Source organism: Nuphar pumila, chromosome 5 (genome assembly GCF_984573655.1).
Source record: "Nuphar pumila chromosome 5, dmNupPumi1.hap1.1, whole genome shotgun sequence".
Classification (NCBI taxonomy): domain Eukaryota; kingdom Viridiplantae; phylum Streptophyta; class Magnoliopsida; order Nymphaeales; family Nymphaeaceae; genus Nuphar; species Nuphar pumila.
The window spans coordinates 112,369,971-112,442,059 of record NC_143253.1 but is presented as its reverse complement, the minus strand read 5'-3'; the positions used below and the strand labels follow the sequence as shown (position 1 = coordinate 112,442,059).

Below are 72,089 nucleotides of genomic sequence, written 5' to 3'. Positions count from 1 at the left end.
CAAAAAAACATTATTCAAGCATCGTTTCCTAATAAATCAACCATGCCAAACGCATATGTATTGTCAGATTTGAATCAAACATGTATAAAACCTTCCAAAGCCCCGGTTAGCTAGAAAAGTAGTTGCTACCTTCTCTCTCTATATGTATATATTACTTGAAGTACTTCACTAGGTCTGATTCTTTTGAGTGATCTTTTTTTTTAAAGGCAAGCTGGGGTTAGGCAGACCCCTACCGGTTATACAAATGTACCATTGGGTTTTGAACCCGCAACGTCCCAATGCAAGGTGACGTACACTAGCTGCTCCTACCAAAAACAAGCGGAGCCTCCGCTGCTAATTCTTCAGTGATCTTTAGCTGAAGGATAGTGCAGAACGTTAGAGAGACGGAACGGTGCCGTACCAACTGAGGCACTGCTTGATTGGTATGAACACCTTTTTTGGGGACATTGCAAGTTCAAAACCCAGTGGTAAGGTTTGGGTCTGCCGAACCCCAGCTTGCCTATCAAAAAAAGAAAGAAAGATGCGGTAGCATATCTCAATGGTTTGGTAGTTGGCAGATGTCCATCCATCACTGAGACCGTTCCCTTGCATGTTGTTGGTCACAGGGATACTTCAACTGACCACCATGTGTACCATTTTAAATATAAAATCATGCAAAAAGTGACGTATCTCGTGTCCCTTTAGCCGTGTCCTTGTGACGTACGTTGTTGGTGATGTGTTGACAGAGTCTGTACAATTTGGGAGCGCGGAAGTTCATACTGGGTGGGCTTGGGGTCATGGGCTGCATTCCCAACGTACTGGCTCAGAGCCCAAATGGGAGTTGCTCCGATGAGGTGACCAAGCTGGTCCTTCCCTTCAACAGCAATGTGAGGAGCATGGTGGACAACCTCAACGCCAACCTCCCCGGTTCCAAGTTCATTTTCATAGACATCTATAGGATGATGAGTGATGTCCTGTCCAACCCTGCATCTTATGGTATGTATTTCTCCCATCTTCATCGTCATACGAATTATCATAATATATCACCACATGAACTATGGGGATTAATGCAGGTTTCAAGGTGGTGGACCAGGGGTGCTGCGGCATCGGACGCAACGCGGGGCAGATAACGTGCCTGCCCTTCCAAACGCCGTGCTCGGACAGGGAGTCCTACGTCTTCTGGGACGCATTTCACCCCACGGAGCGCCTCGCTATCATACTCGTTAGGAAGGCCTTCAATGGAACCCCCACTCTTGTCTACCCCATCAACATACAGCAGCTCGCACGCCTCTGAAATCAAACACCATCTCTCTCTCTCTCTCTCTCTCTCTCTCTCTCGCTCTCTCTCTCTCTCTTTCTCTGTTGAGACATGGTTGGCTGGCGATACTACTGATCTTTTGTGAGACGCTGTTCTCCATTCTCCTTTTGCATTTATTTCTCTCTCCACACTGAGCATTAACTTTTTTTCTTCTTCTTTTCTGAACTCAGCATAAAATTATATGCCCGTATATATATATATATATATATATATATATATATATATATATATATATATATATATATATATATTGAAAGACAAGCCGGGGTTAAGCAAAACCCCAGCAGTTATTATTCAACTTACCACTGGAGTTTTGAACCTGCATCGTCCCACCGCAAGGAGACGTACACTGACAGCTCCTACCAACCACACGGAGCCCCCGCATATTTTTCTAAAGCGAGTAGGATTAGTCGCCTTACCTATCAGTTTACAGCGTGAGGAAAAAACAGTGTAAGGGAGGGGATCAGCTAAAGTGTTTTATGTTAAACGACCAACGTAGAAGTTACACCTGCATTATGCAGTGGGACCCACTAGCTTGGCTGGATATATAGGGGCACTCACATTGCACATTTTGTGTGCTGCTGCACCTGATCACCCTCCATCTTTCGAGATGGGATCCAAGGAGCACTTGAGTGACACTAGCCAATCACATGACAGAATTGTATGGAACTCCCTGAATCCAGTCTTCCATTATTTCCAAATAGCTGTGGATTGTGGGTATTCATTAAGTGCAGCAGTACATTTAAAATGTGCACCTGATCTTTTTTCCCACTGCTATCCTTTGTATCAAAGTGAGTAGGAAACAATATCTTAGCAGAGCAGAAACAAAGTGAATAGGAAAAATCAAGAAAAAAACTCTGCTTATCATGTGAAATTTGATTGTTCAAATGGTGACAGCAACTATGGGTATATAGATATGTAGAGCAGAAACAAAGTGAATAGGAAAAAACAAGAAAAAAAAGCTCTGCTTATCATGTGAAATTTGATTGTTCAAATGGTGACAGCAACTATGGGTATATAGATATGTTGAAACCTACGTTTTAAATATGAGCTATACTTTGTGGTGATATTTTCATGAGCAAATGAATTGCGAGAATTGGAAGGAATAACATTGGCTACGCTCAGTGGGTAAGGAGCACTTAATAAAAATTTGTAATATTTTTTAATTTTTAATGTTTTTTACACATCTAACCTTTCAGATGTGATCTGCATGTTTGAGTTATTGGATCATGTTATTCTACCGGGTATATAGGATTTTGCAGAGGGTGAAAAATCAGCGACCTACAATGTACGTACTAAATTTTCAACACTTATAAAATTGTGTTTTTATGTTGAAAAAATATGATCCAAAAGTAGTTGCCTACTATTTTTACCATGCTATCCATGGGGTTAGTTTTGGTCAAAACATCCCTACTATGAGTTTCAGCTAAAGGGTTCCTTACCCACGAGTGTAGCCAATGTTATCCCCATTTGGAAGTGGCAAAAGATTCAATTTTCAAAGAACAATTTCATAATATGAGATTTATGTTAAAAAATAATTTTCTCCACCTCTGAAGATTTTTCATAGGAACAGTTGTGATATAATAGAAATGTGTTTCTATGTAAGTTGGTACATGATTCTTAAGTAATTGGAAGGGTTTTTCTCAAATGTTTGATGCCTTTTTCTATGGTTTTGGAGAAGAGTTTTATATCGGTATCTAGTACTGGTATTCCCGATACACCATACAGCTAGGGTGTATCGTGTACCGATGCAACTATGTTCCTCATCTTGATTCTTTGGTAATTTTTAAGGATTCTTGTGAAATAATCATTTTTTATGTACCTAAGTTGGGGTTAGGCAGACCCCCACCAGTTATACAATGTACCATTAGGATTTGAACTTGCAACCTTCCAACACAAGGTGACATGCACTGACAGCTCCTCGGAGCTTAGCTTAATGGCGATTTGCAAAAAGATTCTTGCCTTATCCCTTTTTGCAAAACCATTCCTATCTAAGGGTGGCAATCGGGTCGGGTCGACGGGTTGGCACGTCAGCATACCTCAACACGAACCCCACCCGTTTATTAAACGGGTCGACTGTGGCAAACATGAACCCAACCCATTTATTAAACGGGTAACCCGACACGACACGGTAAACCTGTTTAATAAACGGGTTGACGGGTTAGCGGGTCGGGTCGGGTAAACGGGTTGGGTGGGTCGGGGTCGGGTAAACGGGTTGGGTGGGTCGGGGTCGGGTAAACGGGTCGGGGTGGAGTAAACGGGTTGGCGGGTCGGGTTCAGGTAAACGGGTTGATTCGCCTGCCTAACTCATTTATTAAATGGGTCAGTCGGGTTGGCGGGTTAGCATACCCCTAACACGAATCTGACCCGTTTAATAAACGGGTTAGGCGGGTCGACCCGTTTACGACACGAACCCATTTAAGTCAAACCCGAACCCGGCTAAGAAGCGGGTTGGCGGGTCGTGTCAGATTTTGCCACCCCTATTCCTGTCTTATCTGATGTTAGTGCATAGAAGTGCTATTAAAAAGGTATTAAATTAACCATGGTTAACCAGTAATCATGGTTTGATGGTTATGTAAAATGACTATCTTGTCCCTGTGTAAAATGAATATAACTTACAAAAAGGCCCTTTAATAAAGTTAAAATAGTCATTTATGAGCATTTAACAAGGGAGGATCAGGTGCAATGTAAATGCATACTTTTATTGTGCCCTTGTACCTGTGTCATCTTCCATCATTTTTGGGCCCCACAACAGACAGGCCCGATCCTCAAGATGGAGATGCAGCGGCACACTAAAAGTGTGCAATCTGATCTTTTTTAGAATTTAATGGCTGTCATTAGAAGGTGGGGGACGTCTCTTAGTTCCAAGGACGACTTGACAAGGATTAAGCAAAAGGGAGGGACCCATTGGCAAAATTTCCTAAGGCAGGGATAATTTTCCAAATCCACGGTAAGGCAAGGGCTCATTTGGCAAAACCATTATTTTTATTATTAGAGAGCAGATTGAATGCAGAATAGGGCTGCAAATGGATCAGATATCTGACCCCAGTCTAACACGTTATTTTCATATTTGAATCCTTCAAGTAAAATCCAAATGTTCATTTGGATGGGATTCAAATCTATTCAATTGGATTACTTTTGGATTTGGATCATATTTAGATCAGCATTTTAAGTCGGATCTAAAATTGATCCCAATCAAAATCCGACCTGATTGCATTTTTCACATGTAAAGAGCTTGTTTTTCTTCTGTTTTTTTCCGGATCCAGTATTATCACATGCATTTCAGATTCGGATTCAATCTTACCTCATCCCATCTGATTTGGATTCGAATATACTGGTTGTCATTAGGATCTGGCAGGATCCATCCCGAATCTGAGCCGTTTGCACGCCTAATGCAAAATTTCAATAATAGCAATTAGTAGTAATAAAATAATAAGATGGAATAAAGAACTAGGGATGGCAGTGGACCCGGGGACAACATCGGAGCCCTGCCCCACATCGCCCCGTTTGGACCGGGGATGAAGGGGATGGAGGCTGGGATAAAGGTTAATTAAAATCTATCCCCGTGCGGGGATGGAGGCGGGGATGGACTTACGCTTTTCCCCGCCCCGTCCCAATCCCCGCCTAGCCCTGCCCCGCCCCGTCCCCAATTCTTTAAGGGATGACTATAGACTAAGGGGAAACGGCGCCCCGCCCTGCCTCGCCCCGTTTGGACTGGGGATGGAGGACATGAAACGGGGATGGAGGTTTGGATTTTGAAATGGGCGGGGGTGGAGACCTTGTCCCCCGCCACCGCCCCGGTCCACGGCCATCCCTATAAAGAACTGATTTCTTTATTCAGTTTGGGGGATTCCCATGAAAAAAATTTAAAGCTGGATTACAAAACAGAACTTCCAAGATGCAAGCAATGACTGCAAATTTTTCCCTACACTTCAAACAAAATGCCTTAGCCCATAGAGTCACACCTAATCCCACATGGTCAATGAAAAAAAACTAGTCCTCACCCTTCTTCAACTGACATCCTCAGATTAATACCCATGGTTACATCTGTGTACAAATTAAAAAACGGTTGCTTCAATATCTATCCACCTTTAATTAAGTGGATGCAACTGTTGGAATTTATTTTTTTATTTAATTTTTGTAACTTTAAAATATTTAAAGTGCGGTTAAAAAAATTTGCCCTTAAGTTTATTAGCTTAAAGTTCATATTTTTATTTTGGCAACTTTATCATCAGAAATTCCATTTTCTCAATTCACAACCCAAGTATCTATAGCATATCATTGTTATATATCTATAGCATTTCAATCCATAAGCCAGAACAAAAAATAAAAACCAAGAAAAAGGAACAAGCATTTACCAAAATTCCAAAATACCAGTTTTTAATAAATATTAATAAAATAGTAATTTGGTCAAACTGAAAACGTTGCAGTTTTTTTTTCCCTCATCAGTTTTTTCATCACCAAAAACAGATTAATGTCTTATACGTTTCTGTTTCATAAGAAACTATATATATATATGTACTCTGTGGTGGATGTGGAGGCATGCAAAAAGAATTAAACCATATATCTCAGGCAAATATGAAGAGCACCAAGGTGTTGTTTTTGGTGGTGTTGGTGTTGGCACCATTGGCCATGCAGCTGGCCTTGGCAAGAGAAATGTTGGAGTACAGCAGTAAGCCCAAAGGGTTCATAGACCTCCCAGGCCTAATCATTCCTCTCCCATTCTGGGAGATCATACAGTGCATCAGTTCTCTCACTGGGTACATCACAGAGCTGTTTGGCTTCATAGAGCATGGAACCCTTCCTGGTGACTTGGCCTGTAAGGCCATCAAAAGCCTGCCTAAGCCATGCCTTGATGGGCTGCATCACTTGCTCAACATACCATTTGGTCAATGCCAGGCACTTCAGGCTGTGTGTGGAGTGGCTGCACTGTCACCAGTGTGATATGACCACATATCTGCTTTCGGTGGAGGGGAGAAATTTTGTTTTTTCATTTTAGGTTAGTTTCTAGTGTTTGTTCATCCAGGTTTTAAGGTGCTTGATGGTATGTCAGAAATCGTGATTTTACATGATTTCTCTAATAAAGTACTAATGTAATAACAGATTTTAATAAATTTTTGGAATAGAGTTTGGACTTATTTCACTTAAATGGTGAGATAACTGAATAGCTTAATGTCATTATGCTGTTAGTCAAATAATAAATACCTAGTTTGAATGGTAATTTAGGATGTTCATACAACTCTAACCACATGATATTTCCGAATTCCCAGGTTGGAATTTGAGATCACATATAAAATTCTATGGGGATATGAGTTCCCATGCATCAGACTCCTCACACTACTGGTGGGCTGCATGTCTCCTCATTTAACTACTACTACTACCCCTGTTCTTTCTCATTCATTTTGGGTAATTTATGTGAAGGCTCTCAACTTATAATGGAAACCATGAGCCCGATAATTAGGGATGTCAATCAATCGGATTTTATCCAGTAACCAACCAAATTTGATATGGTTTTGATTTTTTGCTACTGAATCTGACAAATATCCGAAGATCCGAATCAGTTTGCATGTAAAAGGCGGATCTGGTATGAGCTTTTAACCATTCGAATCCATTTAACCCACATCGATCTAATTATTCGGATATGGTATTGGCCACATCCACTCCGAATTCGAACCCTTTTACATTCCTTACCAATACTATTACTGCTATTCACCAAAAATAATCAATTCTTGTCAGCACATCATGCTGATCATAACAGCCTCGGATAAAGGGAAGGAAATCTTGTCAAGGTATGTTGTCATGTGAAGGCTAACCCATGATGGTAAGGGTGCCCCCATGTTGATGGTATCTCACATAAAGCTTTCTTCTCTCTCTCACACCCACAAGCATGTAGAGAAACCACACACCAAACAAAAGACTCAAAAGCTCTCTCTCTTTTACAAAATAAAAGAGATATAAAGGCCTAACTTACTGCACAAAACATGAACAAGTATAAACCTTTCAGTCAAACCTCACATTTGACTTCCTACAACAAAGAGAAACAAGGGATAAATGGATCCTCCCATATGAGGATGGACCCATATCCAGTAATCTTCTCCTTTTATACTCATCAAGGGAGGCATCAACTCATATAGTGTTTCACCCATCTCGCCAATCATCAATTAGCTGCAACACCTACCAAGCTTCGATAAAGCTCCACTTTGTCCTTTGGTAGGGTCTTCGTCAACATGTCTGACTGGTTGTTCTTGGTGTGAATTTTCTTCAGTTGCACCAACTTCAACTCCAAAACATTTCTCACCCAATGATATTTCAAGTCAATATGCTTGCACTTGGAATGGTACGTCAATTTTTTTGTTAAAAGTATAGCACTTTGACTTTCACAATTAACCACAAACTCTTGTTGAACTAAGCCCAAATCTTTGATGACATTCTTCATCCATAGCATTTCTTTGAATGCTTCAACTGTGGCGATATACTCAGCTTCAGTTGTAGAGAGTGCAACACACTTTTGCAATTTAGATTGTCATGAAACTGCTTCCCCTGCAAAAGTAAACACATAGCCCGATGTAGATTTTCTTGAATCACCATCTCCTTCTAAATAGCATCTATGAATCCCTCAATCTGTGATTTACCATTTCCAAAACACAATCTCATCTTGGAAGTACCTCTGAGATATTTAAGAATCCACTTAACTACATCCAAATGTTCTTTACCTGGATTAACAAGAAATCTACTCACAACTTCAACTGTGTGTGCTATATCCGGTCGAGTATATACCATCGCATACATCAAACTTCCCACTGCAGAAGCATATGGGGTCTTCATCATCTCATTCGTTTCCTTCTCACTTGAAGGACATTGCTTTGAGCTTAATTTAATTAAAATGACTTGCAAGAGGTGCTGTCACCAGTTTTGCATCTTTTATTTGAAACCGATCTAACACTTTTTCAATATACTTCTCTTGCGATAACCAAAGCTTTTTGTTTTTCCTATCTTGGGAGATTTGCATTCCCAAGAGTTGCTTGGCAGGCCCTAAATCTTTCATATCAAAAGACTTGCTTAAATCATGCTTCAATTTTCTAATCATGTTCATATCTTTGCCAATAATAAGCATATCATCAATATAAAAACAAAGAATGACAAAGTTACCTTCGGATTACTTCTTGGTGTACAAACAATGATCTATGGTAGCCATGCTCTACCATGAATGAATCAAACTTCTTGTACCATTGCTTTGGCGCTTGCTTCAACCCATATAGACTTTTCTTTAACTTGCAAATCATATGTTCATTGCCTTTCACCTTGAAGCCTTCTGGTTGTTCCATGTAGATCTATTCTTTCAAGTCACTATAAAGAAATATCGTCTTCACATCTAGTTTCTCAACTTTTATATTCAAACAAACGGCGAGACCTAACACCACTCAAATTGATGACATCTTCACCACCTGTGAGAAAATCTCATTGAAATCAATTTCTTTTTTTTATTTGAAGCCTTTCACAACCAACCTTGCTTTGTAGCATTTGTTGCCTTTTTCATCATACTTTAACTTGTACACCCACTTAGATTTTAAGAAGGTTCTATCCTTAGGCTTCTCCACCAAGTCATAAGTATGGTTCTTATGCAAAGAATTCATTTCTTCTTGCATAGCCTCCATCCACTCATTCTTGCAAACATCTCCTTGTGCTTCTTTAAAGCTTTTCGATTCACCATTATCGATAAGCATAATATACTCGAAAGTAGGGTACCTTGTGGATGGCTTGCGAACTCTTGAGCTTCTTTTCAACTCTTCTACAACCGGTTCATCATGTGAAGTTTGCTCTCCTTCAACTTGATCATCATCAAGGGCTTCATCTTCACTATGGTGATCTTCTTCATTGGCATTTTCAACATCATCACTTCCATGAGAATCTTCATCTAATTCATCATTCTCATTATGCTCATGTGGAATGACATCATCACTTTCAACTTGATCTTCGTAAACAATAGGCTCCACCCTTTCAATTATTTCTCCAACAACCTTTTGCCAAACTCTTTTTTCAAAGTCTTTAATGGTTTTATCTTCTTGAAAGACAATATCTCAGCTTTTATAAGTCTTATTGGTGTCGGGATCCCATAATCTATAACTAAACTCTTCATTCGCATAACCCAAGAAAATGCATGGCAATGCTTTATCATCTAACTTGGATCTCAATTCTTTGGATATATGCATGAAGACTTTGCATCTAAATACTTTCAAATGCTTGTAAGATGGATCTTTACCTCTCCAAATTTGTTGAGGAACTCTTCCATCCAACGGAGCCAATGGTGATAAATTGATCAAGTAACATGCAGTTTTCATCGCTTCACCCCAAAACGTCTTGGGCAATCTTGACATGGATAACATACATTGAATCCTCTCCACTATGGTTCGGTTCATGCGATCGGCAATACCATTATATTGTGAAGTCCTTGGAGGCATCTTCTCATGTCGAATTTCATGTTTGGTACAATAACTTTCAAAAGCATTTGAGGTATATTCACCACCATTGTTCATCCTCAAGCATCTCAACTTCAAACCGGTTTCCCTTTCAACTAACACATGAAACTTCATGAAAATGTCAAGTGCATCACTCTTATTTTTCATGGCATTACCCCAAACTTTTCTAGATGCATTATCAATAAAAGTAATAAAATAAGATGCACCTCTGGTACTAGTAGTCATAAGACCACATACATCAGAGTACACTCTTTATATGAGTCTTTTACATGATTTGAAATCATCTATTATAAAGGAAACTCTATGTTGCTTACCAATTAAATAAGCATCACATGAATGTAAATGTGTATATTTTATATTAGAAATGAGATCTTTCTTTGACAAGACTTTCATCCCCTTCTCACTCATGTGTCCAAGCCTCTTGTACTATAAATTGGGAAGAGAATCATCCATAGATGTATTTAGCTTCCTCTTGAGTGAAAATTCCTTCACGTGATATAAGGTGTCACATTTATCACCTCTTGCAACTATAAGAGCACCTTTAATCAACCTTTATTTTGACTTTTTAAATATGTTGGTGTATCCTTCATCATCTAATTTGCCCGTAGAGATGAGATTCATGCGTAAATCTGGTATATGACTCACATCCTTTAGTACAAGCTTCAGTTTCATGTTAGTCTCAACACAAACATCACCAATACCAACTATATTTGAAGTGCCTTGGTTGCCCATATGAACAACCCCAAACTTTCCCAACTAATAAGAAGTAAAAAACTTTATATGTGGTGTGGCATGATAAAAAGCACCCAAATCAACAATCCAATCGGAGTCTGCGTTCTCAACTTGGACACAATTATTTCTCTCTTTTACTACAACAAGAGGATCTTGGCTTGCCAAAGATGTCGAAACTTCTTCTTTTTCTTTTGTCTTTCCTTCTTTGTTGTCCCTTTTGAACTTTTTATAATGCTTCTTAAAGTGTCCGGCACCACCACAATAATGACAAATTATTTTGCTTCTAGATTTTGATATAGACTTAGAGTTGCCTCTTCCATGTGACTTTCTATGATGACTTCTTCCACTATCTTCATTTGATATGATTTGTAGAGTAGAGGAATCGATAGTTTTTCTTCTTACTTCTTCATTCATCAAACTACTAGTAACATGGCTCATGGTCAACACACCATCGGGAGCCGAATTGCTCAAGAAAACCACCAATGTTTCATAACTTTCTAGTAAAGAATGAAGCAACAAAATGGCTTGCAACTCATCACTCAATGCTATCTTCATTGATGCCAATTGGTTTACGACATTTTGCATCTCATTTAAGTGCTCCGCCACCGAAGATCCTTCCTTGAACTTCATATTTACTAGTTGCCTAATGAGAAATACTTTATTCATCGCAGTCTTCCTCTCATACAAATCATGCAACTTCATCCATAGAGACTGTCGTAGATTCAATTGATACATGATGAAATATTGCTTCATCTAACCATTGTCTAATGGTTGAAATAGCTTTCTTGTCAAGTTTCTTTCAATCTTCATCCAAAGTGGTTGTGGGTTTATCTCCTTCAATGGGCTCATGCAAATCTTTAATATAAAGAAGGTCTACTATCTTGGCCTTTCATACTTGCCAATTTTTTTCATTGAGATTAACCATCCTTTGTGTTATATTTTTCATCTCAGTCTATACGAATATCAAACACAAACAATGCTAAATCGTTCTGATACCACTTGTTGGGAAGAAACCTAAAGATACGAAAGATTTTTCCTTTATGTAGATCACTTAGGAAATTCAACAAACACTTGGCATGCACATGTAAAAATGCCCTCACTATACCAAATCTTGTGCAACCACCACCATAATCACATAACATGCAATAAAATAAAAGAGAAAAACATAAAGGAGATCAAGCAAAAGAAAAAACACACTGATTTACATGAAAACCCCTCTTTTGAAGAATAAGAAAAAACTACAGAACTACCACAACAAGTTCATTATGTAAAATCGGTTACAATGACTTTTTCTAAAGCCTTCAACTTGAGGAATCACTCTCTCTTTGTATACAAAAACACCCCTTTGCTCTCTAAATTAAGGAAGAAGCTTTTTTTTTCTCTTACACACACCCACAAACATGTAAAGGAACCACACACCAAACAAGAGACTCAAAAGCTCTCTCTCTCTTCTACAAAACAAAAGAGATATAAAGATCTAACTTATTACACAAAACATGGACAAGTATAAACCTCTCAGTCAAACCGCACATTTGACTTCCTACAACAAAGAGAAATAAGGGATAAATGGATCCTCTCATATGAGGATGGACCCATATCCAACAGTATTATGCTTTTCTAATATAAAATTTGATCTTTTTAGTTATGAAATGTTGGCACATGGCACATTATGGGCCGTTGTTTTTGGGATCCCTTTAAAAACCTAATTAATTGTCATAATCACATGATTCAAAACAAGTTTCTTACTAAACAAACTATGTAGATCACATCCGTAATATTTGATCTACAAAAAAATAAAAAATTTTGAAGAAAAAAGTGATTTCTACTCATTAGTTCTATACCTTCGTTAGTAGCCAGTATTAACCCTATATATATATATATATATATATATATATATATATATATATATATATATATATATATATATATATATATATATATATATATATATATATATATATATATATATATATATATATATATATATATATATCCCTTTAATTTCATTTGCAGGTTTCTAAAGAGGGAGTTGTTTGGCATCATAGAGAGTGGAATTATTCCTAATCAATCCTTAAGAGATACTAATTTGGTCAACTCAAAGAAAGAATAAACGCTTACTGAAATTCCAATCTACCAACCTTGATTTTATAAATGTTAATTGATACTAATTTGGTCAAGCTGAAAAGTTGCAGTTTTGTTTTTTTTGTTTTCTTCTTGTCAGTTGTCTCAACATTTCTAGCTCATGGGAACTGTATATATATGCACTATACGAAAGATATGCAGGCATGCAAATTAAGAGAATTCATGTTTGGTTATACTGGGACACACATCCCTAGGTTGTCGTTGCAAAGAATAATGCAATACCAGTCATGTTTGGAAGGTGTGTGTTGCGGGCAGGTTATATGTTCCCCCCAGGAACATGCACTGTAGCTACATTGTTTGTTCCTGGGTCCCCACTGAGCGTTGTGTGGCGCTTAGTGGGGTGTACAGGAGAGTCGTACACCGTCGTACATCTTGCAGGCTTATGCACGATGGTGTACGACTCTCCCGTACACCCCACTGAATGCCACACAACGCTCAGTGGGGACCCCGGAACATGCACTGTAGCTACAGTGCATGTTTCGAGGGTGCACACGCAACACCCTCTCGAGTGTGTTGCACAAACTCCCTATAAGCAGACACATTGCCATAAAACTGGTCAGCATATTACAAAATTCAATCAGAGTTCGTAGCTTTTCTCTCTTCTCAATAAATAACACTGAATCTCATGACATCCAACTCTGTTGTGATCTATTTCCACCAAACTCACTCTCTAGTTGATGCCTGTATGGGGTGTGCAAACCACCCAATCTTCAAACAAACGCCTTCACCATTACATAGGAAATAACCAACCCTGGATAATAAGGGCACGTTTGGAAGAGAGAAAAACTCTCATAGGAAAAATGGTTTTGCTGATATGAGAAGTTTTCCAAAAGGTTTTTGGCTTGTTTGTGTCGCATGAGAAAAATAGAGTGTGAAAAAATGAGAGAAAGGAGGGTGGTGGTGATGGTGAGATAGGTGGTGGGGAGTATAGAAATAAATTTTCTCTTCATAGGAAACATTCCTCCACCCCCATGGAGGAATGTTTCTTATAAAAAAGTGTAGTTTTTTAAAAAAAACTCTCACCGAAAAAGTCTCTCTTATTTGGTTTGGAAGGGTCAGAAAATCCGTACAGATTTTCCATTCTGCATCACTTTTCTTACATCTTTTTGGCTTTCAAATGTGCCCTTACTATGAACGGTAGTTTCTCATCATCGGTGGAATATGCTCACAAATGGAGACATGGTTGGAACAGTAAGTCAGACTAACCTCTGCTTGCCTACAAAATTTGGGCAGACCCCTATATATACATGAAGAACCCTAAAATTTGGGCAATGAGTCTCCTAGGCATGGCCAACTCTTTTAAGTGCTGGTTAAGGCCCACCTTAAGAATTCTTTACATGCATGTGTGATTTTATGGTATGTCTAAGGGGTGAAACAATTGGTTTGCTGTCCAGATAATGGGTGAGCCCAAATTTTAATCAGAATTTTAACCACTAGTCCAAAACCAAAATCGACTTGATGAGGTAGACTTGATAAAATCAGAATACTATATGATACAAGTACATTGAAAAATGTGTTTTTTATTTGGATATGGTAAAATTAGGTTGTAATTAATCATGTCATGCCTGCAAAATGTACAAAAGTTTTGGATTATGTTCAGATCTGAATATCAATCCAATCTGCAAACAGTCTAAATCCCAAAAGAGTCCTACCATATAAGTCTAAATCCGATCTGAAAACATATTCAAACTATCTTAAGAGTTAAGACAGTAAAGACCCCATCCTACAAAGTTGGATCTGGATCCAGGCCCATAATTCATCCGAAGATTCATTCTTAGAGAGCGGATCAGTCCAAGGAGCCTTGGACAAAAAACTGTTCAATTAATCTTTTAGTTTTAATATATTTTATTTTACCTTTTCTAATTTAAAATTAATTATTTTATTGCAATTTTATAAAAGTACATTTTGCATTTACTCTTTCATATATAAAACATTTACAAGCCAACTATCTATAGCGTACCAATGTAAAATATCTATAGCATTGACAAGCAAAATAAAAAAATGAAAACCAGAAAAAGAAAACAAACATATACCAAGATTCCAAAATACCAGTTTTCAATAAACGTTAAGAAATACGAATTTGGTCAAACAGAAAATGTAGCAGTTCTTTTTTTTCCCCATCAATTTCCCATCACCTACAGCAGATTAATGTCATATGTTTCTGGTTCATAAGAAACTATATATATATATATATATATATATATATATATATATATATATATATATATATATATATATATATATATATATATATAATGTACTCTGTGGTGGATGTGTTGGCACATGCAAAGAGAACTAAATCGTATATCTCAGACAAATATAAAGGGCACCAAGGTGTTGTTTTTGGTGGTGTTGGTGCTGGCCCCATTGGTCATGCAGCAAGCCTTGTTAGGAGAAATGTTGGAATCCAGCAGCAAGCCCAAAGGGCTCATAGACCTCCCAGGCCTAATCATTCCTTGCCCATTCTGGGAGATCATACAGTGCATAAGCTCCCTCACTGGCTACATCGCAGAGTTGTTCAACTTCATAGAGCATGGAACCCTTCCTACTGACTTGGCCTGTAAGGCCATCAAAAGCCTGCCCAAGCCATGCATTGATGGGCTGCATCACTTGCTCAACATACCATTTGGTCAATGCCAAGCACTTCAGGCTCTGTGTGGAGTAGTTGCACTGCCACCAGTGTGATATGACCACCTATTTTGCCTTTGATGGAGGGGAGTGAGAAGTTTTTTTGCATTTAGGTTTAGTTCTAGTGTTAGTTGATCCATGTTTGAAGGTGTTTGTTGGTATGCCACAAATCATGATTTTACATGATTTCTCTAACAAAGTACCAATGTAAGTCTAACTCTTTATGCTTTTTGGTTGCAATTGGAAGGAAAGTCGGGACTTTGATCTTGTTCTTCTTGATATGTTTGATGCTTCTTCTTTAGGTAATATGCCTTCTTTGAGGGAGCTTGTACAGCACACGTGCGGGCACGCACACATTCACAGACACAGAAACACAACTTGAAAACATAGGTCATCCTAAAATGCAATTATAACTCATACTATATGACCAAAATATCCATGTATTAATTTCTCTTTGTGAAATGTATTTTACCAGGTTATTAGGTCTTATTTCAATTAATTAGTGAGATAGCAGCATAATTTTAATATCTTTATGTTGTTATCTATGCCACTAAACACCTAGCTGCAATGGAGATTTAGGGATGTACATGCATTTGGTTAAAACCACATGATATTAATTTGGGGTGCGCTTGGATACAATGAAATTCTAGATAAAGATAATCCTTGTTTCTCACACAACTGAATTTTCTTGTTTGGATATGTTGGAGATTTCATTTTGAGAATTTTCTTTCTCCAGAATTCTTTATTTTAAATTCCCATCTAATTAAGTGGGAATTTGAATTCACATTTTTAATTCCCTCTTTCCATTCAACTTGAGAGTAGAGCTGGTAAGCCAGCTGAACGAGTTGAGCCCATCTTGTTCAGGTTTGGTTTGTGATTGAGCTTGGCTCATGTTCATAACTGGATGAGTCGAACTCAATCACTAACCGAGTTTGAATCAATTGACTTGAGCCATGAGCTGGCTTGTTAAACAAGCATTTATTTTAACAATGACAACAAATGGGATTTGAGCTGGAGACAACCCTTTTACATGTCATAAGTCCTTACCAACAATACAAAGCTACCTTTTGTGACCAATTAATGACCTAAAATTCTACATATTATAATCTCATAGGCTTACTGATGCTGAACCGAGCCCAACACCCTTTGTTTGTGCTCGACTCATTTTTGGTTAACAAGTTGTTTGTAGCTCGGCTTGCTAGCTACATGAACGAGTTCATGGAGAGCCAACCAAAAGCGGCTCAGCTTGTTTTCTAGCCCTACTTGAGAGATGTATATGTGAAGGCTCGGACCTTACCAGGTAAACTGTGAGCCCAATATTGCAACTATTATTCACCATAAAGAAGCAACTGTGTGTTAGCTCTATTGAATTATCTATTAGAGTTCATGCACTTTAATTATATATATATATATATATATATATATCCGAGATAGATTTATAGGTTTATGTACTTTTAATTTGATATCATAGGTTATATGTTATTTAGTAAGGGATAAGAGTTATATCATAGTTCATATGCACTTGGTGGGTTAGTCCTATATCATGGGTTATGTGCAATAAACCTAGTCATATCAAGCCATTTTGTCTAAAGAGGAGGAAAGATAAACAAAAAATAAGAGAGAATCTCCATATGACCATCTAATGAGGAGTCATGGAATAAATATGAAGGCTCAATGACCATCGGATCAATGTCACTCTCTCAATTGGTTGAGAATCTCTCACCACTTCTAAAAGGACAAGCATCTTCTCTATTTGGTGTTGCGGTATCTTCATACTTTGATCTCTGTAAAATTTCTTGAATACTTGATTCGAAGGCATCTTTTCATAAGACTCCTGATTATTTTTTTATCCAAATATTACACAAATTCTCTTGATTCTTTTGTCTCAACCCTGAACAATACTTCTCTTAAAATTAAGGGTCTAGGTGATTTGAAAAAAAATCTCTAAAAATTCTTAAGATTTCTATGTTCCTAATGTTAGAATAATTTCAAAAGTCATTTTAAATTTATTTTTTGTTTCTCAAATTTAAGATCATGATGTCAAATCTTCTTCTCATCTAGTGGTTGTTAGGAGCAGCTCAGAAAAACTAATTGGGCAAGTCCCTAGGAATGTAGATGTCTATTTCATGAATTTATTGTCTTTTCCAACAAAGACTTTTTGTAACAAAAGAATAATATTGAACTATGGCATAGAAGATTAGGTTATCCAAGTGCTTCTAAATTGTATTTCTTTTCGCTTCTTGAAAAGGCTTGTTATCAAAGATAATTTTTGTGTAAAGAATGGATTCTTGAAAAAATAAAAATTTTACATTTTCAATCTAGTAACTTTGTGTCCAAAAAACCATTTGAATTAATGCATTTGGATATATGAGGACCAACTTCCATGGTATCAAAAGGTAGTTTTTCTTATTATATAATATTTTTTGATGATTTTAGTAGACATGCTTGGATATACTTGCTTAGATTCAAATTTGAAGAAATGTGAAGTTTTCACATGTTTTAAAAAAATTCATGATCTTGTCAAAAATCAATTTAAAACTAGTATACAGATTTTTCATTCTAATTCAAGGGATGGATATTTATCAAATGAACTTAAAAATTATTTAGATCAAAACAATATTTTTTATCAAAGATCATGCCCTAAAATACCTCAATAAAATGGATTAGTGGAAAGAAAACAAATCACATTATTAAAACTACATGTATTTTACTTGTTTAAAAAAAGTTTTGGGCCGAAGCCACTCTTATGGTGATTTATTTTATTACTAGGATGCTTTCATCATCTTTAAATAATGTATCTTTTATTGAAAAGCTTTTTAAAATAATACTCGATTAGAAAAGATTGAGAGTTTTTTGTTGTGAATGCTATGTTTTGGTTAACGGAGTTAACAAACTTTCTCCAAAAGTTATTTCTTGTGTCTTTTTGAGAATTGGTAAAAATAAAAAAGGATATAGGTGGTATGACATTAAGAATGTCAAACTTTATATATCTAAGAATATGACATTTATTGAACATGAAAATGAATTTGATAAAAGTGAATCTAAGGTAGATTATGAGTATCCTTTCCTATTTGATTTATTACCTAGGTCATGTGATATGAATGATATTTGTGATGTTGATTTTGGGTGTGACGCTACACAATGGTAGTCCTTTCCCTAAGATGATTCTTTGTCTAATTTCAATGATGATATATCTAATGAACCTTGCCATGAGTTACAAGTCTATTAAATGTAACAATGAGCAACAACCACGTGCTCTTCAAAATATATTCTCAAAACCAATGAACCTAGTGTTGGGAGATCCTCTAGAATATCAAAGACCTCCACTAGGTCTGTTTCATATGAATCTTTTAGTCTCAAGTATAGGTCGTGTCTTACCGCTATTCATTCTTATTATAAATCATTTTCGTTCAAATAAGTCAAGAATCACCCCAAGTAGATTGAAGCTATGAAAATTGAGTTAAAAGCCTTTAGAGAAGATCAAGACTTGGGAGATTCAATCTTTATTACTAAGTAAGAAACCAATAGGTGTAGATGGGTTATTTAACATATATATAGATATATACTCATATGCACTTTTAATCTTATGTCATAGGTTATATGTTCTTTAGTAAGATATAGAGTTATATCATAGCTTATATGCACTTGCTAGGTTAGTACTAGGATAGCAGGTTGGTTTGTTATGTCATGGGAGGTTGGTTTGTTATGTCATGGGTTACGTGCATTTTAAGTGCACTTGTACTTTTTCTTATTTGAAATAGGTTGAACCTCATAGCCATTAGACAGTCCAAACCAGGGTTAATGGAAGCCCCTATAGGAGTGGAGAAGTACGCTTCCAACGCGAAATGCAGCTCTTTCAAAACTTGTGGAGAAGTGCAAGCTTTAAATGAGATGCAAGCTTTCTGTTTTAGCCGTTAAAAATATAAATTTAACCAAAAAAATACTTTTTTCCTTTTTTCTGTATTTTCCTTTTCTTTTTTCTGTTTTTTCCTTCCTACTTTTTTTTTTCCTTTTTTCTTCTTCTTCTTATTTTTCCTTCTCTTTTCTTTTTTTTTTCTTCTTCTTGTTTTTCCTTCTTTTTCCTAATTTTTTTCTTATTCATGTTTCTCTCTCTTGGTCTTCTTGTTTTTTCTCTAGTTTATGTTTTTCAGTTATATATAACTGATAATCTTGTGTTTTACTTATATTATATATTTTGTATTTCAGATATTATAATATATGTATTATATATTATATGTTTGTGTTATATATATATATATATATATATATTTATTTTTTTATTTATTTTTTTATTTATTTGTGTGTGTGTGTAATTCATATATAATCTGTTTGACTATTTTTTATTTATATTTTTGGTTGATTGTTTCTAACTTATATTTTTGAGTTATATTTCTGGTTGACTATTTCTTACTTATATTTCTGAGTTATATAATTTATATTTTTGGTTGATTGTTTCTGAGTTATATAACCTATATTTTTGGTTGATTGTTTCTGAGTTATATAACTAATATTTTTAGTTGACTGTTTCTGAGTTATATAACATAAATCTTATATTTTGGTAAATTAGAAAAAATATAGTTATATTTTTTCTTCTCTTTTGATTCATATTCATTTTCCACTCGAATTCTAGGTCGCGTCCTTCTTCATACCCCTTTGAATCTTGGTTCGCTTCTCTGATCACTTTTGAGACGATTTTCAGTTTGCTTCTAAGTCGTCTCACACTTTCCGCTTTTTAGAAGTATCTTGCTTTCACTTTCTGAATCGATCCTCGCTTCTGCTTTCTGGACTGACAACTTTGGTCCAACCACTAAAAATACTTATTGTTGGGCACTCTCTAACAGCTAGTTTCTCTTTTTGTATATAGACATGGGACCAAGTCCCCTTCTTTCACATTGTGTATTTGAATATTAATAAAATTAATATTTTTTACTTATGTTGTGAGTGCCCTTAGTGGGGTTCTAAACGTGCTTGTTGCCCTTGAGTGGCTTTCAATTATGACTTTGCCTTAATGGTATTGTGATTATTGCTCTTGAGTGGCTTTTATGCTTTTGCCTTAGTGGTATTGTGATTATTGTTATCTTGAATATCATTTTATTACAAGATTAGCATGAAGATCATAACAGTCTTTGGATAAAGAGAAGGAAGGCTCGTGTGATCACTTGCTCAACATACCATTTGGTCAATGCAAGGCACTTCAGGCTGTGTGTCGAGTGGTTGCAAAGCCACGAGTGTGATATGACATCACCTATTTTGCCTTTTCTGGAGGGAGTGGGAATTTTTTTGGCATTTGGATAAAGGCATGACTTCATGGACTGCATCACTTTCTCAACATACCATTTGTCAATGCAAGGCACTTCAGGCTGTCTGTGGAGTGATTGCATTGCCACCAGTGTGATATGACATCACCTATTTTGCCTTTGCTGGAGGGGAGTGAGATTTTTTTGCATTTAGATTAGTTCTAGTGTAAGTTGATCCATGTTTTAAGGTATTTGTTGGTATGTCACAAATCGTGATTTTACATGATTTCTCTAATAAACTACCAATGTAAGTCCAGCTCTTTATGCTTTTTGGTTGCAATTGGAAGGAAAAACCCATTTAGCACCTAACATGTGAGCAGCTACCAATCACTATATATATATATATATATATATATATATATATATATATATATATATATATATATATATATATATATATATATATATATATATATATATATATATATGTATATATATATATATGCACTCTATGGTGGAACTCAGTCATACCTCTCAGGCAGATATGAAGAGCACCAAGGTGTTGTTTTTGGTGGTGTTGGTGTTGGCTCCATTGGCCTTGAAGCTGGCCTTGGCAAGGGAAGTGTTGGAGGGAAGCAGCTGCAAGCCCCAAGTACTAAGTGACCTTCGAAATGGTATAAGCTTTCCTCCTCCATTCGTGGAAATCATACAGTGCATCAGATCGATCTCTGGGTACGTTAGAGAGCTGTATGACTTCATAACGCATGGGAACGTTCCTAGTAAGGTGGCATGTGAGGCCATCGAGAAACTGCCTAAACCATGTCTCGATGGATTGCATGACCTGCTCAACGTACCAGTGCTTGATGTCGATGTACTAAAGGCTATTTGTAGGCTACTTGTACCGCCACATTCGTGATGTGTCATCGCCTATATTCGCCCTTGGGTGGCAGCACTTTCCATTTGGGTTAGTCTAAGTGTTAGTTGATACGTACGTGTTTTATGGTATTGGTTGGTGTGTGAGAAATTGTGAGTTTACATTATTTCTGTAATGAAGTACTAATGCAAGTCCAACTCTTTCATGTCTTTTTTTTTCTGTTTTTCTTTTTCTTTTTTGGGGTGTGGAAGGGAAATCGGACCCCTTTTATTGTTCTTCTTATGATGTAGTACTAATAAAGAAGCTTTGTTCTAGTGTGCTTGCTTTGAGGGAGTTTGTGTAACACGCACAAACACAGACATGACCGGTACTGCACTGTACTTTGCAACGGCAACTTAGGGATGTGCGCCCGGGTATAACCAAATGATATGTGATTGAATTTTGCAATATGCTGACCATATATAATCTCAGTAAATGGATCTGGGTTTCTTCAATGTGCAACTCATACCAGTGCATTTCGAATCCCTATATCGCCTATATGCTTTTCTCAAGAGAGAGAGAGAGAGAGAGAGAGAGAGAGAGAGAGAGAGAGAGAGAGAGAGTCTATTAAGGATGTGTAACCCTCTAAGAAAGTCATTCGATACGTTCTCTTCACTTAACAAGAATGCAGCGGACCTACTGCACTATAATTTGTAGATTAAAAGTTTGCCTTTTTGAAACGTTGGTGTGGATACTGTTCAAAACTTGTTTGCCACAACTTTTCAATGCATTAATGATACTAAGGATTGGATTCGCAGTTGCCGGGCATCAGTAAGAACATCGCTGCTGCTGTTTCTGAACACGGATCCCATCATGGATGGGTTCCATCATGCATTCAATCCTAGCCGTCTGGATGGCTAGGATTGAATGTATGATGGAACCCATCCTATTTCAAATGATGGGATCCTTCTCCCTGTTACTCGGACTGTGTTCCCGTTTCCTGCTGTGATCTTATGATGGGGAATAACATTCTGTTATGTATTTTTTTCTTCTTTTCTTGTTCTCACTGACTCTCTGTTATCGGTTGGAGTGATACCTCATCACTTCCTACCAATTTCCTGTCTTTTGTCCCAGCATACAGTTTTCTGTTATGCTGTTTTGCTGTATTTCTTGGGATTCTACGAAATCATACTTTTCCTTCAAACAAAAGAGATAGTACTAATAATCTTATTATATCATTAAATTATATTCTGACATCGACTAGGATTTCATTTCTTATTTTATTTTCTTAGGATTTCATTTCTTATTTTATTTTCTTGGAATTTTTTTTAAGAACATTCTCGGATTCAAATAACAGAAATCGGCATAACCAATTGAGCCAGTCATATCACTTATTACCCTGACCATCGACCTCTGAAAACCAGTCATATCACTTTTTCGACAGAGCAAATTAACCAGTCATGTCACTTATTAACATTCCATTGACAACCATCTTGATGTCCATTACTATCGTACGATCGTAATCCTCTTCTCTTTTTATTCTTCCCTAGTATTATTTTCCAGAAACACGTGTCCAAAACTAAGGTGTTTGACCCCTATCATTGAATCTTCTTTATTTATTTAATTCGGTTCAAAACATAACATGTTCCAAACTTCTCTCCCATTTTTAAATCTGATTGTAGCGAGTTTCCCATATATGTAGGATCACCAATTGAAACACCACCATCCAATCCTGCAGCAAAAGGATTGTAGTAGAGCCTTTTGGGCCTACATTTTGGGGCCATAGAATGAGGCCTAGACTTTTCCAGTTCAGAATTGGATATCTTGCCAACTGTGAACTTGGGAAGCTGATGCGAGAACAGGTGAGCAGAGAACGATAATATGATTAATTTCCTTTGACGTTGGTTACAGATATTTGTATATCAATCCCATAATTGTATAGATTTAACAATAAAAACAAAATATGGAATGCACTGAAGGGAATAAAATAGAGAATGGAGAAAAAAGTTGAGAACAATGATGGAGAATGACTTCTAATACTTTTTACTCAAAAAAGGCTCTTCACACTTTGATGCCTATAATGACTCTTAGACTAGGCTTTTATAGCACTAGTAAGACCTTTCTATATGTATTGAGACTCCAAAAGACTCTTAGAAACTTGTACCTATTTAATAACTCTAGAAAACTCTTAGAAACTTGTACATACACAATAATTTTAGAAAACTTTTAGAAGCTTGTACATACTCAATAATTCTAGAAGACTCTTAGAAACTTATACATACTCAATAATTCTAGAAGACTCTTAGAAACTTGTACATACTCAATAATTCTAGAAGACTCTTGTTCAAGTTTAATTTATTCTCAACAATGCCTCTTCTAAATTAAACTTGCTCCTTACGCCCAATCTTTCTACATTTCTCTTGAAGACTTGTCTACTAAGTGGCTTTGTGAAAATATCTGCCATCTGATCTTCCGTTCTGCAGTACTCCACATGAACATCACCTTCATTCACAAGTTCCCTCAGAAAGTGATACCGAATCCGAATGTGTTTGGTCCTTCCATGAAGAACTGGATCTTTCGCAACTGAGATAGTTGAGTTGTTGTCACAGAAAAGAGTTGTTGGCTTATTTTGCTTCTGCTTCAAACTCTCCGAAATTCCACGCAACCAGATTAACTGACAACCTGCAAAAGATGCAGCAATATATTCTGCTTCTGTAGTAGAAAGCGCAACAATTTGTTGTTTCTTTGAGCTCCACGAAATTGCTCCACTTCCAGGATTAAATACATAACCTGAAGTACTTCTGCTATCATCAACACTCCCTGCTAAGTCACTATTAGTATAACCAATAAGCTTAACTGCAACATTAGTTTCATAAAGAATTCCATAATCGATAGTTCCTTTCACATATCTTAGAATTCTTTTTGCAACTTCCCAATGATTTGAATATGGCTTATCCATGAATCTACTCACCAAACTGACAACATACATAATGTCAGGCCTTGTGGATGTGAGATACATTAGATTTCCAACCAAACTTCTGAACATAGTGGAATTGACAAGTTTTCCTTCACCTTCTTTAGATAGCTTCAAACCTGAAATGCATTGAGTCGAAACTGGATTAGCATTCTCCATCTTGAACTTCTTCAAGATCTCTTTTGCATAGCTCTCCTGTGAAATAAAAATTCCTTTCTTGGTTTGATAAACTTCAATACCAAGAAAATGATGCAATTCACCCAAATCTGTCATCTCAAACTCTGCCATCATTGAGTTCTTAGACTCATTCAACATCTGCATATCATTCCCTGTGAAAATTAGATCATCAACATAAAGACTTACAACAATGAATCTTCCTTCTGAATTGGCTTTGATATAGAGAGTATGCTCATATGGACATTTCTAAAATCCACACTTTTCAAAATATGAATTAATGCGGCTGTACCATGCTCTGGGTGATTGCTTTAACCCGTACAAAGCTTTCTTCAACTTGTACACTTTATTCTCTTCTTCTTCCTTAACAAACCCAGGTGGTTGGTCAATATAGACTTCTTCATTAAGAACCCCATTCAAGAACGCAGATTTCACATCCATTTGAAAAAGCTTCCAATTATTCTGAGCAGCAAGAGAAATAATTAAATGAACCGTCTCAAGTCTTGAAACAGGAGCAAATGCCTCTGTAAAATCTTCTCCTTCTTTTTGCTTGTACCCTTTTGCTACCAGCCTTGCCTTGTGCTTGTTGATAGAGCCATCTGGATTCATTTTTGTCTTGTACACCCACTTTACTCCAATAGAACTTTTGTGTGGTGGTAAATCTGTAAGCTCTCATGTATCATTGTTTTCAATTGAAACAATTTCTTCTTTCATGGCTCTCCTCCATTTTTCTTCTTGACATGCATCATCAAAAGAAATTGGATCTTCACCTGCAAAGAAGGCAAAAAATATGGCATCATTCTGACTAATTTCTTCTGTGACGTCATATAATTCTTGGATGCTTCTCATTTTTTTTATAGGGCTGCTTGATGAAGTACTTGGGGAAGCAGGAGAATTTCCTGCTTGGTCACCATTTTCATTATTTTCAAATGCTAGACCATTCTCTTCTTCTTCAATCTCAAAAGGAAAGATAGGCAAATTTTCCTTTTCTGCCTCCAAGTCTTCAAATATAGAATTTTCATCAAATCGAACATCTCGACTGATCATAATCTTCTTTGTCACCGGGTTGTACAGCTTGTAAGCCTTGCTTCTTTCGTTGTAGCCTATGAAAATACACTTCTCTGATTTATCATCCAACTTGTTTCTCATAGCATCTGGAACATGAGCACAAGCCACGCTCCCGAATACCTTAAGATGGTGAACACTAGGATTTGAGCCATACCATGCTTCATGTGGTGTGCAATTTTCCAAGCTTCTTGTTGGTGATCTGTTAATAAGATAAATTGTACAAGAAACAGCTTCTGCCCAAAATCTTCTTGACAACTTCTTCTTCTTAAGAATGCATCGCGCCATCTCCATAATTGTCCGATTCTTTATTTCACATACACCATTTTGCTGTGGTGTATGTCGGACTGTCATTTCATGTCGAATACCATTGTCCTTGCAATATTTTTCAAACTCATTTAAAAAATATTCACCTCCGCGGTCAGTCCGCAAAGTATTGATTTTCAGCCTAGTAAATGTTTCAACTTCCGCCTTGAAGTCTTTGAATTTCTGAAAAGCTTCAGATTTTTCTTTGACACAATACACCCAAACTTTTTGTGAGTAATCATCAATGAAAGAGATAAAATAACGATTACCTCCAAAAGATGTCACCGTCATCGGACCACAAAGATCTGAATGAATAAGCTCCAAAGGTCTTGTTGCACGCCATGATGATTAAGGAGGAAATGGATTTCTATGTTGCTTTCCGAGTTGGCATGCTTCACAAACTTCATCAAGATGATCAATTTGAGGCAAGCCTTTGACCATCATCTTCTTTGAGAGAAGCTTTAAATTTCCATAATTCAAGTGTCCATATCTATCATGCCATAGCTTAGAAACTCTATTATCAATACTTGTAAAACAAGACAAATTTTTATTTTGAAGAGTGAGTGAAAAAAGATTATTTGAAGCAACTCCAACTCTTGCAATAATTTGCTTTTTTCTTGACAAGTAGCAAGCCATGTCATGAAAATGAATGTCATATCCCTTCTTCAAAAGATGCCCCACACTGAGCAAATTATTTTTTAAACCAGGAACAAAATAAATTTCAGACATTTTCTCCATTTTTCCTGATTTTGTTTTGAACTCCATTTCACCAACACCACTAATTTTATAAGCCTTTTCATCTCCTACTTTAACTTCACCATAATTATATTCAAACAACTTAGAAAATAAATTTTTGTTACCTGTCATATGTTTGCTAGCACCACTGTCTATGTACCAGACATCATCAAGACCTCCACCATGAGACACAAGCAACAAAGTGTCATGATTTTGCTCTTGGTTTTTGTTTTCATACACCAAACGAGCATCATGCCTTTCTTTCTCCTTGTACCAGCATTCACTTGCCATATGACAAGGTTTGTGGCAATCATAGCATTCAAAATAGCTACGGCCTCTCCCTCTTTGATTTCCACGACCTCTTCCTCTTTGCGAGCTTTTGAAATTTTGATTTTGATTCAAGTCATTCTCCTTGCTTGAATAATCGCCTCTTCCACGAGCATATGAGGCTCTTCTTCTAAAGCTTTCACTTCTTCCACGACCACGTCCTCGACCTCTTTGGTTTTTGAAATTTTCCTTCTCATTTAGAGACAATTTCGACTGGAGTGCTTGATCCAAAACTACTTCTTTCTTCTTTTTTATTAGCCTTTCTTCATGAGCTTGCAACGAGTCCGTAAGTTCATCAATGGTCATGGAATTCAAGTCCTTTGATTCTTCAATGGCTACCACAATGTAGTCAAATTTTGAATCCAAAGAACGAAGAATTTTCTCAATAACATGAACATCATCCATAGTTTCACCATTTCTTTGTAATTGGTTAACTATAGATAATACTCGTGAACAATAATCAGAAACTGATTCTGACTCCGTTTTGTGCAAACATTCAAACTCACCTCGAAGAGTTTGCAAACGGACCCTTTTTATCTTTTCACCTCCTTTAAATGAACTTTCCAAAATCTCCCATGCTTGCTTTGAGGAAGTAGCACACGCAATCTTCTCAAAAGCGACTTCATTTGAGGTTACTCCTTGGTAGATTACCACAAGAGCTTTCTTATCTTTCTTTCTTGACGCTTTTAGACTCTCTCTTTGAGCCTATGACATTTCTTCTTCATTTTCAACTTCAACATAGCCTTTTTCGACTATCTCCCACAATTCTTGAGATCCAAGAATAGCTTTTATTTGGATACTCCAATTGCCGTAATTTTCTTTGGCTAATTGAGGGACGAAAGGAAGAGGAATAGAGTTGTTCATTTTAATCGAACAAAGCTTTGATACCAATTTGAAGGGAATAAAATAGAGAATGGTGAAAAAAGTTGAGAACAATGATGGAGAATGACTTCTAATACTTTTTACTCAAAAAAGGCTCTTCACACTTTGATGCCTACAATGACTCTTAGACTAGGCTTTTATAGTACTAGTAAGACCTTTCTAGATGTATTGAGACTCCAAAAGACTCTTAGAAACTTGTACCTATTTAATAACTCTAGAAGACTCTTAGAAACTTGTACATACACAATAATTCTAGAAAACTCTTAGAAGCTTGTACATACTCAATAATTCTAGAAGACTCTTAGAAACTTGTACATACTCAATAATTCTAGAAGACTCTTAGAAACTTGTACATACTCAATAATTCTAGAAGACTCTTGTTCAAGTTTAATTTATTCTCAACATGCACATCGTGATACAACGTGAAGAGTTTATCTTGTAATCTAAAATATCCAAAGAATGCGGGTAAATAGGGAAAGTCATGTATCTCTTACATTTGACACTCCCCCTCAAGGTGGGTTGTGCAAATGCGTAAGACCCAGCTTGCCAAAGAAAGAATGAAAGGAATCTCGCCCCAAAGGTTTCGTGAAGATGTTTGCAAGTTGCATATTGGTGGAGACAATTTTTTTAGTATGAGATGGCAGTCCAACTCAATATATTTAGTACACTCGTGAAACACTTGGCTGCGATATGAAGGGCAGCCTGATTATCACAAAATAACGGCATGGGATGAGGATGTGGTGTGCCAAGATCATTGAGAAGGGTCTTTAACCAAATTAATTCACAGGTGACTGTGGCTATGGATCGATACTATGCTTTAGTAGAAGACAGAGACATCTTGCACTACTTTTTTGCTATTCCAAGATAAGGGGCTATGTCTCAAATATTATCATTGTAAATCGCCTTTTCATAGAACAACTAGCTCAGTCAGAGTCACAATAAGGTATTAACTAGATCCAACTATTGGATGGTAAAAGAATGCTTTTGTTGGAGAAAGACTTGAGATATCGCAGTACTCGAATAGCAGTATCGTAGTGTAGTTCGGCTTGTAGGGCTGCTGAGGAAATTGACTTAATATATGCACTGAGTAAACAATGTTCGGTTGGATCACAATCAAACAAATTAGATGGCCCACTATATGACGGTACCAATTGGGATCTTCAAGGAGTTCCTCTTTCTGCAACCAATTTGAGCTTTCTTCAAGAAGTGCCAAAATCGGATACAATGTCGAGTGCATGTTTTTGTTGGCTAAGAAAGATATCTGATGAAGAATGTGTCACTTCATTGCCAAGAAAATATTTGAGATGTCTAAGATCCTTGAGATCAGAGGCGAAGCTGGAGGGGGGGGAGGGGACTGGGTTGTAGCCCAGTCCTGCCTCCCGAAACAGTTAAAAAAAATAATTGTTTTTAAAGCCCAGACCTAGCCCAGCCCTGATTCCATATGAAATAGATTTTTATCCATTTTTTTAGCCCAGTCCAGTCCTAGCCCAGCCCTGACTGCAGCAAATAGTTTGATTTGTCCATATGAAATAGATTTTTATTAATAATTGTAGCTATTTTTTTATTTTATCTCAAAAAAAAAATTCAGGGGCGCTGCCCCGGAACCCCCAACTCTCACACCAAATTTCTTTTTTTTTTTGCTACAAGCACCCCTGTTCCCCCCCCCCCCCCTCACATAAATCCTAGTTATGCCACTGCTTGAGATGGAATTTGTAGTGCAAGTATGTCTTTAACACAAATGTATTGGTGGTTATTCCTAGCCAAGATGATATCATCAACATAAACTAAGAGAATAATGAATTGAGAACCACTCTTCATTGTGAAAAGTGTGCAATCGGCTGAAGACTGGTTGAAACCAGCTTTTAGGAGTTCATCTCGCAATTTAGTAAACAAATTTCGTGAATATTATTTCAAACCATAAATGAACTTTTCAAGTTTGCAAACGTGATTCTCCCCCTGTTCATGGAACCCAAGTGGCAACTTCATGTAGACTTCTTCGTGAAAGTTTTCATGGAGGAAAGCATTGTTCACATGTAACTAGAATCTGAACCAATTATTGATTGAGGCAAGGACGAGAAGATTACATACTATGGTAAGCTTGGCCACGGGAGGAAACGTCTCATGGTAATCAAAACCTTCCACTTGAGTGTAGCCCTTTGCAACAAGGTGAGCTTTGTATCTCTCAACGGAACCATTAACTTGGTGTTTAACCTTATAGACCCATTTGCACCCGATTAGTCATTTGCTAAGAGGGAGTGTGACCAGTGACCAATGTCCAAGTCTCATTATCCTCTAAAGCCTTGATTTCAGCAACCATTGATTTTTTGCTAATATGAATGTTGAACAACTTCTTTAAAGTTGCTAGGTTCCTTATGAAAACAAACAACGAAAAGAATTGCAAAATGGCTGAAAGAAAATTTGTGAGATAGTATGAAATGGTGGATTGGATAACACTTACAGATGAAGGATGATCAATGAAAGATGGTAAACTTGTTCAGACTCATTGGATGTGGTGGAACAAATGTAATCGATAAGGTGTGTGGGTCAGAGATGGATACAGATAGATCTCCGCATATTGTCAGGTACATCAATAATTTTCAATATTCATTCTAAACCCAAGTATGACCATCTTAATACTAAAAGACATGTATCAATACAGGTTAAAAGTAAAGATTTAAGTTTGTCTTATTAACTCGCTATGTGGGTATGCACAGGCTAAACGTCATAGCGAACCGATACCACTCAAGGGATTCATAAAGATTTTATCAAGTGACCTGAGTGACTAGTCGTACAGACACCCGAAGGGGACGGTCCATGACTAAGAGAACACTCTTCAATGGTAAGAACTAGAAATAAGATGCAGCTTGAAAACTTTTGCAGAAGACTTGGATCTACCACATAGGACACATTGGTAGCCCTGACTCCCTGACTCTGAGGACTGGAGACCAGATGAGATGCCTCGTTATCACAAACATAAAGAGTGTCTCATGGAGTTTGTGTCATCTACCTCTCTAAGTAGACCACGAGTCCAGTAACATACACTGTCTTTCAGGTTTACCCAGAACTCGGGTAATCCAATAACATATACTGTCTTTCAGGTATACCCAAAAATCTTAAATTTTATTTAAAAGCATTTATATTGGTTTGTATCATAGCATCTTGCAAAGATACCGTAATTCCATCCCGCACTCAGGTCAAAACATGTGTAAATGGGTCCGACATAGTCCAAGTAAACACTTGGACAACTATTTACAAACCACAGACTCATGTTCGCCTGACACTCTTTCATTACATGTCAAGTCACTTCAACAAATCGAAAGTACATGACCGTGTCATGTTTCTTATAGATTTTGCCAGAGCTCCTGTGGCTCCATACGGTTTTGACAAATTTACACACGTATTTTTAAGCTTTAGAAATACACAAGATCCCCTTTCAAGGTACCACAAATTTTAAACTGGACATCAGTTTGTATTGGAAGTGTGAACACCTCTTACGCATTATCACAACTTGAAATGCTATTTGAGAATGTATTCAATTGTTTTTTATTCTCATTCAGCAAGTCTTCCTCGACATATATATATATATATATATATATATAGAAGAGTGTGCATTTCGTGGACCGGCTACATAGACCTCTTTTGGTCCATTCCCAAACCCAACCTGGATGGGAGTCAGAGGGTTCAATGTAGAATGATTCAAGGGGTTGTGTTTACAGCCTTTTTCAAGGGGGTTTGCTCACATCAATGTACGGCTTCTGGTGAGTGAGCCCTCTCTCCTATTTATAGGCGAGAGTATTATCTGTTGGGAGGTTTACTCCCCCTTGGGTAGCCGATAATCCAGCAAAAATCGGTTATCATGTTTCATGCTTGAGCTTATCCAGAATAAAGAGCTTTAATCTAGATAAGGCCCTCAATCTGGGCGGTCTAACCCGTTAAGGAGAGAGTGAGCCCACCTCTCTCTTCAACGGGTGAGACTCTCTGTGAAACATGGCCACAGAGATCTCATCAGATCAACATCTCCCACTTCACTATATGAAACAAATCAAGATGCAGGATTTAGCCTCCCACTATTGTAGTATTTCCCTTGCATCAATATTCCTAAAATAAGTTATATTTTTCAATTTTTCATCCAGACATGTCTTTGTAAGACATATCTTAATCCCATACAGGATACATGTTTCGAGAATATTTTCTTTTATATGCCCTTTATTAAAGAATCAATAATCATATCAGATATAAGTAAATAGCTGACTTTGATTTCATTTCTTTCAATCATATCATGAATATAATAAAACTTTACCATTATATATTTACTTTTTGAATTATTAGCTCTACTCTTTACAAGAGAAATGGCAGCTCGATTATCATGATAAATCTGGATTGGCCCATTGGTTAATTTTTGCTTTAAATCATTAATGAAGTGGCTTATCCAAACGACAAATATAGCAGCTACATTGCATGCAATATATTCAGCTTCCTGAGTATGTTGTGTTACACAACCTTGTTTCTTACAAGACCAGGAAAGTGCTCCTCCTTTGAGGAGGAAAACATATCCAAAGGTTGATTTACTATCATCTCTACTTCCAGCAAAATCAACATCAGAATATCCTGTTAATTCTAAATAATTAGCTTGAAAACATAGTTTCAAGTTTATAGTTCCTTTTAAATATCAAAATATTTTTTTTACTACTTGCAAACATGGTCAACCAGGATTACTCTGGTAGCGACTAACAAGGCCAACAACAAAGCTGATATTAGGCCTTGTGCATAGCATAACATACATCAAGCTTCCAACAATTTGTGCATAAGGGATATTTAGCCTTTCTTTTCTATCACCTAGACTATCATTTTTACTCAACTTGACACCTTTTACCACAGGTGTTCTAACTAGCTTGCAATCACTCATTTTAAATTTCTTAAGTATATGATTTAGATACCTTTTTTGGCTCAGGCTTAAAAGTCTAAAGTTTCTATCTCGAGCAATTTTAATTCTAAGAACATAGGATGCTTCTCCCATGTTTTTCATTTCAAACTGAGAATTAACCATGACTTGGTTTTGACAATCATGTCATTGTCGTTTTCAGTCAGAAAAATGTCATTCATATATAGTGAGAGAATAGCAAATTTATTCACACTTTTCCAGACATAAACACAGTGGTCAAATTTATTTGCCACAAAGCCTAAAGTTGTGATAGCCTTATGAAACTTTAAGTACCACTGACGTAGTAAATGTTTAAGTCTGTATAAGAATTTTTTCAACCTATATACTTTATCTTTTTTGTCTTTAATTACATACCCTTCAGGTTGTTTCATAAATATTGTTTCAATTAGCTCACCATTAAGAAAGGCAATTTTAACATCCATTTGATATAGATCTAGGTCGTAGTGAGCTACAATTGCAAGAATTATCCTTATCGAGGCGAATTTTGCAATAGGTGAATATGTATCAACATAATCTAATTATTCTGAGAAAAACCCTCAACAATTAGTCTTGCTTTAAATTTGTCAATGCTACTATCAAACTTGAATTTCTTCTTTAATATCCATTTACATCTAATGACTTTCAGTTTTTCAGGAAACTCAGTAAATTCTCAGACCTGGTTTTTCTCAATGAACTCAATTTTCTCATTCATGGCTTTTACCCAATCTGTTGACTCATGTGAGTTTAGTGCCTCACCATATGACAAGTTATCTACCATAGCATTCATGTCTAAAGCATAACAAAGTTTCTTTGATAGGTAGACATAATAGTCATTTAAGTAAGACAGAGGAGCTCTAGACCTTTTATGCACAACCTGAGACTGATGAGATGAAGTAGAAGAAAATATTTCAGAAGATTCATTGCTAATTATAGGTTCTTGCACGTCATTAAAATCATACTACAGATCAAGAGGATCGTCTCCATTTATTTCTCGAATAACTTCTTCCATGTTTCGATCTTCCAAGAATATTTCATATTTAATTTCGATTAAACCCTTATCTGGGTGGTAAAATCTATAGCCTTTAGATCCTTTGGGATATCTAATAAATATAGACCTTATAGATCTGGTGTCAAGTTTATCTCTTGACCAGTCTATAACCTTTATATGAGCTACAAAACCTCATCTACGAAGGTGACTTAAATTGAGTTTTCTTCCCGTACATGATTCATAAGGTATAGAGACAATAGTCTTATATAAAACTCTATTTAGAACATATGTTGTTGTATGTATAGCTTCTTCGCAAAATACTTTGGTTAATAAAGCGTTAGATAACATACATCTAACCATATCAAGAAGTGTCCTATTAAAATTTTCAGTTGTACCATTTTATTGAGGTGTGTCAGGAGTAGTAGTTTGCGGTCTTTTCCCATTTGCTTTGCAATATTCAAATAATTCATTTGAGGTATATTTTCCTCCCTGATTAAACCATAAAACTCTAATCTTCCTACTAAGTTGATTCTCAACCTCTTGACGATATTCCTTAAATTTATCTAATGCTTCATACTTATAAGTTATAAGATATATATAACTGTATCTAGAAAAGTCATCAATAAATGATATAAAATATTACATTCTTTTATGACTTGGAGTCCTGAAGGGACCATAAATGTTAGTGTGTATGATTTCTAATAATTCTTATGCTCTAGTAACATTTTGTGAAAAGGGTTTCTTTATCATTTTTCTATAGATACAAGGTTCGCATATAAGAAATAAAGATTCATTAAATTCAAGGATTAATTTTAAATCAACAAGTTCCTTCATCTTCTTTAATTTAATGCGCCCAAGTCTTTGATGCCATACATTTACATCCACATCGAAAACAATATCGATATAAGTAGAAAGTGATAAAACTTTATTTATATCAAAATCATTGATTTTAAACAGTCCATAATTTTTGTCAAAAATACCATCAAATAGACCGTATCCATATTTTTTTATGGTAACTTTCCCAGGATGAAATCTAATCTCAAAACCTTTGGCAACTAGGGTCAGGACAAACACTAAATTTTGCCTTATGGATGGTACAAATAAAACATTGAACAATAATACATTATTTCTAAAAGTTTCAATCGAATAGGTCCTAGTACCCATAACATTAGAGTAGGTGTTGTTGCCTATGTGCACCCGATGTTCACCCGGCTGGTAGTACTCGACCATATCAACCATTTTCTCCTTGGTCATTGCTATATGTCATGTTTCCACATAGTCTACCCATCAACCAAAAAGAGCTTGGTCCACATAAAATCATTTTGATATCATACATATTATATCTCACCTCTCCTTTTGTTGGTTATTTCTATTGTTCCTGCCAGTATTATTTTTTGACCGGCTCCTGCAATCTTTCTTAAAGTATTCAGGTTTTCCACACTTGAAGCACTTCACATGTGAGGCAGTTGCCTGTGGCTTGCGAAATGTTTGACCTCTCTTCTTATCAAATTTGCCATGGCTTTAAAGTATTTCTTCTTAAATTGTGGGTGACTAGAAGAGCCATAGCCTAGAGAGGGAGCATCTTTAGCGAAGTGTAATTTGCTTTTTTTGTCTTGTTGCATATGTTGCTACTCATTTTTTAGTTGAGCAAGAAGCTCCTCCAAGGTTAGGTTTTTGGAATTTAACTGAAAGATTGTTTGTACCATCTTCTAAGAGGATGGTAGACTATGCATAATGGTAGATACCTGCATTCGGTCAAGAATCGCATTCTCAACAATTGTCAGGTCCTTAGCCATAACAAGTATTTTGTTGACATGGTCAACAACATTATCATTTTCTTGCATACGACATGAATTATATTATTCTAACGAAAGTTGTATGTGTGTTTAAGTAGTGTCATATTTCTTGGAAATGGCTTCAAACATGGACTTAGTTGTAGGGTAATATTCAAATATCCTAATGAGATCATCATTCACATAGGTTAACATGATGGTTCTGGCCAACATGTTGTTCCTTTCGTATTTTGTATACGAGGCTTTGACCTCATCAGTAGTTGCAGTATCAGGGTCTCTCATTTCAGTAGTGAGGGCATTCTCAATGCCCTTCAATGTTAGAACAAGAAGAATCCTCCTCTTCTAAATATGAAAGTTTGTACTGTTAAGTTTGTCAGTTTTGGCTAATTTAGTGGCACACGCCCTACTTGTTATTTTTCTATGTTTGATTATTTTAAGATGGCAAAATATGATAAGAATAGATTCAATATTTAACAAGTAGATAATCTAAAGAAAATTACCCAAAAGTATATAAAATATGACTTTCATAATTAAAAACTACAAAAATAAGTGTCAAAGCTAATTATGCCAATCAACTACTTAATTTTAGAATAAATGAGATAATCTGCACTTTTTAAACCCTTTTCTATAATTTTAGAAAGGGTTATGACAGAGAACTGCAATAAAAAAATATTTGTAGGTAAATTGAATTTTAAAGGAAACAGGGGTTTTTTGCAAAAAAAAAATCAGAAAACTGACCCTGTTTCGAAAAATATTTTTTGAGTGTAGGTCTTTTTCTAGAATTACCAAAAAAACAAGGATTGTCGCTAAAATTTAGGGATACAGAAATAAATTTCAGTAAAGATTAATGGCACTATAGTAATTTTATAACATAGGGATAGAACAGGTAATCAATTTAAAAGTAGGGGTAAATAAGTAAATGAGCAACATGGAATATGATCGAAAATACCTGAAAAGACTAGAGGCAACAAGTAATTTTTCCTGTGTGAGGATATGAATGGTATTTCTAGAAAAGACTAGGGTTATTATGATACTTTTACCTATAAACAGGTATAAATACCCTATTCTCGAAAAAATCAAAAGCTTCTGGACGAAGCTTCTGTTTGGTTTGGTTTGTGTTTCATTTTCTCAATCGGCGAAGAACGTCAATCTGTTCTTTTTCGTTCGTCAAGAAAAAAAAGCAAAGGTGGCTCAGTACTCTGCCTATGTTTTGTTGTGTTCTTTTGCCTGTTTTCGCAGAGTCAGCCTGTGCTCTGCATGTGTTCACCGAAAAAATATCAGAGGCGATCGATGCTTTGCTTGTGCTCTGCCTGTGTTTTCATGTGTGCTTTTGTGTTTTTGCCTTTTTTTACGAAAAATGGGTGGATGCAGAGTTGTTCGGTGCTTTGCATATGTTCGCTGAAAAAAATGGCAGAGGTGGTCGTGTAGAGGCCCGCGTCTAAAAAGGGAGACAGAGGTCGGCATCTATAGAATGTCTGCTTTTCCGAAAAAAAAAAGGTAATGCTTTCGCCCCTCATCTTTATATATATATATATATATATATATATATATATATATATATATATATATATATATATATATATATATATATATATATATATATATATTGATACTCCCTTTATTGAAGGGCATGAGATGATCGGTTTCTCATATGGAGGTCGCTTAGTGTAAAAAAAAAATCTCTCTTTTGTTTAAAAAACTGTGTAACCCTTTGTGTGATAAACTATCCAGTTTGATCACTTAGTCAGATGGATCGCCGGGCAAAAAAAATTCTTTCACACGGGCAGAAAAAAGATTTCTTCCACTCCTCCCCTTCCTTTTTATTTATTTATTTATTTATTTATTTTAAAATATGTCCTCTTTCTACGATAAACCATATGGTTCACTATGCTGGATGGCTGGCCAAAAAAATTTGATGCCCCAAAAACTCACTGAAAAAAACATTTATTATTATCCCCTATTTTTTTGTTTTCAGATTGCCTGATGCAGGGGGTCGCCTATTATTGGTGACCCTCAAAGATTTGGAAGAAACAGCAGACCCTTAAACATAAGGGTTTGCCGATTACTGGCGGCCCAAAAACAAAAACTCCGCCCCTTTGTGGAGGACATCTGCAACCGGGGATTTATGGATGCTATCACCAATAAACCCAGTACTGGGTCAATATTTGTCTGTTACTATTAATAGAAGCAAAGGTCACCGGAACCTACCGGCCTCTTCTTTTGAATCTAAAAAATAAATCCTAACCTCTTTTTGTTGTTGGGCTCCCTTGAACTGAGGTTGATTGTCAATGACCCCCAAGTGGTGATAGACGATGGGGAAGGCTCTATGGAGGAGCCTCTGTATGCAACAACCTGGCTTTGATACCACTGATGGATTGAGACGGATCAAGGGATTGTATTTACGACCTTCAAAGGGGGGTTTCTCACATAATGCGACTTCTGGTGAGTGGGCCCTCTCTCTTATTTATAGCCGAGAGTGTTATTTGCTGGGAGGTTTACTCTCCCTTAGGTATTCGATAACCCAACATGAATCAGTTTTCTTGTTTCACACTTGAGCTTATCCAGAATGAAGAACTTCATTATGGATAAGGCCCTCAATCTGAGTGGTTTCACCCATTAGCGAGAGAGTGAGCCCACCTCCCTCTTCAACGAGTGAGACTCTCTGTGAAACATGGCCATGGAGATCTCACCAGATCAACAACATATATATCAAATGGTGGTGTTGTTGGTCGGGTTAATGACCTATCGATGAACCCATATTTATTCTTTGCACCAAGCATCATCTTCATGGCTTTTCGCCAGGTGAAGTAGTTGTCTTCATTCAGCAAGGTGGAAACAAGGACAACTCTTGGATTGCGGAGTGGTGAAGAAATAACGGTGAAGAAGTTTCAACCATGTCAGTCAAACTTTGACTGTTCTCCACTCCACCGTCGGCCAGACTGCTAAAAACTTATGACCAGTGAAACAAAATCGATAAAAAAAAAATCTATTGTTATAGCATAGCTGAGTGAACAAGAAGTCGAGCAGGGAAAAAATCTCATGTGATGGCAACCGATGAGATGCTAACAATGATGGATTTAGGATCAAGGTGTGTGCCAGAAATACTGAGGAGAAGAGAAATGTGAAGTTGATTAACGGCTTGCATCAGGAGAGATCCTCGATATAGCTATCGAGACCTCTTTAGTAATGTGTTGTAGAAGCAGGGGATGGGAATTTAACCTCCACTAGGTAGCTGTTATCCAGCCCTAATTGTCTCATTAGATTCCCAAACGTGTTCGGAATCCAATATGGAAAGGGCCCACCATAATCCAGGTGGTGCTTCTCTCAATGCCCACTTGATTAGTGGACCATTGGATTCCAAGTGAGACCCATTTGGCCACATTGGATCCATACCAGGATCCAACATCTCCCACTTGGCCATATGGGGCGAACACCCACATTTTATCATAACTAGTGCATTATGTATTGCACTCATGACATTTTGAGGTTTTACATACGCTAGTTGGATTTCTCCTTCGTGATATATCCCTATCATGAAGCTATTCACAAACTAGGTTATTTTTTCATCATGTCATAAATTTATTTTAAGTATTCACCATTCACTGCATACTCATACATCATAATATGAGTATCATATAGTCATGGGGTTCTTGTGGCTCCTCCATGACCATACCATAAGTATGCACACTAGTGGAGTACTATGAAATTTATTAATTCATAATTTTCGAAATATTACAAATATTTTCACTTTTTAAATTTTCACCATATCTTATACAACCATTTTTCATGTGCATTATCACATGTTAATCACTACCTGATCATTTTATATAAGTATATCCAGATATAAATAGTTATAAATATGACTGATCAACATCATTTAGCATAAAAACAAAATATTTTTTCATGCATTTATACAAGCATACCATGGGGAGCATTATTTATTATGATTTATTTATCATCATATAAATATTCTCACATGCTTATGTAAAATTCAACTCCCACTTTTCCAATGCATTGTATTTAAGCAATATTTGCATTAAGCTATGACAACATGAGGTTTTACATACACTAGATGGACTTTTTTTTCATGATATATTACCATCATGAGGGTACTCACAGACTAAGTTGATTTTCCATCATGAAGTTAAGCATGAAACTTTATATCCAAATTCAATTTGGATATACATTAGATCCATATCCAATGAGTGTTATCTCATTATCATTTGAATATGCCAAATATGATAAGCCAATTACAAGGCTTTAACCAAACTATAAGTTTGAATATTTAAGTTTAGATCCATTATCGGATTCATATATATATATATATCCAAATTTATTGGATTTATAGGAGTCCATATCCAAATCTGACTTGAGATATTATCTATCAAGTCCAACACAATTCATATTAAAATGGATCTCCATACAGGCTTAAATAAAACCATGGATCACTCAGGATTTGACCATAATCCAAATCCATATTCAAAACCATATATTTCAAATGCCAATGGATCCATATTACACATCCAGTATTCCACTTATATGGATCTAACCATGTAAATTTTAGATCCATACAAAATATGTTATTATTAAATCCAAATATCTAGCCTAATACTGTCCAGATTCAACATGAAACTTGGATCAAATCTAGATCCATATAGTATATGTATATGTATATTTAGATTTGTCCTTAGATCAATACCAGGTCCATACCCCAATTATACTTATTTGGATCTATCACAAAACTGGATCAAACTAAATTCATATCCCATATCCGGGCATATCACTCAACCAGGTCCAATTTGGATCAAACTATATCCATTCAAGTTCAACAAGATCCAATAACATTGTCTGGATCCAAAACTAATTTAGCTGAATCTATACCCAATCAATTTGAACTATCTAGATCCATGCATAATTAACCAGACCCAATATTACTTTATTGGATCCAACTAAGTTTATGTCACCTTACTAGATCCAAAACATTTGATTCAATACTAATTAGATCCAATATTGACCCAAACAACAGATTCTATGGGTGTTATTCTAATACAACTTGCCCCATAATAAATTGGATCAAAATTAAGCCATATCCATTATGATCAAAAGAACATCCACACCACAAAAGCAAAGGATTATCTCTTCTTAGATCCCAAAAAAAATATTACCTAGCATGCTACTATCCAAATCCGTCATAAAATTGGATAAAAAACTAGATCCATACAATAAGAAAAATGCAAAGAGGTACTATTGAAGGCACATCCACACATATGGATCAATTATAGCAATGAATAATTTTGGATCCCATCAAGCTAATCTGGATCTCAACTTACGCTCAATTCGGATCATAATTAGATCCAAAATAGGTCTTGCCAAAAATAAACACTGAGGTTTTTAGCAAATTAAAATAATTTTTCTTCAAAGTTTGAAAAGTTAAAAGATTGTTCTCTATAATTAAACCATAAATTGAAACCTATTTAAAAAAAAACAGAACATGCAATACTGTCTCAGCTATTTACCAAAGGACAGGATCTTTTCTAAAATTTCTCAAAAAATAGGGACCCTATTCAAAAAATATAGGGGCATAATAGTAATTAACTGAAAGCAACAAGAGCAATTTGATGATCTCACTCAATTTAAGAAATTACCAAAAAGAATAGAGATAAAATTTTGAATAAAGTTTAATATGGTAGAATTTTTATAAAACATTAAGGGTAATGTGGTAATTGAATAAACTAACGAAATTACCAAATAAGACAGGTAATAATTAAACCAGTAGAGAGGAATTTTGAAAAAATGAGAAGGGAATTTTCATAATTTTAAAAAAAAAATCCTCGACCCTTCTTCCTCCCCCCACTTTTTTTTCTCATCTCTCTGTTTTATTTTCTTTCATCCCTCTTCTTTCGTTTTGTTTTTCCTCTATTTTTTTTATTGCAATACCGATAGAGGTTCATTGGCTCGACTGGTAGAAGATCTTCCTCCCCTTTTGTCGATCCATATCCTATCACCCTTTTTTTTTTAGAGTCGGCAACCTCACTTTTGTTGCCTCTATTCCGGCAGTGTTCACATTTTTCATTACAGCCACATAGTTCAGAAGGAAGCATCCGATGGAGGAGCGTCCTCCTTAGCCGCCGCCTCTCATGGCAAACCCATCTGGCAAGCTACAGCTCACTCTGTCTGGTGGTGAGTAGCAAACTAAAAAAAAAGGAAAGCAAAATGCAGAATCGACCTACCTTACTCCGGCAACACTACCAAACTCGTCGTCAAATCACCAGATTCTCGACCGTCGCTGGGTTCTGCTTTATGGAGGTGGCGTGCGATGTGATATGCTCCCTCAACAACCTCCTATTCACTGGCCACCACCACTCGATGGAAGACCATCTCCCAGTGGTCAATTGATCGAAGCTTAGCTGCTCACCAGGAGCTTCGCTGCCCCCAACGCTAGCAGAAGGGGGTTGTTCTCTGCCCCCGACAACTCCCGCTGCCCTTCCTTTCCTTTTTCGGCATTGGCCTAATCTGAGGAGCCAGAGTCTATGACCATGGACCAGGTATTGATGGTGGCCTTGCTTAGGTCAGTGAGGTTGTGGATGCAGTCAGGGCCAAAGATGGTGAGGAAGACGTCGGACTTCCCGTTTAGGTAGCCACAGGCGTCGATGTCGTAGCCCATAGACTGCTCATTATGGAAAATGATAAAGTGAATGCCCTCTGTGACACAACAGTTGGCAATAAAGGCTTCTGATGGTTTCCATGGTGATCACATTTGCATGGGAAGCATCGCCTATCAAGCACAGCTCCGAAAAAAAACAAGGAGCATGAGAACATTCACTCAAGCATCCATTGGGGAACCAACCAAAGGCCACCTCTCCATGCATTCGTGGTAGTGAAAACCCTAATTTCTCCCTCCTTTTTTTTAAAGGTTTACCCTTTTTGTAAAAGGGAGACACTTAGGGTTTCCCCCTTTTACGAAAAGGGGAAACAAGAGAGGAGCTAAAAGGGGACAAACGAGGGTCGTCGCCCTCACTACCGCCTTCTTCAGGATATTCGGCAACCACCGCTCACCAAAAGATTCAGCAACCACCGGCCCTTCTGGGGGATCTCCTCCACCCTATAACAGTGTCACCGCCTTCAAGTAGTCGCAAGAGAGGAGGAGGGGACCCTCACGTCTGCGACTCCCTCCTTCTCACTCATCTCCCTCTTGATCTCTCTCTCTCACTCCTCCTTCCCTGTGTGCGATAAGGCCTTGACACCGGCTCTCTCTGGTACACCCTCATTCTCCTCCTCTTTGACCTCTCCTCTGCGTGCGTTGGTGCTGACGATGTCGGCCTCCTCTCACAGTGACGAAGGGAGCGTGACTGCATCCAAATCGTGACAGCCACCTTCAGAACGTTGGACGAGGTAGATGGTACTGTCTTTTTTGTTAGGGTGTAGCGTGAGTCGAGTGTGCAATGTGCATTCACGAAAAAAAAGGGGGGGGGAGGGTTTCTGTTATCCCTAAACCGAAAACCCCAAATCTATGATTTGGGGGTTTCAATTTTTTTTTATGAAGGGGGTTTTGCATATGGATACAAAGGGGGTATTTTTATTGGGTGAATCGAGTTGGTAATATTTTTTTGATAAACTTAATGGAATGTGATTTCTCTGCTATTGTTTAGTCCATGTTAAGAAGCATGATCTGTAGGTTCATACAGTGGTTCTATGGTGTATCTCGTTTTGAGTACGCTAGTCAAGACTGCTCAACCCAATTACGTATGTTTAATCAGTGTAAAGGTGGTTTGCACGCATGCATAGATTTCTGGTTCAACCAATATTTGAAATTTGAAACCTTTGAGGTGTTAATTTGTTAGTTGTATGATCGCAAGTTAGTATTGGGAAGATATGGAGTTGCATTGTTGCATGAATCGTTATCATCAGGACCTACATAATGCATTTAAGCTAGAGTTTCTTACTCGTACATTACTATCATTCTTCTGTTGAATTGTATTTCAGTTTAAACAGGTGAATCTTGCGATTCTTAATTATAGCTCATCAAGTTAAGAATTTGTATCTAAGTGTGGTAACATACGGGAGACTAGTTGGAGACATAACTAATCCCTTATGCTGGATATAACTCTCATTACGAATGCTGCTCATATGAATTCTTGTTGTTGTTTTTTTTATCTCTAAAAATTTCATAATCGGAGTTATGCACTGTACGAGTTTCTAAAATATTCCATGACCAATGTGTCTTGAAAATAATGAGATTTAAACACTCATTGTACGTGATGCTCAAAGAACTATTAAGATGCATATTCTCTTATATTCATGGGCAATAATATAATGACTGAATTAGTTTTATATGTTGAGAGAAACAAATCGGACGCTGCATGTGCTATGAGCTGAAAGAAAGGAAGGAGAGAAAAAAGAAGGTCATCTTCTTCTATCATCCAACGATTTTTCACCATCAATCTTGTCCTTTTTTCTTGATCCACGCAAAAGTACGGGTTCTTTCTTTTGAATCATATGAGAAATCAAATACCGATTCAATTTTCATGCAATATTTAGTGCAAATTCATGGTTAAAGAGTGATTCTATGTGTTCACTCTAAATTACATGGATGAGGATCCATAGATCTTCTTTTATATGGGTGTTTTCGGTTGTTTACATATAAAAATTCTGTGTATGGAGTTTTTATACAAAAACGCACTCATATTGGGTTGTGATCGAGATTTATTTCTTTTTGTTATGATCAAGATTTATGCTCGTATATATATACCTTAATCTGTGTTTTCTATTCTTGAATTGGGTTCATGCTGGATATAGTTTGAAAGACTTGATTGATGCTTATAAAACTGATTTTTTTTAGGCATAGTTAAGATCAATGCTTAGGTGATTATTAGGTTTGCAAAATTGTTTTCAAGTTGATTGACTCAGCAAATTGCATATGGCTATATACAGATTCTCATATGAAAGGTGTTCATGTTATCCCCTGTTTACATGTGTTAAAGATTTAGTTTTTCTTTCCACGCACGTAAATGTATGGACATGTGCATGTATTGAAAACATGGATCATGAAAGTATATTGTTATTGCACTCGCATGCTTATATACTTGTATGCATGTTTTGCTAGAGGTGAATCAAGGAAAGAATGAAATTTCTCTTGTGCTTAGAATCGATATGTTATACTTGATTAAGACATTAGTGCAAGGTTGCTTGCATATGCATATGCATACATGGAATTGATGTATTTTGGCACGTACCTCATGGCGTGCGTGTTCACATGTTTTAATTGGAACTGGTTCATGAATAAAAGTATGCATTTCACTTGAGTATGCATCTGAATTGAACAAAGACATGCTTATTAATATTTTATGACTTACACATGATATATGTTTGCATTTTTTAATGTGAATATAAATTTTATGACGGTGTGGTGTTCATGTATTTTTGGTTCTTCAGACATGTCAAGATTTAGAATTATTTATATGCTTTGACTTGATGTGACGTGCTTAAGCATCATACTATATGAAGTTTGTTTCAAATGCATGTGCATACATGCATTGATGTGTATTTTGCATGTACATAAATGCATGAGTTGTTCACTTGTCCCAATTGAGATGATTTATGAGTGAATGCATGTATGTGGAATGATTTCGTAAAGGTACATGCACATTAATGGTGAACACATGCATATGAATGTGACAAATCATGCACATGGTTAAATTGACATATATAAATATGCATTTGAAAGCATATTGGCATCATTGCATACATTGCAAGTTGTTATGGTTTTTGTGTATGATGCATCGATGGTCTAAATGAATCATCACAGGCCTAGAGAGCCTTGAGCTTTGGTTTCTCTTTCTTTAATTGTTTAAATGCATCTCAAAAATCATATTTATTTTTATTTGCACTATGTTGCACTGTTCTATGTGTTTCCACAGGTGGGAGTCCCGTGATTGTTTTCACAGAGGTAGATGCGAGCTTTTGCCTTATTTTTGCATGCTGAATTGCAAAACTCAATAATTGACTTTTAATAAAAAGATAATGAATAAGAACAGTGTAATATACGTTCTGGAATCTCCCATCTGGAGAATGGGGATCTTAGAGTTTCGGTCTTGGGGAGACTATGAGGATACAAAAAACTCTGTGTGGTTTATTTTTGTTCTCTGAACCCGATATTGAGGTTCTTTCTCCTGACCACAGTTTTAGAGAGTCTGTCACTTTACCTGGGGGTGGTGTGTTTGACACAACTGTTGTTTTTGTACCAAAGAAGTAACACTTATGGGCGTGGGGTGTCCCTTGTGTCTCTGACATTAGATGTGGAGGTCTAATGTTCCGATGGATGGTATTATTTTCTGATATCAGTTGAGGGCTAAGTTTGGAACCCAGTAATAAAATACAAATTGTGTGTTAAGCTACTCTAAGAACCTAACTTGACCTCAGGAATTTTACCCGTTTGGTGTATCCACGGGCAACGGTAATTAAAAAGAGGAACTTAAATTGTATGCATTTAATAGGGCATGCATATGAAAAGGGAAACTTTAATGAAATGTCCATGCATTGCACATAAATCATGCATATTCCTGCTATGTATTAGAACATGCATATATTATATGTTTCTTTAATTGTTACATGTTGGTGGATGCATGATGTTTAATCTCTAATGTCTTGCTTACTTAAATTGTGATTCATGTTGTTGTTTAATGATTCTTCATACTTAAAAATTATTCCCTATTGCATGGATACTTAATTGAAGTTATGAAGTTGTCATAATTATTTCTCTCTAAATGATTATATGAAATCTTATTTGTATTTGTTATGCTCACTTGTTTCATTAGAAGTGTCTGTGCTCGGGATTTTGGTTCTGACACTCTACTTCTATGGTTTTTTGCAGTCGCAGGTGAGCAGTGAAGCGACTGGTTTCTGGGAGAGTTACGAGTGTCACATTCTTGCTGGACGGTTTACAGAGGGACAGTGTGACTTAGTTTTTTGTTATTTACTTTTATGTCATTTAAAATAACTCTGATATGTCTTTTGCAATTATTGTTAGATACTCTTTTTTTCATGATTAATAAATAATGAATTGTTATGGGTTGGGATGATAAGTGTAAGCTCTATTGTGGTGTATTTGGTTGTTCAATTGGGAGTGGAATTGTAAAAGCCCCGGGTTTTTGAGATTGATTTCGCACTTGTAAAAAAAAATCTGCATTTTTTAAGAAGTATGAGTTGGGGTCATTACAACTTTGTAAAAGTTATTTGGCATCCTCACCTTACATTATGGTTGGGGTGTCAAACGGGTCGGTTTTGGTTCAGACTCAGGTGGAATCAGACATACCAGATTTTTGGGTATGGTGTCGGGTCCTTTCCTGAGTCTAATCGGGTTTACTATAAGAGAAATCATACCTAGACCCGATAAGAACTACATGAACCCAACTTGGATTATACCCTATAAAATAATATTTTTTATCATTTTTACATTGAAAAATTGTGGGTCTTAATCGGGACTCGGGTCGGGTATAAAATTTCACAAACTATACTCGGGTCCATGTATTAATCACACAACCTGGGTATTAATCGGGTCTTCTTATTTGTCACCATACTGAGACCCTTTAGGGTTTTGGTCCGGATTACGATAATCAATGGTCCCCATTATGACTGCTAATGATGATATCATCAGGCACTTTTTGGTGAGACCAACAGGTGAAGATGTCATATCACTTTCTCACCATTTATGACTTAAAAATCTAAAGTGTTTAATGTTTAAACCAAACAGGTAGATATATTTATCTTTGTTTATTCACTAAGAACTATATTTTGGATTGAATCAATTTAACAAAAAATTTGATTTTTAGTTTAAGTTTTTTTTGTGTAATATGAGTTGTTGATTTTTTTCAGCTAAAAACACATCTAATTAAGACTAACACATTACACTAATTTTCAGGTTGTTTTTCAAAAATTTAGTGTTTTGTTGATTGATTTTCTAGGAAATCACACTTGTATCATGTTTTTTTTTTTTTTTTGAGAAAAAGATGATTTTTTAAGCATTAATATTTTTAAAATTATAGACCGTTGATTTTTTAATCTTATTAAAACCTAACTTTGGTCTTGAAGGACGATCCAAAAATTGATTCCCATAAAATCAAACAACTAGATCACATCTGTATGGTCAGATTTTAGAAAAAAATAGAAACAATCTTTCCAAAGCTCGGTAGGCACGTTGTAGGCACAAAAAGCTTCATGCAGCTACCCATTATATATATATAATGGTGGTCGTGATCTTTGAGACTAAAAAGTGAAGATGGTTGCAACTAGGTTCAATTGTGATTGGTCTCCTAAGACCATTACTTAGACCAGGGTATTATAATGTCATAGTTCCTAAATCTTAACTCGTTTTTCAAGGAAAAATCTCGGGTGTATGTCTATTTTTATTTTGTTTATAAAATTAAAACTGTATTAAACCCGTATGTATTTTTTACTGGTTTTTTTTTCAAATTGTTTTTATTATGCCTTTTAAACCCGTATCTTGTTAATTGCAACTTAATTTTTTGAGGGAGATAATTGTAACTTAGTTTTTTGAGGGAGATAATTGTAAATTAGTTAACTAGGTCTCTATTTGATAGTTTCGTTGAAAGCACGGGACCTGATACGTGTTTTCATAAAGCTTAACGTAGTTATTAGAATATCATGCAAAAAAATGGGTTTTCTAGCAAAATTTTCTCAAAAAAAAAAAAAAAAGGTTACAAGAGTAGCATATGCAAAATGTGAAAATGACCTATTCAGCTCAAATCTGAATCTAATCGCTTTGAATATCTATTCAGATCCGATACCGATCCGGAGAACATTGAACCCTAATGAGGTGATAATGCAAGCCACTAAAGCAGAAAGTTATACAGAGGATTGGGATCCACATGACAGTCGAGCACCAACAAAAGGAAGTCTTAAACATGCTGATGGGCAATGTCATCGTTGCCCTGATTCAGCTTGCATGTGCCCGTGGGCTCATCCAATAATTTCTTCTTTATGATATTTTTCAAAGAAAATCGAAAAGGGAGAGGATAGCGTCAGAGGCACCTTGGATGTCGTTCATCTTAAAAATGAATGGCACCCATCAAAACAGTTGAATATGCTCATTGTGAGCCGTTCATTTTAAACCATTCTGATACCATCCATCCGAAACATGAACACCTTTTCCGTCCTAAAAGCCGGTGCATTAGCTGCAGATCACTAGCTCTTTCATTCGCCGAATCACATCGAAAAAAAAAAGTGTGGGACTCATCCAAGTGATAGGCATCTCATCCGTACAGGTTTTGGATGCCGTCCATCTTGAGATCAACAGTGTGCTCTGAAGGTATTCAGTCAGTGACCGTCTCAAAAAAAAGTGTTTGTGCTTTGTGATCATGATAGCCTTTTTAATTAAATTTCAAATATTTGTTCCGATCGCGTGTTTGTTTGTATATATGCTGATTTGAAAAAGAAGTTATGCGGGTTTGATTTCTGTGGGTGTCATTTTCTTAGGGGGCGTTTGCATGTCACCGAAAAATGAGCATTTTCGCAAAAATGCACCAATGGGAGTGCATTTTTGAGGTGCCAAAATTTTGAAACAAACATGGTATCGTGAAATTCTCTCTACTGGTGTGCCAAAATGCACACTGGGCTCTCCTTTTCCATGGAAACGGTTCCCGTGGGAGTAGGGGTCCGATTCCCTTTCCACAGCAGTGGATTCCACACCCTTACTCAAGCAGATGCCCAGAATAGGCTCTGGGAGTGAGAGTCTTAAATTTAGAGTTTTTAAGTTTTATGCCTCTATGACGATGACAGTAGGTAGGGCAGGTTGAGCCAGCAAGAGCAGGTAGACTAGCAGGTGTATATGATCCCTAATGTGGTTTCTTTGAGTAATAAATTGAGAAAAAATAGAATTGGTTTTTTTTTTAAGGCAAGCTCGGGTTAGGCGGATCCCTACCATAACAACAGCCGCCCCATGTGACAGAGGGATTCAATCCTGGGCCTTCAGCTTGACAATGGACCATGGGATACCACTGCTCATGAGCTTGCAACCATGCTGATGCATGTGTGTATTGAAGACAATGTCCCAATCTTGTTTTTTGGGAAGAATATTGCTATATCTAAAATTCTGGTTTTCAACAAAAAGTCTTTAAAAAATATTGGCCTATATATAAAAAAAAATAGTACAGCATTTTTTATACATTTAAATCTGAATATATAAATGCAAAAAATGCTTTTATTATATTAATATCGCAATGGGTTTGGAACTTTGGAGTTCAAACCCTATCGATCTCAACTTTGAATCATGCATATTATTTTATAAACGAACCAGCCGCAAGCTTGATTTGTTTGGTTTGGGTTGGTCATGAACACTAGCTTAGCTTGGCTTACCATAATCATAAGCCACCTTGAGCTCAGCACATTCGGCTCATTCACTTGTCACTATTGATGTGTAATGCACACATGAGAGAGAGAGAGAGAGAGTCTATGCCCAATCGAAACATGTACTGAATCTGGGGTTGGCAATAAAGAAGGTGTGATTAAGAATTCGGGTCAAGCTTATAAGATCCGATTAGTTTAGAAAGTGGAATATGGTTTACAAAATTGTATACCTGTACTTGATTAATATTCACAAATTTTCTATGTAAAAAACATAAAAATATTATTTTCTCATATATAGATTGGACCCGGTTCATATAATCCATGGTTTTTCCTATATTATGTCGGGTCAGGCCTAGGTTTATGCCTAGTATAAACACTTCACAGTAAGATTTAGGTCTGGACCGAGGTTCATTGAAGGACCAAATACCTCTAGTTGGCGTGACATTATTGGGTAATTAATATATTTTAAAAAAAAAGTCACCAGCTCTTCCATCCTTGACCCTTGTTGGTGTAACCGTGTAAGCTGCTGGTTGCTAGTAAAATTTTTGAAAATTTAAAAAAAGAAAAAAGAGTCAGAGAAAGTGGGGCCCATGAACCTTGCTAAACGCCAAGCACATTTGAATTTTCAATAAAGCGTCCTCTCAGGAGTACCATTTCTGACCGTCCATCCAAAAGATGGACGAACACTCAAATATCGATGGCTCTTCATAATTTCTCATCGTTTCCCACAACGATCAAACCAATCACTTACCAACCACCATGCACCGTTCATCTCTGAGATCAGCGGAGACGTATTGCGTCTGATACACCCTCCCATCAAGCACAGACATTCCTCACACTACCATCAATCCACATCATTCGTTTTACAGAAATTCAAGAGCCAGAGGGAGATCTGACAACCAGAAGAGGTAGAGGGTGGTCCTGATCTCTCTTTGTTTCTCTCTCTATATCTAGATTGAAGAAGCCAACAAGCGAGAGAGAGAGAGAGAGAGTGTGTAGGATTGTGGGGATATGGCGAGGAGGCTGGAGGAGGAGTACGATTACCTCTTCAAGATCGTGCTGATCGGCGACTCAGGAGTGGGCAAGTCCAACCTTCTATCGAGGTTCACGAGGAACGAGTTCTGTCTCGAGTCCAAGTCCACCATCGGCGTCGAGTTCGCCACCCGCACCCTACAGGTGAGAGGGCCCTTCCCTCTTCTCGCTGTTATTCGGACGATCGGTTTGTGGGTATCGCATTTTCGAGAGATTTGATGGAAAATAAAATGTGGGTTTTGTGCGGTGCGTCGAATTGGGAGATGGGTAGTCGTTAATCTGCTTAAACTTTTGTGGGTTCTTTCGTTTATCTTGGTTTTTTTGTGATTTTTTATTTTGTTTGGGGTTTTTCTTAGGTGAAGATGTTTCGTTTTGATCTATGTATTTTAGTGACTAGTATTGATGGTGTTATTGGTGGTGGTGATGATGATGATGATGCAGTGGGCTTTATTATCCGATCATGATGATTTGGGTGGGTGGATGTGTTTTCTCGTTTCTTGGAAAATAGTGATATTTTGATATGGGATTTTCTAGAGAAAGAACGAGTTTTGATTTTGCAGATTTCATATTGATATGTGGATTAAAGCTGTGAGTAATTCATTTCTGAAAATGAAAAAAAATGTGGGCTTGATGAAATGTCGTCAAATTTTGGAGAGCTGTTCCCGTAGATTCCTTAGATGTTAGAAGTTTTTGTTGTGTTACTTCTTTTTTCACTTAAAAGGTTTAAGTAGGGTTTTGTAGCTTTAGTGCTTGGTGACATCTTGGACTGTGGTGAAGTCGTCGATGATGATTATGGTGATGATAACGACGACGAAATCAATGAACCTGTTTTTGTTCATATTTTTCTTTAGTGAATTTCGTTGAATGTGAGATTGAAATTCTCTTCTGTGATAAGATTCTGAAGTGGGTTTCCTTAGAATGCAATCTAATTGTTTGGGTGTTTAATTTCTTCTTCTCTTTGTTTTTCCTGTGTGCTATGTTGGACTTTCTTTCAATGAGATCTTAATTATTCCTTTTTAATGGGTTCCTTTCAATGTGATAAGATTCTGAAAAGTGAATGATTTTTCCTATGGATGCATTTCACATTTTCTTCACTAGTTTTTGTTTCAAGGACTTTCATTTACACCCTCTTTTTCTACTGGTGAGGAGGCATTATCTTCATGATGCAACTGTTGAGATTAAAGTTTGAGGCAATATACTGGAGAATAACTATTTCTTTGTCTTAGACCAAATGAAACCTGGCTGAATTGTCTTACCAAAATAACAAAAGCCTATCCTAAAACTTTGAAACTTTTCTATGATGATCCCTGTAATGAAAGGAAGAGGATTTTAATAGCTGAGATGATCCATAGCTGCCCAAGCAATAATAAGAAGTGGGGGTGCAAGGTGCAATGCCCAAAGTGGGAGCCAAGAAGAGAATGTTTAAGAGATGCCCTAATGCTTGAAGTAGGAAGCGTTGAACTCACTAAATAAAACTGAAGGTATATTGTATGCTGAGCATAAAAAGAAGTCCTGTTTCTGGTTTACTTATTCAGCCGATTATTCAGATCTATACTTTTTTGGCCACATAATGGCAGCTAATTTAACATGGAATTTTACTTCCATCAGTGTTCTTGTTTCCATTGGTAATAGGCATACTTGTTTATGAGAATTGTGTGAACTGATGCTAGTAACTGCATTAACACATGCTATCTCACTAGTATCTCTTGATTGTTGATTATTGAAAATACGTTGTCCAGGAGGACCATGAAAAAGGATGAAAGATAAGGTTGTATAACTGTCAGAAAGATATTGTGTATCAATCAGATAGCTGGACAAGTAGAGTTACACTATCATAACATTCTGTCCTCAGACATGCTCATGCCCAAATTTTGAAAGGCAGGGAGACAAAAGTAGGTTGTACTATTATGCATCCCTGTAGTCAAAGTAAGATGACAAGGTCTAGTTTGCTTGTTTGTAAGATTGAAAGCGTAAAAGCTTTTGGTCCTATCTTTTGCAAAATTACCATCTTTGTCGTCTTCCATGCCATAGTTGGTCCCATGTCCATATCATTTTGCTAGCTCCTCTAATGGTACTGAGGAAGTGTCCAGTATCCAGCAAGAAAGGCAAAGGCATTTTCTTCTTTAAATGGGGCTGAAAGGACTCAATGTCTATATTCAATCTATCATTCTCTGGGTTGGATGTGTAGAAAAGAACCACTTTGTCGCAGGAGCATCACAAGGTGGTCAGGGCCCAACTTGCTTCATTATTAGTCTCATTGATTTATCTCAATGTCTTTTCTAGCTGTGCATCCAACAGGTGTCAAAATTAAGCTGCTTAAGCAGTAAGTTTTCTCAAACTTATGAGAAACTGAAACATTAGCTTCTATTTATTAGAATGATTAACAATCTAAGTGACAAGCATTAATGCTTTTAGTGCTTTTAAAAGGGATGGAATGATCTCTAGTCTGGCATATAAAGAGTAACAGATGCTACGGTTTTTTCCATGAGCTTCTGTATATCTTTGATGTTATGCCCTATTGTCAGATTGGGATGTCATGGAAGTTTTGATTAAGCTGATCACACAGTTACCTACCTACCCTGCTCCTTTAGTAGCGAAAAGATAAGAACCTGTTTTGGGCTGGGCCACTGGGCACATCCAGATTAATCATGCCTTTGCTTCTTCAGCCAAAGTCAGCTTGATTAGCTGGACCTTTCACAGTTGGCCCTGTCACTTGATTCTATATATTGGCTGCTATTAATTTTGTTTGGACTGCTTGGGTTCCAATATCTGAGATGCCAAATCTATAAACATGCCATCCACCTGTGTGATCCACTGCTTACCCTCTTCTCTTCCCCATTAATCATGTGTAGAGCACCGCCTTTTACCTGAAGAATGATATAAATACCAAGTGGGAACATGATAAAGCAGATGGTGCCAATTTCTGATACTTTCACCTAATTGTCATGGGCAGTGTTGTGAAAACCGTTGAGGTGTAGTGAGGCGCTCCACCAAAATCTGAGGTGAGGCGTAAGCCTCAAAAAAAAATTAAACTTAAAAAAACTATAAAAAATATCTAAAATTATAAATAAATAAAAAATGCTTTATTGATGAAGCAACAACCAACAATAAATAAAAAATCTCAAATAAATATGCAGCGCAGGGTGTGGATTGGCTAAAGTCAGATAGGCGAGAAGATGATCTCGCACATCGTCCTGGAAGTATTGTTCAGGTGATTGAATGGTCGAAATCTTTTGTAGCAATTAATAACTGATGCGTATCTTTTTTTATTAATCTACACGCTTGTATGTGCAAAAATATGCAGCGCAGGGTGGTAGTGAGTTTTTTTTTCATTGTCAATATACAGGTTTCTTCCTAAATTTTTATTCTTCCATTAGTTGATTGCTTGCTTTCCAATCGGATGAGGCTTGCTTGTGAATCAAACTGGACATGATTTGGTTGGATATGCAAGTAAAAATCTTGATCTGCTCAAGAAGCAGGTAATATGCAGGCTCAAGCATGCATGACCACTAATTTTACTTTCATGCACCGTATATATCAAATCTGCATATGAATTTGATTCAGATTATGCTGCCTAAGCATGATCTTGGATCTGATTGATCGTTTGACCATCCAACCTATGGATCTGATTCAGGTAATCTGAAATAAAACAAAAATGAATTGCTCAATGCCATGAAATACAAATCCTAATTTTGATTTTTCGTATAGTTGGTATAAGTCATGTATAGGTACCATATAAGATGAGATCCAACAAATGAGAGACAGAGAGAGATTAACAAATCTAGATAGCCACACAGCCAAACCAATAACACGGTTGTCTCTTTTTACATATATTTTATGTTGTTTTACATATATAGTTAATGAGAGAGAGAGTACCTGTTTTAGGGAACCACCACGAGAGAGATAGAGACTGCTGAGAGAGAGAGAGAGAGAGGCTGCGTGAGAAAAAACGAGAGAGTCTACGTGAAAAAAAATGAGGGAGAAAGAGACTGAGAAAAAAATCAGAGACAAGAGAGAGCATACCTATTTCGAGGCTCCACCACTAGAGAGACTGCTTTGAGAGCTGGGACATAGAGGCTGCTCAGAGAGAGAGAGACGGCTGTGAGCAAAAAAAAAAACAGAGAGAAAAAAATGAGCATAAAAAATAAAGGGCCCCCGACCCTAATTAGGGTCGGGGGCGCTTCATTTAAGCTCTAATGTTCGGTCAAATGAGGGTTTTGACCCTCATTTGACCAAATAAATCGAGGCATGTACGCCTCATTCTGAGGCGTGCCTCGCCTCGAGACGTGCGCCTCAAGGCCTATGAGGCGCATGCCTCGAGGGTTTTGCGCTTCACACATGCGCCTCAAGGCATAACGCCCCTCTCCTTAAGGCGTGGCATGCTTTTTGCGCCTTGAGGCGCGTTTTTAACAACACTGGTCATGGGCTAACTTTTGGGGCAAGCCATGTGCAGCATCCGAACGTGTTGGGGCATTGGATAAGCCTTGAAGTGATGTGCAGCAGGTTGTTTGGACGTCACATTCATGCCAGGGCATCAAATCAACATGAACATCAATGAGCCTGAAGCTAGTAGAAAGATGGCCAATGAAGCTAGAGTAGCAACGTGGGCAAGGGTCATTTGATAGTGTGATTGCGGGTCACAGAATGCAGGCACACATAGGAAAGTATCACATGAAAGGCTTGACAGAGCACAAACCCAGCCATGAGCAAGCACACAGCCATGGCACACAAGGCAAATCATAAGCACATGTAAGCAACCAAGAGGAAACAAGCTAAGGAGCACAAGAGAGCCATTTAAGTAACTTTCATTTCTTTAACAACTGGTCAACATTACAAGAAATTGCCTTATCATCAAAGCGTATACACCGGTATATAATGGACATTGTAATAACAAATGCCGTGTAAACTCTAGTTTGATGTGCATTAATTATATAATGCACAGATCATCTTAATTTTCATATGTTTTGACTTCTCTACACAGTTGAAACATGTCATTGCCTTGAACTGAACAATTCTAAAACCAGGGAATATGACACAAGGAGAGCAGGTAGTGGTTCCCCAAGTGGATCATAACTTTGAGTTAAAATAGCTGAAAAGGCAGGTCCAAACTGGCAGACAAGTGTGTGTTGGCCAGATCGTGCAAGGCTGTTGCAAAGTGCGCCACATCTAAGTTGCTTATTATGACAACTAAGACGTTTCTGGAGAGAGGATCAGATCCAAGGGCCTTGGACAGAAAACTGACCAAGACACCTTGGATGCTGTCCATCATGCAGATGATCAGCACCCAAAACCCAACAAAAATGGTGGTTTCCACCTAGATGGCCCCCACAAGGTTTTTTTATGCCATTATCTTTCTGGATGAACAGTCATTTGAAAATGAACAGCTGAAATTCATTCTAAGCATGAAACATGCTGGTAGCTTTGGGTGGTGTTCATCATCATGATGGACGGACTCCAAGGTGCTGTCCAAGACTCCAAGGCTTCTTTGACCTGATCTGCTCTTGATGTTTCTGAGCAAGATGATGACCTAGTCAGCAAGTCTATGTCGGACTTGAGTGTCATGAAGCCCCATGATTCTGGAGTCTGGACTCTGGACTGGTTATTTGTTTAAAGTCACCTAGGTTCGTAGATCAGTTACCCAATCTGTTGGAACTTTTATGGTTCAATTTTTATTACTGATGTTTTAACTCCTCCAGCTGCACATTCATATGGTTCAATTTTTATTCATGATCAGTTTAGATTTTATCATGGGCTTGTCTGACATTCAGCATTTTGGTTTTTTACCCCTCGTCATGTTTTAGATTTGTAGTTGAGCTGATCACACAGTCTAGCTTATTCTGTTTCTTTTATGGTGATTTTCCTTGTTCCATGAAGGTTGAGGGAAGAACTGTAAAAGCCCAAATATGGGATACAGCTGGTCAGGAGCGGTACCGTGCAATCACCAGTGCCTACTACCGTGGTGCCCTTGGTGCTGTTCTTGTTTATGATCTGACTAAACCGACAACCTTTGAGAATGTTGGCCGATGGCTAAAGGAGCTCCGAGATCATGCTGATTCCAACATTGTCCTCATGCTTGTTGGCAACAAAACTGACCTCAAACATCTTCGTGCTGTTGCTACCGAAGATGCCCAAACATTTGCTGAGAAAGAAGGCTTGTCATTCTTGGAGACATCTGCTCTTGAAGCTACAAACGTTGAGAAAGCTTTCCAGACAATCCTCTCGGAGATATACCGGATCATAAGTAAGAAGTCCATCTCTTCAGAAGAACCAGGTGCGTACGCCTCTGTGCCTGCTCCGGGCATAAAAGAAGGGAAGACTATTGTTGTCAGTGCCGGACAAGAGACGACAACGAAGAAAGCATGCTGCTCTTCATCATGATAGAGAGAACAAAAATCAAGATTGCTGGTTCTTGAATTTCATTTCATCTTTTTCTTTCTCAATTGTTAGTCTGAATTGTTATCTTGGTTTGATCATGGTCATGGCATGGGTTATGTGCTTGGATGGCATGTATTTATTTTTCTTGAGTTTATGTAATTTTTTTGCAGTGATATTTTGGCGTCAAATAGGCAATTATATGAGTTATTATTTTGTTTTAATTATGGTTCCTGTTTTATGGTTGGGAAAATCTTTGCTGGTTTTTCTGATACTTTACTATCATGAAACATGACTGATTCAATACCTAAATCTCCTTTTCCTGTTTTCAGTTTTTCCTTATTTTTTTCTTATAACTAGGACAGGGATAACCATCCATCACTGACTGCACGTTAGCAGCCTCCGGTTAGTAAAACCCTTAAGTTTTCCCTGTCGAGAAGTGCACCCAACTTCGACCTTGCAGCAAGAGACGACCCCTATGGGTTTCAAACGATCATCATCCATGTCATGTGACAAACTATGGCTGCCTCTAACCAGAAAGTTGGATTCAGTTTCTCTAATTGTGAAAATATGATCACTTGATAGGGCGGTTGTCAATCAGGTTGGATCTGCTCAGATTCAGCTGAGCCCAACTCCATTCAGTCTATTACATGAATGGTTTTCCCTGCGTCCGTTCCTGCAAGGTCCATTACATGACTGACTACAGGTGATATTTGCATTACATCATTGCTGAGCTTTTAGTGTACCAAACGCAGATAATGGCTGAGCACTCGTATGAAGACACTTGGGCCCTCTGCATCTAACCTGTATACAGTGGTGGTGTTGATGCTACGGTTTCACAACTACCAGCTTCACGGAGTGTATGCTGTCATTGGAAATTGTACTGGCCCAGTGACAGCTTCTGACTTTGTTGGGAAGGTCTGAATTTGATGATTATTAAAGCAAGTAGTGCTTAAGTTATAAAGATGGACAACATTGTTCTCTGAAGGTACATAGCCCTTGTGTTCTTGGTTAAGAAGGCACCCAAGTTTTGAAAAATGTCAAAAGAGACCTTAAGTTTTCTCTGCATTAATCAAAACAAACTTCTGTTTGTATTAACTTGAGGCATCATTAAACCAAGTTTAGTTAAGAAATCTCTCTCTCTCTCTCTCTCTCTCTCTCTCTCTCTCGTGGGATTTTCTCATTTCATAAGAAGCAGATTGTGACCATAATGAGAGAAGCAGCCATGCCAATCTTCTCTTAACGTTTCAATGGCTGTGTTCATTTTTATTTTCCATGTTTTCTGTTTCTTCCTAGGGGTTTGAAGTTCATTCCGTTTGTTTTCAGGGGTTTTAAAGGTTGTTTTTGTACCTTACTTTCCCCAGTTTGTAAGGGTTCAGCAGGTGATCAAGTATCTTTTTTCTCTCCAGTTTTATAGGATATTTTCTGTCTATTGTTCCCATTTTGGTTTGTGAGATGTATGAGAGCTATGTTTTACTTTAAGGCTTCAGTTTAGGTTGTTCCTAAAATCTTCAACCAAGGAATCTCTTTGTTGTGGTCTTTCGCTCTTTTTAATTTAAATATTAAAGCATTTTACTTCTTCAATCAAGGGTCAAGCACATAATTCCATCTATCGTTCATGGACCACATATCAAGTGATGTTTAATCATACATTGTCTGATTTGTCTAGCTTGATGTCGTTTGGTGTCTGCTTGACACAGTAAAATGGCACACCACTGTCATTAATTTTGGAAGCACTATAGCTGCCCAAATCCATTTGTTTGCATAGTCGACCTATATCAGGTTGTAAGTGGGTAGGGATTTCTCAACCTGCTTTCTACGAATCTTCATTTACATACTGATTAAGCTTGATTTTCAGGTTTAATCATTTCCAATGTAAGTCGAGAAGGAAAAGATAGTCTCCGCCAGGTTACTGGCTAATATGTGTGTGCTGAGAGAAAATTGTACAAGCCACTGGATTGGATCCGTGCTCCGAACTGTTTATGATGTATTTACCATGTCTGTGTGTGTACGTGTGTGTGTGTGTGTGTGTGTGTGTGTGTGTGTGTGTGTGTTTGTGTGTGTGTGTGTGTGTCTGTGAGAGAGAGAGAGAGATATTTTCAGGTGAAGTGGCAAAGGCAACTAAGTGGTATATTGAACCATAGAAACAAATATTGGGTTTTTTGGGTTAAGCAATGAATATTATTATTATGCTATGTTTCTTGGCACGAAATTAGCTGTATGTACCTTAGCATAGCACAACACAAACATCTACGTCCACAGTTCCACTCCATCCAAAATAAGTAGAACCAATAATGTCCAATAACCGGGTCCAAATCCTCCACTTAAAGAAGAACGGACGATAGTAATGATCAGACATTAGACAATCTTTACCATGTTTGGTGTAACCAACAAACCCTAAGGAAGAACTCTACATTTGATGACATATTGGTTCCACAGACTGCAGTGGTCAAATGAGTCTGACTGCTTTCTCTCAATAAAGGAATAATTGGAAAATAAAATGCAACTGAAAAAATGAGTAAGGCCCCAAGTAGAGTCTGGTATGATTCAATTCAACATTTTGAAATTTTGGCTTCAATTGTCATAGTTCTATAATCAGTTAAGATTTATCTATTTTATCACTGAATGAATCCCATTGTTGATATTGCCAGCACCCCCCCCCCCCCCCCAAAAAAAAAAACAAGGTATATACAAACATAATCAACCATCTCACTCAAAATTAGATAGGTTCCATCTCCGGTCATCAAGGCTTCTGAAAAGGATTTGCCTAAATTAATTGTGATATTCAGATGAACGAGCAGCTTAATTCAAACATCTAAACGCATCATCCATGCATAGTTTTGAATTCCAAATATGCCAAAGAATGCAAAAGAAATAGTTTTTTTTTCTATTTGATAGGCAAGCTGGGGGACAAGGCCCCCCTGTAGGATTCACACCCAAAGATCCTTTAATTATGATAGTGCGATGCGACCTAACCAGCCAGAGTTGTGCATCACCTAATCTGGCTTTAAAACTTAGAATTCCCAACAAATGCCCTGAATCTGCATAAATCAATTGCAAGCTTCTATAGCATTTACATGATGAAATCCAGTTTCCTGAAACACAGTAGCCAGTAAAAGGCAGTACTAACATTCTTGAGCTTCAAGCTGCCTCCAAGGACACAGACCACAAAGATACTAAAATACATAGGAAGGGGAATTTAACTGCAACAGCCGCTCTTCTGTTGAATTGGCTGCCCTTTGATCTGAACAGTACTCGGCCCACTCTTGTTTGTACTGGTCTGGTTTCCCATTCTACACACAAGACCAAAAAGACAGAATATTTACATCAGCTTAGTCCGGAGTAAGTATTTGCAGAAGCAAGATGAAGCAAATTAATTGGCTCCCAGTGCCTTTTCATTAACTTGATAAAAGTACAAATTTTGTTTTAAGAAACAAAAAGGAAGTGAAAAGAAGCGAAGTTTTCTCTTTGTTTTATGTGCTTTTCTCAGCACTTAAATAATAGACTTGGTAGGAAAGAAATCCACCTGAAATGGGAATAGGTTTTCACAGATCAACTAAAAAAATCAGTATTAATGCATGTAATCATGCATATATATCATGATTTGGGTCGTTGATGGATCCCATCTACTCAAATTTGAGATCTCACGATTAGAGAATCAGGCCTATTGGAGTATGAGTCACAGATCCTGATTTCTTTCGGAAGAGTGGGGAGAGTGTAAATTGAAGATTCAGTGTTCGTTTACCTTGAACCTTGGCATGGCCCCACTTAGGTTCAATCACGGATCTGAGAACCATGGCGTTCAAACAGATGCCCTAGAACTCAAAAAATTAGATAGGTGGAGGCTACTCTATAGGAGGGTTATATTAGTGCATATAAGACCGCAGATTTTTTCACCTTTAAGAATCCTGATCATAATATGATCAAAGCTACCAAATAACAAATAGACGACTATTTATTTACTTTGCTATCATTCATTAATTCATGGGCTGGCAGCTATGATCAATTTTCAGTTAGAAAGATGACCTTTCCAGTATGTACAAGCTGTTCCAACAGTTGCACTCGACACAAAAAGTGAAGGCCTACCTTTCTACCAAAAGGCCAGAAGGTAAAGGGTGCACATCTACGCACAGATGCATGTGTAGAAGACAATGAACAAAGGAAAGAAATGAAGACAATTGATATACCTAACAGAATATAAAAGCAATAAACCAGAGACTCCATTGGATGGACAAACAGAAAAAACAAACTATACCTCTTCTTGATTTCCCCAACCATGGTTAGGAAAGCCTGCTCGACATTAATGGAGTCTTTGGCACTTGTTTCAAGAAAAGGGATTCCAAGCTCATCAGCAAAAGCCTACGGTTTTAAAAGTTGTGTCAAAGTTAAAAGTCTTTAGCACAGAAATCTACACAAATGTAAAAATTACTCGATCATAATATCTGAGGGAAAGGAAAACACTATAGCAAATCAATCTAATTCAACTTTTTGTTTCTCAGGCAGTAAACAACAGCAATGGCTATTTTGTGATTTCTTTGGTTCATCATCTCTAATTCAAACAAAAAAAAAAGGAAAAAGCACCAATCACAATCCAGAAACCCATAGTCAGATAAAAACTGGAACTGGAAAACAATTCAATAGAGGAATGAAACTTACCTTTGCAGTTTTTGTATCAACAACTTTGTTCTCAACCAAATCGCATTTGTTGCCGACAAGAAGTTTGCATACAGTATCACTTGCATATCTATCAATCTCATTGATCCATTGTTTGACATTATTAAAGCTTTCTTGCTCAGTAACATCATAAACGATCTGGAACAGATTAACACAAAAGAAAATTAAGTACCCATGGAATTTCTCTGAGGCAAAATACAAATTTAAAGGAAAAGAAAACTCCTACACAAGGGGATAGAAGAACAAACAACATGAAATCGTACACAAGGAATGACTTGGAAGTGCTCATCTAATCCAAAACTAGGAAATAGGTTGCACAAGATGGTCTGGAAACATTCTCATGATAGAGACCATAAGCCACTTGATTGTAACATAGATAGGTCTCTATCAAGAGAAAAAAAAACAACCAATCCATCATTCTCCCAACTTCTAGAACTAGTGATGCCAATCGGGGCCAGGGTGTTACTGGAAATTATAACATAAGGCACTCTACTCCACAATTATCCAAAACTAGGAAATAGGTAGCACAAGATGGTCTGGAAACATTCTCATGATAAAGACCATAAGCCACTTGATTGTAACATAGATAGGTCTCTACCAAGAGAAAAAAAACAACCAATCCATCATTCTCCCAACTTCTAGAATTAGTGATGCCAATCGGGGCCAGGGTGTTACTGGAAATTATAACACAAGGCACTCTACTCCACAATTGTTCACTTGTTTCTTCATAACCAGCAAGAATGTGGATTTGATCATACACTACTTACATCTCAGACTATCAAACTTTCATGAACAACAGACAATTACAGGAGTCCCAGCTAAGAGATCTGTGGTTCAAACCCCATGTTTGAAAACAAATTGCAAAAAAGATACAAATCCCAAGAGGTTCCGCCTCATTATGTTATACAAGAAATAAGATCGACGGAGTAATTGTATACCATGTTACAGGAATTGTATACAAGCTTCTTAAGAAATAGCAAGTTGCTTTCAGACTTAAATTGGTAAGCAAATGACCATAAGTACATAAATATACACATACAACACATTACAAGGAAAGATGGAGCACAGGACTCCTCAAAGACATGACAATGAGATAGATACATGACTTGAGAATATTTTACATGGTCAAACAAAATAGTGTTTTGCTACAACACAGAACATCCATAATTGAACTTACTCGAGACCTGGACTTTAGCAACAATCTGTAAATGATAGATATTATAAACATTTTTTCACGTAATATAATTCAAACTGAATGCTCATAATTTACTTGATAAACCATAGAATGGCATCTAAAATCAGTACGAGTATTGTCAGAAGCATTAGATTTGAAATTTCTAGTTGCAATATACTTTACTTTTGCAGTCACCAAGATCAGCAAAGCAAATCCGCATGAGAAGTTTTTTCACAAAAATCTTGGAAAATCTCAATTAAAAAAGTTTAGGAAAAGAAATGATCAGTTAAGGAAAAGACTTTTAACCTATGTCACATGGGTGCGGGTGCGGGTGCGACACGGGTGCGGCGCAATTTCAAAAATTTTGGACACGGGGACTCGGCTATATATATATATATATATATATATATATATATAGAAGCAATAACATAGCAACAGAAAAAATTTATTAGCAATTTCATTGTCATTTATCAGTACATGAATATATAAAAATATCAAGTTTTTCAGTAGAGAAAATATGACTTGCATATGAAAATATACATCTTACAGGAAGAGGGCACATTCATGTTTCAGTTACCTTTGCTCTGGCTAAATCCTGGTTGTATTGTATTTATATTCCTTTAAATTGATAAATTGAAAGATATTTCAAAGCAACTTTCTAGTAGGCAGCTCACCCTTCGTTGGAGGAATCACGCTTCCCCTTAAAGATCACACATCCCCAATCAAATGGACTGCAGTTGCATAGACTGTGCAATGCAGTCTGTGACTGTGCACAGTCACACTGTGCAGTTGCAGTTGCACAGACTGTGCACAGTCACAGACTGTGCACAGTCAGACTGTGCAGTTGCAGTTGCACAGTCTGTGACTGTACAACTGCATTGCAGTCTGGTTATATATATATTTTTTAAAAAAAGTTATATAAAAAATGATTTTTTTTTGTTTTTCGTCTTAAAAATGGATATTTTTGGACTTGGTCAAAGTTGACCGAGTCCAAAATGTGGACGGACTCGGCCTCGACTCTTTGACCGAGTCCGACTCGGCGTTGACCGAGTCTGGGCCGAGTCCGAAGCCGCACCTGTGTCCGCACCCGTGTCGGGGCGTGTCGACTCGGGTGCGGCGCCTCCCTAGCCGAGTCCGTGTGACATAGCTTTTAACGCTTTTGCAATGATATTCAAAAGCAGAAAATTGTCACAAAATTTTAGAACAAAATGGCATTAAGAAAATTGCATTTAAATTGAAAAACTGTAAACAAAATATCTGATATTTTTGTAATATATGACAAACAGTAATTCTTCCAAAGGTTGTGATAAAGTACTTTTAGCATTTGTAATGAAATACTTGTAAATTTTAAGAAGTTCAAAATATCAGAGATATTTGTCATTACAATTTACTACTATCAGTAGCAGCACCTCATCAAAAAAAAGAATCACCAACCAATTAGCAAACACATAAGAAGCTAGATAAAAGAAGCGTACAATGATTCCATGAGCCCCTCTATAGTAACTGCTGGTTATGGTCCTAAATCGTTCCTGTCCTGCAGTATCCCACTATTCAAGGGAAAAGAGGAAGAAAAAGAAAGGATAATGTAAGTTTGAAGTTATATGTAAGACCAGACCACAGGTTTCTAAATGACATGGTTTAAATTAATAGAATCACAACAAACGCATCTCATGGATATTTTTTCTGTTTAACTAATTCCAGATTACCAATCATGTGTTTGTGAGTGCATGTGTGCATAAGTTACTAGTTTTTGCAAATGCAAAATAGTTATTGGATGGTCATTATGAAGTCAGAATTAGAAGAAAATTACAAAGTACAAATTAAATGATACAGAGGCATGACATCCCTTGCAAGAACATAATACTTTATAAGAAATTGAATTCTTTTCATCTGAGATTTACATGTTCAAGCTTTTACAAATCTATCTCTTCTGCAAAACTTCGCAAAAAACTTGAAAGTGGCATATCAAACTAGAAGCATAGCTCATATTGAGGGTCAGAAGAATATGTGGCGGATTTTGAAGGAAAAGAAAAATGTCACTGAGGTCAAAACCCGAAAAAGAAAGGGTGGGGTCACAATTCTCATGATCTTTCTATCAACCTTGGTTTATTTGCTTCTATATAAGGAATTCAATTAAGACACAAAAAAAGAAAACCCCAAACACTGCAACACAAATCCAATCAATGGATTACATTCATCAAATCATAAACGTTACTCAAAAAAGCCAAAACTAACATCAACCACAACAATATATATAATGAAACATGCTGAATGGATTATTCTGGCTTTTTCATTTTATTTTTAAATTATGACTGCACAGATGTGATCTACTGGTGTAAATCCAATAATGGATTTACAAAAAAATCTACCCAACTACAAGTTTATCTAGGAAAAATGAGAAATAACAGGAAATTGCAAAGAATTAACTGAAACTGGAAATTGAAATAAACTGAAAATAAGACAAATCTTGGATTCCAACTCAACTGTCCCCCTAATCCTAGATCTCCCAGTTACTTATAGTGAAAGAATCTTAATCCTAATAGACCTAAACTACCATTTTTGATAGGCATCAATTAAGAAATTTCCTAATCCTAATAAACTGCCAAGTTGGGATACAAGAGGTTTAAATAAAAGAAAAAAAGTCCAAAACAATAAATTGATCCAAATGGACCCTGTGGACCCAGAAAATCTGTCGCTCCGCTCCTGCATCATCTACGCACTTGATTTTTTAGGGACCAGCTCTTAGAGCATTTGATTCCAACACATGGGTGGGTTTTTATAAGGTTTGAAAATCAACGGTCCAAAATCTTTGTAAATTTTTTAAGCTCCAAATATAGTTTTTTTTTACCGAAAACACATGAACCGAGTGTCAATTCCCAGTAAATCGACTATGCCAAACACATCTATGGGGTCCTAATCACAAAAACAATGAAAACCCAAAAAAACCATTTAGCATGTTTCATGTTTGCATCTCTCTCTCTCTCTCTCTCTCTCTCTCTCTCTCTCTCTCTCTCTCTCTCTCTATATATATATATATATATATATATATATATATATATATATATATATATATATATATATATATATATAACGTGGCAATTATTAGATATACAGCACATGCGTGCACACATTTCCATTAACTCATACCCAAAAAGCAAGCCAAACAAAATTAAAGAAGAGCATACACATATTTAATAGTATCAATTCCTTCGGAGATACTCACTATCTGAAGCTTGATCGTCTTCCCATCCAATTCCACGGTTCTTATTTTCTAGAGAACCCCAAAAGAAAGAGAGAAAAAGCCCAAGCTCAGTAGACGTCAAGTCAATTAGGGCCAAAAAAATAAAAGGGAAAGGGATTCAACTCACGAAATCCACACCGATCGTGCTGATGTAGCTGTCCACATAAGAATCATCCTACACAACAAAATTAAAATTACACAACCAAAATCAACAACACTTTGGGACGGAAGCATTTCCCCGAAAAAGAAAAACCTACTTCTCCATTCAAAAAGAAAAGGGGGAAATGAAGAAATCGATCTTACCGCAAATCTAAGAAGAAGGCAAGATTTCCCGACGGAAGAATCGCCGATCAGAAGGAGTTTGAAGAGGTAATCGCTATGATAATCGGGCGAAAAAAAAACGTTAAAACGTGAATATATATATATATATATATATATATATATATATATATATATATATATATAATAACCAAAACAGCACGAAAATTATGAGAAAGAAGAAGAAGAAGAAAACTTACTATTCGTTGTTCATCTTTTATGTGTTACTGACAGAGGAAGTTTAAAGAAAAAAATGAGCAAAACGAAGAAGAAAAGGAGGGAGAAATTGGTTCCTGAGGAATTGTTGGTGGGAAGAGGAAAATTTTTACCCGCACCTCCTCCTTATTTATCTGAAAGCAGCTGGGCCTGGGAGGGGTTTCCAAACATCAGCAATTTTTTTTTCAAAATTAATATAGCAACCATACTGTATAAATATTTCTAATGGCTACCTGACTTTTGCCATTTTAAGCAAATGCCTCAAATTTCCTTCCCACAGCAGTCGACACCCCCTCTTTGTTTAGAGAGCAGATCCAGTGCTCGGTTCAGCTCAGTACCAGCCCCACAAGGGATCTCCTCATCTGGTAGAGGTGACATGTGAATGTCAACCGATCGATGTGATGTATGAGTTAGAAACCCACTTGTGTTAGTAGCCAAAGGGCACGTTTGAAAGTGAGAAAGATGTAAGAAAAATGATACAATGTAGAAAATTAGTTCTTCCAAATGAGATAAAAATTTTCTCTGAGAAAGTTTATCTAAAATGTATATTTTTTATAGAAAACATTCCTCCAAATGGATGAAAGAATGTTTCCAAAAAAAAACAATTTGTGAGCCATCTCTCAATCTCACCACCATCCCCTCCAATCACCCATCTTCACCATCACCATCCATCTCAACACCACCCACCTTCCAAAAAACCGCCTTTCGCATAATTTTTCACCATTCATCACCGCTACCACCCACCATCACCTACCTCTCAAAAAAGCTCTACCACCACCACCACCACCTCACAACGATTTTTACTCACCTCCCGAAAAATCACGGCGGATAAGCTCCGCTACCACCCCCTTCCTCCTCTCATTTTTTTAATATTTTCTATTTTATTTCTCTCATACTACCCAAACAAATGAAATTTTTCATTTTAGAAAATATATCATATCAAAACTTTCTTTTTTAGAGTTTTTCTTGCTTCCAAATATGCCCCGAGAGTTCTACCAACTGGGAAAATTGTTTCTATTGGCTTTGGGAGGGAAAAAAAAAATCCCTCCTTAACAACCACTCCTCTTGAATGATTAGTTGGAGCACTTGGACTAAAGAATTAAAATTAGCATGTTATCAACGGTGCTGATATGCGGCCGGGTGCCTTTAACTTATGCGCTCCATAAGGGCTTGAGTGTCTGTGACCCCAGTTGGGGTTTACCATACCTTGCCGGAGGCGGCCCATTACGTGACCTAGTTCTCGGCGAAGGTTTATTATAATAAAAAAAATTTAACATGTTACCCACATAACAAGCTTTGTACAATTATTTTCTTAATCCTGCCTGAGAAATTAGTTTTCTACAACCAAGACACCCTATTGTCAATTGTCAAAAGATTGATGGGGACCTTCGCTTCTAAGCCCGTGACAGCCATCATAGGGCAACCTTTTTTCATTCGTCTGTTGTTTGAAATCAATGTCAAAAAAAAAAAAACTCGACAAATTCTCAGCAAGGAAAAATATTGGTTTGGGATAGATTAAAAAGTTTTAAAAATCTCAATATATATCAACAACGACAACAACGACGCCTTCATCCCAAAACAATTGGGGTCAGCAATATGAACCAAAAAAGAAAATCATTTTGGGTCTTTCACGTGAATCATTCTCCTCCAATCATTTCTATCCAATGACATATCCTCGGTGAGGTTCAAAGCATTCATATCCTTTCCTATCATCTTCATCCAAATCTTCCTAGGCCTACCCCGACCTCTTTTAACTAATATATTTTTTCATTTCTCCATCCTTCTAACTGAAGCATCATTAGGCCTTCGCCGAATATGTCCAAACCACCGTTAACGATTCTCTCTCATCTTATTTTCAATGAGTGCAACACCTACCTTCTTACGTATCTCTCCGTTCTGAATCTTATCTTTTATTGTATTTTCACGCATCCATCTAAGCATACACATCTCAGCTACACTCATTTTTTGAATATGATGTCTCTTGGCAGCCCAACATTCCATACGGGCCTAATAGTCGTCCTATAAAACTTTCCCTTCAACCGCAATGGCATTCTACGATCGCACAAACACTCAATGATATATATATATATATATCATAAATCTAATAAAAATATTTGTATTGCATTAATAATTTAATATCATGATAAAAATGTGACATTTTCAGAATAATCACTGATATTTGTTGCATAGGTTGCAATGACGGCACAAATAAGTAATTTGTTGAAATTAATATGAATTTTAGTTAGTTGTATAGAGGGTAAGTTGATTTATTTTAATATATGTTTAATTAATAATTTAACTGAAAACATTTATTTGAACAATTAAAAAGCTTTGGCGGGGTAAGGCAGAGCCATCACAACTAGGTCTCTGATCCTGGGGCATTTTCTTCTAGTAAAAGAAAGAGTGAAAGCTTGTTGGCCATCATTTTTTGGTCAATCTGGATCGGGTCTGGTTCTGGGCCTGTGTTGGAACTCAGACAGTTCAACCTATTTGCATCCCTACTTGGTATTTGAAAAGAAGGTGCCCCATAGGGATCACGGATACGGCTTGGATCTTTAGTGTTACCAAAGTCCATGACTGGTTATGAAAACAATCAGATATCGGTTTGACAATAAAGAGGCCTTGAGGTATCCTGGTCCAGTTAGCTTTCTAGCCCAGCCAGTTTTGGTTGACATCGTCAATAGTGAATCAGAACTTAATTGGATCCAGATCCAACCTTTTGGCTACTCAGACCGGGAAGCGGCTTTAGTCGAGGTGCAAGCAGATTTTGGTATGGGTTGGATCATGGTGAACTGAATCCAATCTGACTTTTAAGTAATAAGGCTGAACCCAATTTCACATCTGGAGTAAGTTCTGTGTAGTAGCACTAAATCTGAATCCGAACTTTACATTGAAGGTCAGTGACGTTCTCTGGCCATTTTGAATATGATGGCATCCCCACGCCCCCTTGTGAAAAGATCAGGAGCAATATGATTGCACAAATATTTGTGCCTTAAGCACCTGATCACCCTCCATCTTGGAGACAGGACCTGTCAGGTGCAGGACCCAAGACTTGATGGAGAGTAATGGGGTGCTTAATGCATAAATTTTTGTGCAATCATATTGCACTCTATCCAGACTCAAGCCCCTTTGACAGAGATCCTTCTATTTTATTGTTTTTTTTTTACAGAGAAAGCTGGGGTTAGGCAGATCCCTACTAGCTATACAACTATACCATTGAGATTTGAACTTGCAACGTCCCAACACAAGGTGAGGTGCACTAACTGCTCCTGCTAGACCGCGTTCTTGCTTTATTATTAGAGAAACCCGAACCCCATGGAGTAAAACTCCAGAGCCAGGACCCTCGCCTTACGGCATAGGGCAGTACATTGGCTTATATGATGTTTGCAGGATTTGAACCTCAACCGCCTGTCTGATGGCCTCATCCCAACTCCACTATGCCTACCCACTCGGGGCTGATTGAGATTTACCCATCTATCTTAGGAAGTTAAGGTGTCCCCATCTAGGGTTTAGTTGTCCTTCATGGGAGGCTTGAAAAACTTTTTTTTTTTTTGAAAGAAAGAAAAAAAAAACCTTCCAAGACTGAGTGTTCATTGTTTAACTTAATTAACTAATGAATAACTATAGGGTTTTGGTTCAGGGTTACTGGAAACTCCATTTACATGTGGGAAAGTTGTTTCTTGGGAAACTGTTTTCGAAACCAGAAACCAAGTGTTTCCAAAACTTGTAGGAAACTTCTGAAAATAAATGGAAAGCACTTTACCCGTCAAGTGAAAAACTCATTTCACATCACATGGGAAACTAGTTTCCCTTATTTCAAAAACATGTTTTTTCATACATTTTTTGCATTTTTTAAATAAGTTTTTTTGTTAATAAAAAGTTGAGATATGTATTATTGTACAGAATTGGATGAAATGGAGAAACTTCAATATTTAATGTAAGTACATCATTTTTTTCTTGTTTTTTATTCTATCTAAATTCTATGTTGCATTTAAATACTTTATTTATGATATTTAACATTTTATTAAATGTAAGTTGATTATGCACTCATTTGTATAAAATATAAGCAACGTTATAATAGATTTATAGTTGTCATCAATGCGATCATATATTTTACAAAAATTATTTTATTAATTATTGCTATTTATCATAATATTTATAAAGAAGTAAAGTTTGTGTAAACTTAGAATATTCATTGTGCATATTGCCAGTATTTGCACTTTTGCTCCACACACACACACACGGAAACATGTAGGTGCATGATCACTTTCGAACATGACCAAAACGAACTCATGCAAAAATGTCCATCGTACATGTGAGGGACGCTTTGCCCGTGGTTCTGCCAAACAAGACCTTTAACCGTGACAAAAGTCAATGCTAAAGGTCTAAGATCTTTAGGGATGACTTTTGTCGTTGCTAAAGCTGCTGTTCGGCGGGAACCAAATTGGAGTGTCCATCATGTGCATGATGAACGCTCCATGCGAGTTCGTTTTGGTTATGTTCAAAGGTGAAAAATGTGATATATATATATATATATATATATATATATATATATCGCGTTTTTCATTACAAGTGAACTTTAGAAAGTCTCCTTTCTCGTTTCAGTTTCCTTTCTTGGCAACCTTGGTTTGGTGCACTTCATGGGTAGGGATGGCAGTGGTCCGGGGGAAAGCGGAGTCCCGCCCCACCTGGCCCTGTTTGGACCGGGGATCAAGGGCATGAAACAGGGATGGAGGCGGGAATGAAGGTTAAAATCCATCCCTGTGTGGGGATGGAGGCGGGGATGGACTTATGCTTTCCCCCGCCCCGCCCCATCCCCAGTCCTTCTGAGGGATGACACTAAACCAATTGAGAGTTTTTTTTTTTTTTTTTTAAAAGAAAGAAATAAAAAAAAATTCAAGACCGAGTTCCGAGTGTTCATTTATAACTTCATTACCTAATGAACAACTATATTAAATATGAATATCACATGATATAGAGCATAGTAACAACCATGGTAACAAATATCGTAACATTTTTGAAAAATATTGTTAAAATCTAGATAGTTTGTCAACTTTTTTAAAGTTTATTATGATAGTTACACTAGATTTTTCTAGTTGTTTTTAAATTATTTATTTCCGCAATATTTCTGTTAAAAAGCATAAGAAATATAAAAAATTTAATTCCTCAC

General features: G+C 36.9%; 3 protein-coding genes across 5 annotated transcripts in view; 2 read left to right on the top strand and 1 right to left on the bottom strand.

Moving 5' to 3' along the window:
* Positions 1 to 1,273, top strand: part of LOC149838165 (GDSL esterase/lipase At1g71691-like) — a 5,575-nt gene extending 4,302 nt beyond the window's left edge. The window contains exons 4-5 of the mRNA XM_090007608.1: positions 726 to 975; positions 1,053 to 1,273. Of these exons, the coding sequence (XP_089863734.1) occupies positions 726 to 975; positions 1,053 to 1,273 (471 nt within the window). The remainder of the gene's footprint in view (positions 1 to 725; positions 976 to 1,052) is intronic.
* Positions 1,274 to 50,753: 49,480 nt separating this feature from the next.
* Positions 50,754 to 57,517, top strand: LOC149838164 (ras-related protein RABA2a-like). Its single transcript, XM_090007607.1, has 2 exons — positions 50,754 to 51,068; positions 56,799 to 57,517. Exons 1-2 carry the CDS (start codon positions 50,904 to 50,906, stop codon positions 57,300 to 57,302), a joined length of 669 nt encoding a protein of 222 aa, XP_089863733.1. The 5' UTR covers positions 50,754 to 50,903; the 3' UTR covers positions 57,303 to 57,517.
* Positions 57,518 to 60,150: 2,633 nt separating this feature from the next.
* LOC149838163 (ras-related protein RABD1-like) lies at positions 60,151 to 67,016 on the bottom strand. Of its 3 annotated transcripts, XM_090007604.1 has the most exons (8): positions 66,904 to 67,016; positions 66,689 to 66,761; positions 66,513 to 66,560; positions 66,368 to 66,415; positions 64,620 to 64,691; positions 61,953 to 62,108; positions 61,552 to 61,655; positions 60,151 to 60,589 (listed from the first exon to the last, which is right to left on the bottom strand). In XM_090007604.1, the coding sequence occupies exons 1-8, from the start codon at positions 66,915 to 66,917 to the stop codon at positions 60,496 to 60,498; spliced, it is 609 nt and encodes a 202-aa protein (XP_089863730.1). In that variant the 5' UTR covers positions 66,918 to 67,016; the 3' UTR covers positions 60,151 to 60,495. The 3 variants fall into 3 exon arrangements, with proteins under 3 accessions (XP_089863730.1, XP_089863732.1, XP_089863731.1); XM_090007606.1 differs by lacking the exon at positions 61,552 to 61,655; XM_090007605.1 differs by lacking the exon at positions 64,620 to 64,691.
* Positions 67,017 to 72,089: the final 5,073 nt, after the last annotated feature.

Coding starts and splice junctions, on each gene's coding strand:
- LOC149838164 (XM_090007607.1), top strand. CDS start 50,904: ATGGCGAGGAGGCTGGAGGAGGAGTACGATTACCTCTTCAAGATCGTG. Junction 51,069..56,798: donor TCGCCACCCGCACCCTACAG/GTGAGAGGGCCC, acceptor TGTTCCATGAAG/GTTGAGGGAAGAACTGTAAA.
- LOC149838163 (XM_090007604.1), bottom strand. Junction 66,416..66,512: donor GCACGATCGGTGTGGATTTC/GTGAGTTGAATC, acceptor GGGGTTCTCTAG/AAAATAAGAACCGTGGAATT. Junction 61,656..61,952: donor TTGATACAAAAACTGCAAAG/GTAAGTTTCATT, acceptor TTAAAACCGTAG/GCTTTTGCTGATGAGCTTGG.